General features: G+C 47.5%; 1 protein-coding gene across 1 annotated transcript; it reads right to left on the bottom strand.

The window, feature by feature from the left end:
- Positions 1–1,945: 1,945 nt before the first annotated feature.
- FBP1 (fructose-bisphosphatase 1) lies at positions 1,946–35,699 on the bottom strand. The gene is made up of 7 exons (XM_047755274.1): positions 35,377–35,699; positions 19,716–19,878; positions 16,267–16,359; positions 10,578–10,718; positions 6,259–6,396; positions 3,966–4,085; positions 1,946–2,275 (listed from the first exon to the last, which is right to left on the bottom strand). The coding sequence occupies exons 1-7, from the start codon at positions 35,544–35,546 to the stop codon at positions 2,084–2,086; spliced, it is 1,017 nt and encodes a 338-aa protein (XP_047611230.1). The 5' UTR covers positions 35,547–35,699; the 3' UTR covers positions 1,946–2,083.
- Between the last annotated feature and the right edge of the window lie 17,495 nt (positions 35,700–53,194).

Here is a 53,194-nt window from a genome sequence, read left to right as displayed (position 1 = left end):
CACAGGAATTGTGTCATGTTTTTGCTCCACTCTTAATTGGTGCCCTTAGATCATTGACATTCAAAGTGATTATTCATGGAGTTGGAGTAATGGAAAACAGCAACCGTATTCTTTACTATTTTCCTTAGCCACATCCATCAAAGGCCGATCAAAGTCATTCTTGGGAGTTCCCATCGTGGCTCAGTGGTTAATGAATCTGACTAGGAACCACTAGGTTGCAGGTTCGATCCCTGGCCTCACTCCGTAGGTTAAGGATCTGACGTTGCTGTGAGCTGTGGTGTAGGTTGCAGACGCAGCTCAGATCCCGTGTGGCTGTGGCTGTGGCACAGGCTGGTGGCTACAGCTCCGATTCACCCCCTAGCCTGGGAACATCGGTGTGCCGCAGGAGCGGCCCTAGGAAAGGATAAAAGACAAAAAAAAAAAAAAGTCATTCTTCATTTGTTACAATTTTTTAAAAAATCTCCAGTATTTTTTTATTCTTAGGATTTCCCTCTTTCTGCTTACAGTCTTAGAATGGCCTAGGTTATGGTGCCGTCACTAATAAGCCTGAAATCCTAGTAGCTTAGTACAACAAAGCTTCGCTTCTCTTTCACATCACAATCTAATGTAGATAGAGCAGTGGCCCAGGCACCCAGGCTTTTGTCCTTTTGTAATACTGTCATTGAAATGCCCTTTTAAAGCATGGAAGGGAAAGAAGGATTATTCATCGTGTTTTCAAACTGGAATTAGTACACATCATTTCCACCTACATTAGATTGGCAAAAATCCTAATATATGTAGAGCTCTAGAAAGTCCAGATGTTTCTTTTTTCTTTCTTTCTTTTTTTTTTTTTTTAGGGCTGCACATGTGGCATATGGAAGTTCCTAAGCTAGGGGTCAAATCGGAGCTGCATTTACCAGCCACAGCCACAGCTACAGCAATGCAGGATCCAAGCCAAGTTTGCAACCTATGCCACAGCTCACAACAGTGCTGGATGCTTAATCCACTGAGCAAGACCAAGGGTTGAATCCACATCCTCATGGATACCAGTCGGGTTTGTTACTGATGAGCCACAAGGGGAACTCCCCAAATGTTTCTTAACTTCTTCTTCTTCTTCTTTTTTTTTTTTTTTTTTGTATTTTGTCTTTTTAGGGCTGTACCCAAGGCATATGGAGGTTCCCAGGCTAGGGGTCTAATCGGAGCGACAGCTGCCGACCTAGGCCACAGCCACAGCCATTCCAGATCCGAGGCACATCTGCGACCTACACCACAGCTCACGGCAATGCCAGATCCTTAATCCATTGAGCGAGGCCAGGGATCGAACTCATAACCTCATGGTTCCTAGTCAGATTCGTTTCTGCTGCACCACGACGGGAACTCTTATTTCTTAACTTCCGATATAACTTGCTGTATTCATGGACTTTCAGCATAGGAAGACCCAGAGTCAGCTAAGGGAGAAATTGTTTCTACAGAGAGCCTAGTAGAATCATAGTGTTTGGCCAGGAAGTCACAGATGGGTACCACCACTCATCATTTATCACTCTCCAATCCCCAGAGGGTATAAACAGCATCCCCCGGTGTTGATGCTGCATACCCAGACCTAAATGGACAACATAATGAAGAAGCAATACATTAACTCCAAGTTTAGTGGCCAGACTGCTTGGGTTTGTATTTCAGCTGTCACTCATTGGCCAGAGATGTTGGGCAGATTACCTCAGTCCTCCATTTCATCATCTGTGAAATGGGTTATTCATGATACCTAATTCAAAAGGTCATTGTGAAGATTAAACGAGTCATCTAATGTTACATGGATTAGCTGTTATTATTACTATTATTATTGCTATTACTATTATTTGGCACAAAGTAATGAAGACTATGTCTCCTCTGTCTACTCAAAGTATGTCTTGACCATCAGTGGCATGACTGAGATAGCATTTTGTTTAGGTAGCACACGGCATTCACGGCATTTGATGGTAAAAATATCTCTACTTTTTAATTTCTGTGTCTAGGAATGTATGATGCACTGCCAGAATAAGGTAGCACCGTGCAAGAGAAAAGGTCCAAATAAAAGGCAATTCTCTTTGGTGTGGGCAAGGCCCCCTCTTCACTTGGCTGCGTGCTTCTGATATATTTCCAAGAGCTCAGTCACGTCTTCAGGAGACCCCAAGATGATTGGCGCCCTCTGGTGGATGTCAGTGGGAACGATGTCCAGCACAGCTTCCTTCCCAGTGGTGGCCAGTCCTCCTGCCTTCTCCATGACATAGGCCATCGGGTTACATTCGTATAGAAGTCTTAACTGGAAAACAAGAGCAGCCGCTCGCATCAGAACACATCACACAGAAAAGAGACTTGTTCCATAGCAAAACAGTGCGGAGCTCATCCAAAGGAACTGATACTTTCTCTTGCCTTCCACGAAGGTGTAAAAGCACCCTCGCCCCCCCCCCACCCCCTCTCCCCCACCCCACCCCCTCTCCCCCCCCACCCCCTCTCCCCGGACTCCTGCCCCGCCTCCCGCAGCAAAGTTGCATCTAAGACTGAACAGTTAATTTAACCGTTTGGTTAAATGAAGCCATTCATCAAGCCAGAGCCTGCAATCGATCGCCTGATGCGAATGTGAGGCAGACCACCTGGACTCAGGCTGAATGACATTTTGGCAGAACCGATGAGACCCTTCTCTTTATAGCACGGAAACTGAACCCAGTGAGTGATTCTGTGTGTGTTTTGGATAGAGCTTGGCCTATTCTAAAAGCATTTAAAAGTCCACGGTACTGTCTGGCTGCAGACATCTGGAAAGCAGACTGGGCTCCTCCAAACAGTATAATATTGTTTGCGACTCTGTACACATTCCTTTTACAATTCTCCTAAGGCTCTCGGGTTGGGATTTAGTATGTTATACATCTTGGCATTGACTTTTAAATATTAACTTTTTTATTGTGTGCATTTTCATGCCGGCTGCCTACTGAGTAGACAGCTTTTTGCAGGTGTTTCCTGACTCTGTTTCCATACAGGTGTCATGGCTAGATTTGCAAAACTGGAAAAAAAAAAGGAGGAGCCTTAATATTTGTGTTAAGGAGCAATTTTTTGGAGGCATTAAAGGGCTATAAAACAGGCTAATTACATAGGTTGGGATGCCTGAAATGGCTATGGCATGAAGGATGTTTTAATTACATAAGAGTGTCTTCGGTGAATGGGGCGCCATGTACCATAAATGGATCTGACCATGTCTGAAATACATCAATTTCTAACTATCTTAAGGGGATCCTAGTCCTTCTCTCACATTACAAACAACAACAACAACAACAACACAAAGACTATCTGTCCTTTGGGAAAAACAAAGGGACAATACTTGGGAGGAAAACACGCTGTCCCTTGGTGTAGAAGAAAAGTGAGGCGTCCCTTAGCCAGCAAGAGCGAGCATAGCCCACCTGCTTGCAGGCACGCTGCAGGCATTGGACCAGTGCATCATTCACAGCTCACCTGAAAGCTCTAGGTTTCCCCAGAGATTCTTTCCTTCCCTAGAAAGGTATCATTTTTCCAAGCAGCAAATGTCAGCTCACGAGTTATTTCAACTTTATGCCTTTTGAAAGCAATCAAAGAAACCCTCTGTTGGGAATACGTATGTGATTTGCTGCCTTGGTAATGAGGCTGGACTGCTTCATTTCACTTTATGGATTGAATTCATGTTGCTCAAGCCAAACCATGGACCCACTGGAAGCGCTAAGCATTTTCTTTTCGTCCCCTCGGACCAAAACACCATGACTTATCTCCAGGAATGGAGCGGCTCTCAAGAGATCCTTTTTAGCTGATATTGCCTGGCTTTAACCAGGACAGCCTTTAATCTAGAAAAGAAGTTGCTGCGGATGTCCTTGGCACCCTATAGCAGAGCCTGACAGCTGCCATGACCCTCCTTCCTTCCTAAATCAAATCCCCCCAGGCTGCAAATGAAATCCACTACCTCTCAGCCATTCTTCAGGGCATCACATTACCTTTCCTTTGGGGCTTTTCTTGTTTGCTGGGTACAGAAAGATCCCTCCATAGACCAGCGTGCGGTGGACATCGGCCACCATGGAGCCCACGTACCTGGCCCCGTAGGGGGCTGAGTTGTCCTGCAAGGTGAAGACCAGCAATAATTAAGATTATAGAAAAGAGTCCTCAGAGTTCCCACTGGGGCGCAATGGAAACGAATCCAACTAGGAACCACGAGGTTGCAGGCTCGATCCCTGGCCTCAATCAGTGGGTTAAGGATCTGGCATTGCTGTGGCTGTGGTGTAGGCCAGCAGCTGTAGCTCTGATTTGACTCCTAGCCTGGGAACTTCCATATGCTGCAGGTGCAGCCCTTAAAAAAAAAAAAAAGACAACAACAAAAAAAATCAAACAGAGCACCTAAGAACTGTGTGTTTGGGGCTATGCTAGGAAACGTGATGAAAATCCTGTTCCCAAGAGGTAGAAAATGGGAGTTCCCATTGTGGCTCAGTGGGTTAAGAACCAGACATAGTGTCCGTGAGCATGCAGGTTTGATCTCTGGTCTCGCTCAGTGGGTTAAGGATCTGCCATTGCTGTGGCTGTGGCGTAAGCCTCAGCTGCAGCTCAGATTTGACCACTAGCCTGGGAACTTTCGTGTGCCTTAGGTGTGACCATAAAAAGAAAAAAAAAAAAAAAAGGCAGCAGAAAATGGAATCACAGAGACAGAACATCTTACAATGGCTCAAATTACCCGAGGAGGCCCTGAGAAGGGTAAGGTGGATTCTGGCTACAGGGTTGGGGCAGGACCTTGCAGGGGAAGATGGATTTTGCTAAGGAGCTAGGCGAGAGTGGGGTTTGCATCTCACAGGAGCAGGAACTGCCCAGGCAAAGGCGGGGCCAACGTAGAGAAGCAGGTGTGTCTGCTTTGTCCCGGGGAGGAGAAAGCCGGAATCTCCAGAGAGTAAAGCTGGAGAGGGCACCAGCTCAGAGGACCCTGGATGCTATACTGACAACATTTGTGCTTCCTCCTCAAAACCCAGCAGCTGGACTTCCCGTCGTGTCTCAGTGGTTAATGAATCCAACTGGGAACCATGAGGTTGCGGGTCGATCCCTGGCCTTGCTCAGTGGGTTAAGGATCTGGCGTTGCCGTGAGCTGTGGTGTAGGTTGCAGATTCGGTTCGGATCCCATGTTGCTGTGCCTGTGGTGTAGGCTGGCCGCTACAGCTCCAATTCGACCCCTAGCCTGGGAACCTCCATATGCCGCGGGAGTGGCCCTAGAAATGGCAAAAAGACAAAAAAAAAAAAAAACCAGCAGCTTCCAAAGGCATTAAGCAAAAGTAGGGCAAAATAGGATATTCCCACTTAGAACCAGCTCTACCAACAGCTGTTCCTTCTCTTCATACTCAGTGATTTGTTGTGGTTGTTGCTTCTTTTTAGGGTCACACATGCAGCATATGGAGGTTCCCAGGCTAGGGGTCAAATCAGAGCTGCAGCTGCAGGCCTATGCCACAGCCACAGCAACGTGGGATCTGAGCTGTGCTGGTGACCCACATAACAGCTCATGGCAACGCCAGATCCTTAACCCACTGAGCGAGGCCAGGGATCAAACCCACATCCTCATGGATACTAGTTGGGTTCTTAACCTGCTGAGCCACAATGGGAACTCCATACTCAAGGATTCGTAACCTCTTTAGAAAGATACCACAGTGGCCACTCTTAATCTAGAGACAATGGATGGAAACCCATTAGGTGCCACAGCGCAGGGGCCTGCAGGAGAAGAACCATGTTTTGTATTGGCTGGGATCAGGGACTCCAGGGGTGAAATATGTTTTACTGACATGAACTCATTCATTTGGCTGACTTTATTATTTTTTTTAAAGGGAGGTGATTTTATTTTATTTATTTATTTTGCTTTTTTAGGGCCACACTGAGGCATATGGAAGTTCCCAGGCTAGGGGTCGAATGGGAGCTTCGGCTGCTGGCCTACACCACAGCCACGACAACTCGGGATCCTTAACCCACTGAGCGAGGCTAGGGATCAAACCCGCATCCTCACAGACCCTAGTTGGGTTCCTTAACCACTGAGCCATGAAGGGAACTCCCACCTGGCTGACGTTATTGTCCTGATTTTCTTCTGCCAAGAGAAAGTGGCCAAGGGGCTGATATCTCAGGGTGGGAGTTTCCAGTTCCCAGCATCTGAGCGGGAATGCAACTATGGGGTCAGGGCCCACGAATCCACCCCTTCTGTCCCTGGCAGCTTTCACCTCCAGGGTAACTCGGCCCCTTCCCCTCTGCTCACCCCCAGCCCTCACTTACTGGGGGAAACTTCTTCCTCTGAATGTACTCAGTGATGGCAGGGTCGAACTCCTTGGCATAGCCTTCATTGATGCTGTAAATGCTCCCCTTTTTTTTGATCTTCACATCCCTGTCCACCAAAATGAACTCTCCGATGGCCTGTGAAACAGGAAGGAAAGTGGAGAGGTGATCACATCTTCTCCAAGCCTGTGGCCGGGGGGGGGGGGGGGGGGGGGGGGGGGGAGACGGCGGTGCAAGGCTTGAGGTCACGCATGCGCTTCAGCATGGAGAGCTTATTTTTTGTTTTGTTTTGTTGATGGAGGTAGAACTGACGTAAGGTTGGGCTCGTCTCAGGTGTGCAACAAAACAGTCGAATATTTGTAATGCTGTGAAATGATTATCAGCAAGGGAACTTCTCCTTGGCCCGGGACATCCATGCCTCTGGGAAAAAAACGGGGGGAGTTCCCATCATGGCTCAGTGGTTAACGAACCCGACTAGGAACCATGAGGTTGCGGGTTCGATCCCTGCCCTTGCTCAGTGGGTTAAGGATCCAGCGTTGCCATGACATGTGGTGTAGGTGGCCGACGTGGCTCGGATCCCGCGTTGCTGTGGCCGTGGTGTAGGCTGGTGGCTACAGCTTTGAGTTAACCCCTAGGCTGGGAACCTCCATATGCTGTGAGTGCAGCCCTAAAAAAAAATTGGGGTGCAGATGGGAGCTAGGTTATCGGGAGAGACTGCCCACTGAGTTAAACCAAAGTGTTCGTGGCTGCTCTTGGCTTTCCATCTTCCATTTCTATCTTGATGTTATTTTCCCTTTTGTGAGCTGACAGAGACGAGGGCAGAACCCTGCGTTTTGGCTCACAGCACATCTAACTTCCAACTTCCAGTGCCTTTGCGCACTGATCTGCAGAGGGCTTCTCAGAACGCAGCCTCCCACAAAGTCGCAGTGCTAAACTGATGCCTTTAGGGCTTAGATTCTTCAAAGGAGATTGGAATTTGGGAGGAAGCTGTCACGTAACTCCTGTGGCTCTGGACCAGGAACTGTTTGGGGCTCTTAAGGGTCTCCAGTAAGAGGGTAACAGAGGATCTGCCCCCTGGCAAGAGTTCAGAAGGGAAGATCAACACATCTCTCCCCAGCCGTTTATCCCCATAACAAAGACCAGTTCCTGCCAATGTGGAGCGTGTTGGAGCTAGAAAGGAAGACAGGGAGCAAGAGTGGAGGGTTGGGAGAGAAAAGAGACTCGCATTAACAGTGGTCACTGAAAGGTATCACTGTGACTGGTTCATTTATTTTTATTTTTTTGGTAAAAGTCCAAAAAAACGAAGCCATCACACAGTAGATGCTCATGAAGCCATGCTTTGCAGATGCCCTGCCCTGGGAGCTGGCCAGAGCATCCCAGCTGTGAAGGAGCTTAGCTCTCTGATACAGAGACACAGGAGACTGAGAAGCTTTTCACATACGAAAGCCTGTGAGAAATGCAAATAAAGCTGTTGTCATCTTTTCAGCAGAAACTGAAAGCCAAGATGAAAAGAAAACGGAGTTCCTGCTGTGGCACAGTGGGTTAAGAATACAACTACAGCCGCTCAGGTCACCACAGAGGCATGGGTTTGATTTCCGCCTGGTGCAGTGGGTTAAAGGATCCAGCACTGCTGCTGTGTAGGTTGTAGCTGCAGCTTCCATTCAATCCCTGGCCTGGGGACTTGTGTATGCTGTGGTTGCAGCCATAAAAAAAGAAAGGAAACAAAAAGAAACAGAAGGGAAGGAAAGGAACGAGTTCCCATCATGGCTCAGTGATAAATGAACCTGACTAATATCCATAAGGATGCGGGTTCAGTCCCTGGCTTCACTCAGTGGGTTAAGGATTCGGCATTGCCATGAGCTGTAGTGTAGGTCACAGATGCAGTTTGGATTCTGGGTTGCTGTGGTTGTGGTGTAAGCCAGCAGCTATGGCTCCAATTTGACCCCTAGTCTGGGAACTTCCATATGCCGCAAATGTAGCCCTAAAGAGACAAAAAAAAAAAAAGAAAGAAAGAAAGAAAAAGAAAGAAAGAAAAGAAAAGAAAGTAAGAGAGAAGAAGAGAAAAGAAAAAGAAAAAAGCAAAGGAAGCTCTAAGCTGATGCAAGGCTCGCCCCCTTGCCTCCCCTGCAGGCATCAGGAGCCAAGGGTGCCTCAGATCCGCGGAGGGCAGCCAGCCATCAAGGAGTATTACAGGCACCCTGCATGGTTCTCCCAAACACCGAGGGGCCATCAGCTGTGAGGAGGGCAAGAGACTATGAAACATGCAGAGACTTGCTCTCAGAGATAAAGTCTGCGATCTGGAAACAAGAAGAGATTTAATGTGTCCTCCACATCCATCAACTCAAAGCCAAGAGAGAAGTGACCAGAAATCCACAGACATCAGTGCTTTTGGAAACTGCACCCTGGGCTCAGCGTGAACTTTGTTCCAGTTCTGCCGCTGTTTTCCCCTGAGATCAATCACCTCCTCGGGAGGCTCAGACTGGTGCTGTTTCCCTACTCTTGATTATTTATTAAGCATTGGTACTTCCAGTGCTAAGGAGGCAAAGTCCACTTGTGCAAGAGTGCAGGGGACAAAGATGCCTACATCCTGACGTACAGGACCCGCCAGCCACAGACCCGAGGCCTCACCACCAGCAAACCGCCCCTCACAGGATTCTGGCGGCTGCTGGTACCCGGTGTTCGGTTTGTCAGCAAAAAGCACCAAATCCATAATGGATTCCATTTGTGTCATCTGAGGACGATTCTAAAACTGAAAGATATTTATAGTACTTCCTGTCTTGGTGCAGCGGAAACGAATCCAACTAGTAACTATGAGGTTTCGGGTTCGATCCCTGGCCTCGCTCAGTAGGTTAAGGATCCAGTGTTGCCGTGAGCTGTGGTGTAGGCCAGCAGCTGTAACTCCAATTTGACCCCAAGCCTGGGAACATCCATATTCCATGAGGTCAGCCCTAAAAAGCAAAAAAAACAAAAAAACAAAAAAAAACCCCCACAAAACCTGAAAGGTATTTATAAACCCAATTCTTTTTCTCTTGGGACACTGGACCCAACGCATAATAAACATGTCAACCTCTTGGAGATGAGTCTATGGAATCCCTCTCAATGGTAGGTTTAGTTGAGCCAAAGATTTAAAGAGATTTCTTTGGTCAGTTTAGCTGCTCGGCTGAAAATGTCCATGAACAGAATAAATGAACAACTCCAATTGATTGACATGTGGAAGAAATTACCCACAAGTTAAAACGGTTCATGTATATTTTTCATGGCACCTTGGGCTCCTTTCCCATAATGGAGCTTTTCTCTCTAAGGTGGACTAAGGAATTAGCTTCATTTCCTTCTTTATTTTCAATTCCTTGGGTTCGTCAAAGCCTTCTCAAAACCACAAGGGTTCACTGAAGGTGTGAGCGCACGTGTAGGACCTTAGATGAATCTGGGAGCTAATTCTGAAGAAACGTGGCAGTTCACTGCATCCGTTGGGACCCCCGTTCAGCTCAGGCAAAGACGCTGGTAATGGATAGAGTAGGTGGCAAGCAGACCCGCCTCGGGCCCCATCTGGTCCATAAATGTATTTTAGTTGGCTAGCACAGTGTTGTACAAATCCAGAAACACTACGTTTTCTAAAAAATCCAGTGTTTCTTGAAACCCTGAAAACCTTGGCAGGATGGAGCCACTATTCGTAAGGAGTAACAACGGCTGGACATCCCCAGGTCCCCAGCACCCCACCATCACCCCACCACCGCCTGGCTGTCTTTCCCCAGCAGACGCCACTCATTTTTGTGGCCTGCCTGGCCCCGTGGGCATCTGAGTCGGCCAAGTAATGTCTGCTCTAAAGAATTCATCTTGGGAGTTCCCGTGTGGCTCAGTGGTTAATCAACCTGACGAGGTCCCATGAGAATGCGGGTTCATTCCCTGGCCTCGATCCGTGGGTAAAGGATCCAGCATTGCCATGAGCTGTGGTGTAGATCGCAGACCGGCTCGGATCTTGTGTTGCTGTGGCTGTGGTGTAGGCCAGCAGCTGTACCTCTGATTCGACCCCTAGCCTAGGAACTTCCACGTGCCACAAGTGCGGCCCTAAAGAGCAAAAAAAAAAAAAAAATTCTTGGAACAAAGACTTCCCCCATGCTCTGGACAGACATCCTGCCTCACCTTGATAACCCTTTCATCATGTATACGTTGTCCCTCCATCTCCCCCCCAACCCCTCACCCCATCATCTCTGTCCCTCCAGGATGATGCACCTCTAGGTGCCCCCCCACCACCAAGACACACAACAGACACTCACAGCCGCCAGCCAAGCAAGCACCTAACATCCCCCAGGGTCTCTCACCGGGTCCAGCATGAAGCAATTGACTCCATTCACCATGGCCAGGACCAACATGGTGGCACTGCCATAGAGCGCATAGCCAGCTGCCACCAGGTTCCGGCCTGGCTGCAGAGCGTCCTTCTCAGAAGGTTCATCAGTTGAATTCTGGGGCAAGAAAGAAAACAAAACACATCTTTGGTTTGGTTCTGGTCTGTTTGGTGGGTTCTCTTTTCCCATTCACCCACTAGCAAGATGCGTTAGCAAGGTGCTCTCCCCATGAAAGAGGGCATCTTCCCGGAGGGGGGCCTTCTTCCACACGTCAGTAATATCCTGATTATATTACCACAGCAGCATTCCCAACAACCCCCTGCATCTGGAGCCTTCTTGCCAATCAGAGTCCTCCTCCAATTTTATTAATTTGATAGTCCCTCATTTCGCCATTATCACTTTCAGAAAAGAATGTGCCTCCTGGCCAGCACCCACTAATTTAATCTGATTACAGGCATCAATGCCTTCCCCCTGCCTACTCCATCTTTATTTAAACAAATTAAGCCTGGGCTGCAGGGCTATGAGACTGGTGAGGAAATCAATTTCATGAGCTCCTGCCAGTTGCAGCATATATTCCAGTGAGCCGTGTGGTCCATGCTCCCTCATCAAAGAGATTCTCAGAAATACAGCAATGGAGACCACTTCTCCAAAGTCATTACCACGTAGGGCAAACACTTTCCATTTTGGGGGACCATGACCTACAATAAAAAGTACATTTTTTTTTGTCTTTTCTAGGATCGCACCCGCGACATATGGAGGTTCCCAGGCTAGGGTCTAATTGGAGCTGCAGTCACCAGCCTATGCCAGAGCCACAGCAACACCAGATCCAAGCCAAGTCTGCAACCTACATCACAGCTCATGGCAACGCCGGATCCTTAACCCACTGAGTGAGGCCAGGGAAAGAACCCGCAACCTCACGGTTCCCAGTTGGATTCGTTAACCACTGAGCCACGACAGGAACTCCAAAAAATACATTTTAGGAGTTACCATCGTGGCTCAGTGGAAACGAATCTGACCAGCATCCATGAGGACGCAGAGTCAATCCCTGGCCTTGCTCAGTGCCTTAAGGAGCCGGTATTGCCATGAGGTGTGGTATAGGTAACAGACGTGGGTCAGATCTGGTGTTGCTATAGGCCAGCAGCTACAGCTCCAATTCGACCCCTAGCCTGGGAACCTCCATATGCCGCAGGTGATATGATACATTCTCATTTGCAACATCCTTTAAAGATATCCAGACCCCACAGCTAAAAGCAGGGTTTCAGAAGGGCTCTAGCAGCTTCAGAATCCAATTGGCTTCCCTTAACTGGACACAGGGAGACTTAATAACAGCCATATAGAATGTGGTTTCTGATGCTGAAACTTCCTAGCTCTGTGGGACCCTGGGCAAGTTAACCTCTTGTTTCTTTATCTATAAAGGAGAGGTACTGAAAATTAAGCATCATGCAATGAAAATCGGGCCTGGCACATAAAAAGGACTCAACAAATAGTAGCTATTAATATTACTTATCTTCTTTTGTGTATTAAGATTCAATAGACAGGAGTTCCTGCCATGGTGCAGCGGAAACAAATCCAACTAGGAACCATGAGGTTGCGGGTTCGATCCCTGGCCTTGCTTAGTGGGTTAAGGATCCGGCGTTGCCATGAGCTGTGGTGTAGGTCGCAGACGTGGCTAGGATCTGGTGTAGCTGTGGCTGTGATGTAGGCTGGCAGCAACAGCTCCAATTCGACCCCTAGCCTGGGAACCTCCATATGCTGCAGGTGTGGCCCTAAAAAGACAAAAGACCAAAAAAAAAAAAAAGATTCAACAGACAGTATCACAATCTAAACTTACTTGAGGAAGGAAAGGAGGGAGGGATGGAGAAAAGAGGAAGGAAGGGAAAGGAAAAGTATTGATTCATGTATAATTCGAAAGCCCAGTGGTTAACACAGCTGCATTCAGGGATTCGGCCCATAGGACAGGACCCCCTCCTCTGCATCTCTATTGCTTCCTCCTCTCTGGTGCCAAATGGCTCCCAGTAGGTCTGGACTCACATCCAGTCCTTTCAGCAACTCAAATTGATGATGTAAGCCTCTTTTCCAATGATTCCAACAGTACTGTTATCATCTCATCAGCTCTGATGAGAACATGGAACACTGGACCACATCCCTAAGGGATCCCTTTGGAACCTATTTCCAGGCACCATGTTTGGGTCACCATTACCGGGTTCCAGCTATGAACGGATGGTTTGCCACTGGGTGGGTGCACTGAGTGATTCCAGCCCAGAACCAGCTCTGCAGAAAGCAAGAAGCTCTCCTAAGGGCCCAGAAGTCCTGAAATTGTTACAAACAATTAATAAGGCATTCGAAAACTGAAATGACTTAAAGGCAATGTCACACGCATCACCTCCTTCAGGCTTTTAAGGGAACCACTTCAGCTTTATGGACAAGGAATGGAGGCTCACGGTTGAGTTATTCCAGCATTCATAATTCAAGCTGCTATTGCAAGCTGGTTTGATTTTTTGAGGTGACAGCCAGTGTCTCCCAGTGTTATAGTTCCCCCCCCCTCATAATAATTGGTATTTGGGAGGTTGAGGTGGAAACTGAGGCTGGCAAACATTAGTGCTGCTGCAGCTTTGGTTGAGTCATTAACCAGAGGTCTTCTTCTCCATGAAGAATTTTGCTGCTGGGAACCCCTGTCGCTATACTACACAAATCTGATGCTTTGCAGGCAAAATGATGTGCCTCCATGTCTATACGAAGAATGGGATGTTTCATGGTATGATTTGGAAAATAGATTAATTTCTGCCTTTGTCCTTCTGGTCTGAGCATCCGAACCTCCTATTACTGAAATTGATCTGCCTCTCAGCCAAGACAAATGCAAGATATATCCCAATGACAAAAGACAACTGTCCCGTGGTGGTCCCACTTTCCATATTTGAAAGGAGATTATGGGCAACACTAGACAACAAGTCACCTTGAAAAATCAAGCACACGCTGCAGTTGCACTTCCGTTCCGGCCTTGGTACCGCAGAATAGGATACATTATAGGCTGAATTAGCCACCTCATCCGTTAAGATGAAGGAAAAGGCTCAGCCTCAAAGGCATCTGTGAGCTTTTATTTCTAAAATAAACAAGAAGGTTGAAGCCAAGATGACATATTTTAGTTTTCATTGTGTTTTATGGACCCATGGGTATTTATTCTATTTTTCACTTGGCTGTATATTTGAAGGCTCTTCCGTAACCCCCACCCCACCCCACCCACCACACACACACACACACACACACACACTTTTTTTTTCTTCTTAGGGCCTTACCCGAGGCATATGGAAGTTCCTAGGCTAGGGGTCAAATCAGAGCTACAGCTGCTGGCCTACACCAAAGCCACAGTAACTCCAGATCTGAGCCTCGTCTGCCACCTATACCACAGCTTACGGCAATGCCAGATCCTTAACCCACTGAGCAAGGCCAGGGATTGAACCCTCATCCTCATGGATCCTAGTGGGGTTCATTAACCACTGAGCCACAAAGGGAACTCCCCGCACATACACACACTCAAAGAAAAAGAAGGAAAGAGAGATTTTGGAGATAGAGCTCCAGTCCAGATCACACAAGTAGGATAGACCCAGGGCCAGTGTGCTTTCTATAATTTATAGCAGGGTCAGCAAACTCTTTCCATATAGACTAACAGATAGTAAATATTCTAGGCTTTCCTGTCACATGGTCTTTATCACAACCTCTTAAGCGAAATCAGCCAAAATCAACATATAAACAAGTGAGCTGACCATATGCCATTAAAACTTTATTTATGGATGCTGAGAATTAAATTTTTCATTTATATACGCTGTGGGTCTTGAAATATTACTCTTTAGTTTTGTTTTTGTTTTTGTTTTTGTCTTTTCTGGGGCCACACCTGAGGCATATGGAGGTTCCCAGGCTAGGGGTCTAAATGGAGCTGTATCCACCGGCCTACGCCAGAACCGCAGCAACGCCAGATCCAAGCCATGTCTGTCACCTACACCACAGCTCACAGCAACGCTGGATCCTTAACCCACTGAGCAAGGCCAGGGATCGAACCTGAAACCTCATGGTTCCTAGTCGGATTCGTTAACCACTGAGCCACGACGGGAACTCCTTAGATTTTCTTTTTAGCTATTCAAAAATGCAAAAAAGGGCGTTTCCTTGTGGCTCATCAGTAACAAACCCGACTAGTATCCATGAGGACGTAGGTTCAATCCCTGGCCTCTCTCCGTTGGTCAAAGATCTGATATTATTGTGAGCTGTGCTGAAGTCACATATGTGTCCCGGATCTGCTGTAACTGTGGCTGTGGTGTAAGCCAGCAGCTACAGCTCTGATTGGACCCCTAGACTAGGAACTTCTTTTTATTTATTTTTTTCCTTGCCTTTTGTCTTTTTACGGCTGCACTCAAGGCATATGGAGGTACCCAGGCTAGGGGGTCTAATCCGAGCTACAACTGCTGGCCACAGCCATAGCAACTCCAGATCCAAGCCGTATCTGTGACCTACACCACAGCTCACAGCAATGCCTGATCCTTAACCCACTGAGCGAGGCCAGGGATCAAACCCACAACCTCCTGGTTCCTAGTCAGATTCGTTTCTGCTGCACCACGACAGGAACTCCTAGTCTGGGAACTTCTATATGCCGCAGATGCGCCTTCCCCCGATAAAAGCAAATGAGTTCTTTTTCGATCACGCAATGGGCTGGATTTGGCCCTGGGAGATCACAGTTTGCAGACTCCTGATTTAGAAGATTTCGAGGACAATTTTGATATAAATAATCTCTATTGTTGTCATATTCTCACAATTCTCAATTCACATAGTTATCACAGTAGCTACTCTATACTGTCTAATTTATTTTATTTATTTGTTTTTGGCTGCACCTGAAGCACGTGGAGATGGAGGCTGGGAGAAACCTTGGGAAGAAGCCTCCTTCCCCACTCTAGCCTTGGACAAGGTGGTTCATATAGTCCAACGCTGACTTCAACTTGATATAAGTCAAGACTCAACAGCGTTCCTCAGTCCATGGCAGGGTGGCAGCAGCAACAGAAGCAGTAAAATTGAATACATCATTGAAATTTTTTTCATCTCACCCCTAAAACACAAAGATTTTCTTTTTCTAGGAAAACTCCTGATTCTAACCAATAAGCTGTTCATGTTTTCCTAGATTCTTCTTCTGACACTTACCTCTCAAAGGTTAAAATAGAAATCTTCCCTCCTTTTTCTTTGGTTTGTTTTTGTTTGTTTGTTTTAGCTGAGCCCAAAGCATGTAGAAGTTCATGGGCCAGGGCTCGAACCCCTGCCAAGCAGCAACCAGAGCAGCTGCAGTGACAATGCCAGGTCCTTAGCCCACTGCACCATGAGGGAACTCCTATCTCTTTTATTTTTAATTTCATTTCCTATCATAAAAGAAAGCAAGGTACAGGTGAAAGAGGGAAATATCTTTCTCTTTCCACCCACGTTTACATTTTCTTTCAACAACTTATTGGATTGTCACTCTGCGGTTAATACTGGAAAAGTCATAACTTGAGATATAAAACTATTTCAAGCCTCACAGAGTTTCATGGTGTACATTCTAGCTGTGCCGCCAGTAATGAAACAGGGCTGGGGGCTGTTCAACCTTAACTCTCCTTTTGATCCCAAGTCAGAGGCCGGATCCATCACATTTTACCTTTCTGTAGATGCCAAAGATGGTTCCAATGGACACAAGGCAGTCGATGTTCGACGATCCATCGAGGGGATCAAAACAGACCACGTATTTACCCTGAGCAAAAAAGAAAAGAAAACACAACTTTACATTAAAAATGAACTTGTGAGAGCTCCCACTGTGGTTCAGTGGGTTAAGAACCTGAAGGCTATCTATGAGGATGTGGTTCCATCCCCTGGCCTTGTGCAGTGGGTTAAGGATCTGGCATTGCTATGAGCTGTGGTGTAGGTCGAAACTGAGGTTCAGATCTGGTGTGTCCATGGCTGGGGTGTAAGCCTACAGCGGCAACTGCAATTCCACCCTGAGCCTGGGAACTTCCATATGCTGCGGGTGCAGCTATAAAAAGAAAAGGAAAGGAAAAAAAATAAATAAATAAAAATGAACTCACTATTACAAAATAGAGAGTAAACACTAAAGAGTTAAAAAAGGGAATCTAGGAGAAAGTTCATGAAATGCGAGTTTTACATCCTGGTAGAGAAGGTATGAGGTGGTATACAGAGGGAAAAACAATAGGAGTTCCTGTTGTGGCGCAGTGGTTAAGGAATCTGACTAGGAACCATGAGGTTGCAGGTTCGATCCCTGGCTGCACTCAGTGAGTTAAGGATCCGGTGTTGCTGTGAGCTGTGTGCAGTTTGCATACTCAGCTTGGATCCAGCATTGCTGTGGCTCTGGCGTAGGCCGGTGGCAACAGCTCCGATTGGACCCCTAGCCTAGGAACCTCCATATGCCTTGGGAGCGGCCCTAGAAAAGGCAAAAGAAAAAGGAAAACAACAAATATATATATATACACGCACAGACACACATATCTCATAAAAAGAAAGGCAGATAAAACAGCTTATCATAGGAGGTGTAGATGAAGGTAAGGAATACAGATAATTAAGTTATAATTTCCTACATCACTGATCCGGATATATCATAATTTTGGTTTGAGTTTCCTGGCAGTCAAAGGAAGAACAGGAATAAGATTAGTCATGTCATTCTCTTTATTCATAAGGGAAAACTGTAATATCTGCAATGAAGCAGAGATAACATTAAGGAAGATTTTCAAGCAGTTCTTAAGATGACATTGGAGTTACAGGACACAGAGTTCTAAACCATATCCTTACCGTAATTCCCAAAGGAAATAACCCTCAGCTATCGTGGGACTAAGAAAGATTTATTCTTTAGACAAGCTTTTCAGAGGTTTGCTGGAGCTGGTGGTACATCTCTCAGGAGCCAATGACGCACATCTCTGCCCAACTCTGACTTCAGTGACGTCATGCCCATAACTTAAAATCAACTCTGAGGGCCATTTGCTCAGTTGAAAAAGGCAAGTGCTATAAATTAGAGGGGTTTTTTTTTTTTTTCCTAGTAAAGAGTCAGTTTTCCAGCACACCACTGGGGATTTTCCATTCCCACTTTATCGTTTTTTTCCTCCGTGTTTGGTCACCCCATGGCATACAGCGTCCCTCAGCCAGGGATAAGATCCAAGCTGGAGTTGTGACCTACACCACAGCTGCAGCAACTATGCTGGGCCAGGGATCAAACCTGCATCCCAGGGCTCCCAAGACACTGCTGATCCTGTTGCACCACAGCGAGAACTCAGTCCATCTTCACTTTGAAATGTGGTTTTTAAGGGCGTTCCCATTGTGGCTCAGTAGGTTACAAACTCAATTAGTATCTATGAGGATGCAGGTTCGATCCCAGGCCTCGTTCAGTGGGTTGAGGATCCAGCATTGCCCCAAGCTTTGGAGTGGTTTGCAGACACAACTCAGATACTGTGTGGCTGCTGCTTTGGTTGCGGTATAGGCTATAGCTCCGATTCGACCCCTAGCCTGGGAAATTCCATATGCTGCAGGTTCAGCACTAAACGGCAAAAATTCTCTGATTCTCTGACTACTTGCTCTTCTTAACAAATCACCCTGGGTGACGCAGGAGAAACTGTTATCTGGAAAACAGGAACCCTCTTATCACAAAGCACATTGTGGTCAGAGAAGCTGGACTGGCTGAGAGAGAATATTAAACAACAAATTCAATCCACATGCCTGAAAAGCCAAGTACCTTCAGGAGCCCAGCAAAGAACATGGACGTTGAATCTGACACATTAGTAGTAGTTTAGGAATGACGTAAAACAAGATAATCACGTGGGGCTCCCCATCCCTCTTATAAAGGTCAGTTCAGTTATCAGGCAGCCTCTTTAAATTCATCTTCTGCTTGGATTTCTTTTTTTATTTCTCATTCTTCTCCTTTATGCCCCCAACTCATCTCAATCAGAGAAAGAGTGTAAGCCCATAGAACTGCATGGCTCATCTCAAAAGTTTTCTTATTGGAGTTCCCGTCATGGAGCAGCGGAAATGAATCTGACTAGGAACCATGAGGTTGTGGGTTCGATCCCTGGCCTCACTCAGTGGGTTAAGGACCTGGCATTGCCATGAGCTGTGTTGTAGGTCTCAGATGAGGCTCAGATCTGGCGTTGCTGTGGTTCTGGCGTAGGCCAGTGGCAGCAGCTCCAATTCGACCCCTAGCATGGGAACTTCCATATGCCGTGGGTGCTGCCCTAAAAAGACAAAGAAAGAAAAAAGTTTTTTTGTTATTATACCATTGTTGTCATTGTGTAAAATCTAGATATACTCTTTCATTCACTTTTTCAATAATCATTTGCTGTTGAGTCACCACGGCGCTCCAAGTATTGTGCTAGATGCTGAGATACAAAGAAGAATATAATTCATTCTCTGCCCTCAAGAAGCAATCAGATTAATCGGTTTCAATGCATGAATCAGTGGTGGGAACTGCGAGCAGTTTATTTGTTTATTTATTTATTTATCTTTTTAGGGCCACACCCGTGGCATATGCAGGTTCCCAGGCTGGGGGTTGAATTGGAGCTGTAGCTGCTAGCCTAGCCTACACCACAGCCACAGCAATGCAGGATTCCGAGCCACATCTGCGACCCACACCACAGCTCAAGGCAACGCTGGGTCCTTAACCCACTGGGTGAGGCCAGGGATCGAAACTGCATCCTCATGGATACTCGTTGGGCTTGTTACCACTGAGCTACGATGGGAACTCCAGCGAACAGTTTAGATTGGCAGGAGAGTTGGTTGTGAAGGTTGGGCATTGGATGGATGGATGGAGGTGACGCAAAAGAGGTAGTTAATGGAAGCCAGACTTTAAAGTGCTTTGAATATGACAATAAAAAGGAGTGGAGATGAGTCAGAATCTTTGAGTGTCTCCCATGTATGAGTGCACAGGAGAGCTGGTAACGACACAGACCGTGGTCGTAGCATGGACAAGAGGGCAGGCTGAGCTATGTCTGTGAAATGAGGGTTAATGGTTCAGGAAGATTCCTAGGAATCCAGCTTGGCTGAGTAAGCAGAGCAAGGAGGGGAAAAAAACCTGCTCCATTCAACCCCGTAGTAACAGAGAAGCAGACCCACCCTTTTCTCAGGTTCTACTATTATGGCGTTTTTATCTTCTTCTGACACGAGAACGCAGGTGGCAAAAGATGACTTTAACACGTTAATGACCAGGTCATTGGAGAGGACATCCAACTTCTTCACTTGATCACCTGTCACGTTGGTGGAGCCAGCAATTCCATAGCTAGGAGGATGAAAAGCAAAAAAATATCAGCCATGACCACCAGAATAGGTAGATGTAACCTAGAAACCCAGTAAACCCCATTTGTTGGGATTTAGAAGAAAGGAGAGAAGACACATAGTTTGAGAGAAATAGAATGAGAAGAACGAAATAGAAGAATCCCTCTGGATTTGCTCCTTCAGGAAGTATTGTCATTCACTGTCCAGTACCTGTCGTGGTACCCAGCACACCTTTGTGGTTAAATCCAAGTTTCTCAATCTTTTTTTTTATTATGGTCCCGAAGGAGACTTTTTTATTTTTATTTTTATTTTTATTTTTGTCTTTTTGCCATTTTCTTGGGCTGCTCCCGTGGCATATGGAGGTTCCCAGGCTAAGGGTCTAATCGGAGCTGTAGCCACCGGCCTACACCAGAGCCACAGCAACTCGGGATCCGAGCCGCATCTGCAACCTACACCACAGCTCACGGCAACGCCGGATCCTTAACCCACTGAGCAAGGCCAGGGACCGAACCCACAACCTCATGGTTCCTAGTCGGATTCGTTAACCACTACACCACGAGGGGAACTTCTCCAAAGACTTTTTTAGACTTTTCTTCTCTCACACACTCCTCCATAAAATTTTAATTTAATTAAAATTTTTTCTTTTTGCTTTTTAGGGCCACATCTGTGGCATATGGAGATTCCCAGGCTAGGGGTCAAATTGGAGCTGTAGCTGCCGGCTTACACCACAGCCACAGAAATGCAGGATCCAAGCTGTATCTGCGACCCACACCCCAGCTCATGGCAACACTAGATCCTTAACCCACCGAGTGAGGCCAGGGAGCAAACCTGCATCCTCATGGATACTAGTCGGGTTCATAACCCACTGAGACATAATGAGAATTCTAATTTTAATACTGCATGTAGAGTATATGTCTATTTATGTGCTATATGTACCTATGTCTTAAAAGGTACATACAGGAGTTCCCATCATGGCTCAGTGGTTAACAAATCCGACTAGGAACCATGAGGTTTCGAGTTCGTTCCCTGGCCTTGCTCAGTGGGTTAAGGATCTGGCGTTTCCGTGAGCTGTGGTATAGGTGGCAGACATGGCTCGGGTCCCAAGTTGCTGTGGCTCTGGTATAGGCCGGCGGCTATAGCTCTGATTAGACCCCTAGCCTGGGAACCTCCATGTGCCGTGAGAGTGGCCCTAGAAAAAGCAAAAAGACAAAAAAAAAAAAGAAGAAGAAAGTACATACATACAAAAACAAATTTTTCCCCTGTGAGTTAATGCATAATGAAATCAGTTGAGAGACACAGCAAGCAAGGGAACCTGGCTAGGAGATGGGGACTAAGCCAAGGCATCTATGGTTTTATAGCTGAGAGGATCCTAAAAGAACAAGAATTATTGACAGATCCTACCACCTCATTTTATAGAGGTGGAACCTCACTCCCAGCCACCAGCAGACTTCTCTAAACTAGAGCAGCTGTGACAAGCTCACTTTGGCTTCCAGGCCAGGCTTCTCTTGGTGGCAGTCCCAGGGGTCAGAGGGAGTGCGAAGCCTGGAGTCTTTATTTTCAAGGTACCTGCACGTCAGTAATGACGAGTTCCCAGAATCTCAAGTCCAAGTTTGTTAGAATGAGGCAAGAGGAGGGTTATCATAGCCTGCAGTTGAATAGGAACACTGAAAGGAGAGGAGAAGAGTTCCCATCATGGTGCAGCAGAAATGAATCTGACTAGGAACCATGAGGTTGTGGGTTCAATCCCTGGCCTCACTCAGTGGGTTAAGGATCCAGCATTTCCATGAGCTGTGGTGTAAGTCACTGACAAGGCTCGGATCTGGCGTTGCTGTGGCTGTGGTGATTAGACCCTTAGCCTGGGAACCTCTCTATGCCATAGGTGCTAAAAAGGAGAAAAAAAAAAAAAAAGAGAGGAGATGTCTTAGAGGAAGGGTGCATGGAACAAGATTAGACACCGGATGTGGGAAGGGAAAGAGTCAAAGCATTGAAGATACTGCCAAATAGCCCAGAGTGGGTGATCAGGGGCACCGTGGCACCCTGGGCTGAGATTGCTGGGAGCACTGGCCCGGGAATGGATTGTCATGACATTCACGGCTTCCACTCCTGAAGATGCATTTTCTCCAGACGTAACTTGCGTGTCTCTGGCTGGACACAACTGAACCAACAGCAGAAACAGTCCTAACCCAAAGGGGTCATCTGGCCTGGCTCTCTCTAAGAGGTAAATCAATTTATCATCCAGCCCATTTTCCAGCATCACCTCTTTCGGCACCGTTCCTTCGCCCACCTGGAAAACAGCCCTCCTCCCAAAGCCCTTTCTTTTTTCTTTCTTTTTTCAATGGCCACACCTGCAGCATATGGAAGTTCCTATAGGTGGGTGGAATCGGAGCTGCAGCCGACACCTATGCCACAGCCACAGCAACGCTGAATCCAAGCCCTATCTGCCACATATGCCACAGCTTGCGGCAACACCAGTTCCTTAATCCACTGAGCAAGGCCAGGGATCAAACTCATATCCTCTCGGACACTATGCTGGGTGGGGTTCTTAACCTGCTGAGCCACAGCGGGAACTCCCCACTTCTCTTTTCAGCATATGTCATTCACCTTTTGTTGAGTGAAAGAGCAAGGTTATCTATCAGACTTGCAGCTGGGGTTTTGCTTCTCTTTCTACATAATATTTCTCATCTCAATTGTGAAGCTGACGCTGATGAAGAAAGAAGGCAGCCAGATTCTGGGTGGAACCGGGGCTCGAAAGAGCCCGACAGCTCAAAGACATCTCCCGCAATGGCCCTACTGGAGCCAATAGGCTCTCCTTCCTCGTGTTGGAGATTTTCAGCATTTAAGTCACTGCTGATTCAGGAGGATCAATAGCATGCGTGGAAAGGAACTTGGGCTTCATGACAGAGACCTGCTCAGCCCTCAGCTCTGCAAGCCCCCTGCTCTTTCTGAGCCCTCGTTTCCGCTCCTGCTCAGGCAGGGCAGTGATGCCTCGTTGGGCTGTTAAGGATGATATGCTTCTTGTGGACACAAAGGGTTGAGCACAGCCCTTGGAGCCTAATGCGAATTCTCTTGTCTGTTCACTAAAGGCAGTGCTCATTAGGGATCTGGGAAGGGGAGGGGCTCCCAAGATCTCCCCTGGCTTCGAACCCCATCACGCCGGCATGGTTCTTCCACCTTTCCTTCCATGAGGATGCAGACAGCGCATTGCATCCCAGCTTCCAGCACATAGAAGGCTCGTAAGCAATGCTTGCTGAATGGCATCCCCTGAAGACAACAGAAACCCCAGCCTGAAGGAATGAGTGTAGGAATGATCAGTGTCAAGGTCGGGCCATGATTTGGCAGGTGGAGGAAGCCACTGGCACAGTCCCCGGGGTGGGGGTGGGGGGCGGCTATGGGGACAGTTCCGGGGAGGCCTGGGCAGCTGGGGCAGGTGGGAAAGGCCCTACTTTATACACTTTGTTTCACGTGCCACCTGCTCAGGGATCTCTCCCAGAGAGGGATGAGCAGATAAGCCTTAGTCCCTCTGACTTAAAAGCTTCCTAGAGGCCTGTGTGAGTGTTCATTTATTCCACATCTGCAACCTACACCACAGCTCACGGCAATGCCGGATCCTTAACCCACTGAGCAAGGCCAGGGATCAAACCCACAACCTCATGGTTCCTAGTCAGATTCGTTAACCACTGAGCCACGACAGAAACTCCTATGAGTAGTTTTTTAAATTTCAAAGTCTTTTCCACCTGGCACCTGAATCCAGGGAGCTCTGAAATGCAGGAAGAGGAGACCCAGAAGAGAGGAGATCCTGCAAGGCCAGCTCTGGTTTGTGGTCCTGCTAGGCCAGCCCCACAGGCCAAGGACAGACCAAACCCCCCATCACAGAGTCCTCCCACGTGTTTCATGGAATTGAATGGAAGCCGTCCTGATGCACTGGACTGTATTTTCTGAGCTTGCAGAATGAGCAGCTAGTCGAATGAGAAGCAACTCCTGTTGGCCCAGATCGTGTCGTGGGCTATAAGAGGTTACAGTCAGTGTCAGGGCAGCTGGCTTGTCCACCCAAGGCCACCAGCCAGGTTCCTACGTGCTGCGCCAGGGTTCTAAGGTGGCTCCTGAACTTGGGACAAAGAATGTCACCATCGGAGTTCCCGTCGTGGCACAGTGGTTAACGAATCCGACTAGGAACCATGAGGTTTCAGGTTCGATCCCTGGCCTTGCTCAGTGGGTTAAGGATCCGGCGTTGCCGTGAGCTGTGGTGTAGGTTGCAGACGCAGCTTGGATCCCGTGTTGCTGTGGCATAGGCCAGTGGCTACAGCTCCAATTAGACCCCTAGCCTGGGAACCTCCATATGCCATGGGAGTGGCCCTAGAAAAGACAAAAAAAAAAAGTGTCACCATCCATCCATGGAGAGACTCAGGTAGGGCCATAGAACTGCAGGATGAACCCTGCAGGGGACACGCCCCACACCAGGACCCAAATGGCCATCCTTAGGGACAAAGCATTGCAGACTACTGGCTTCTATGTCTCCGCCTCCGCACAGGATTGAGTGGTCACCCCCTCATTCTCATCTGTACCCATCGAGGGTCCCTCCCCTATTCTAACCAGAGGGAGCCTTCCCCAATTATCCTCCAGTTGCTTGTGAAACATAGAAAACCATACAGAGATAGACTATTCTGGGCCCCTCTAACTCAAATTCAGGCATTTTATAACTTTCCTAGGACATCTTGTGGGTTTCCCTTGTGACACCTGGTGTTAGGAAAGTCTTCAGAGAAAGCCCTGGACAGTGACTCGGAGGTGGAAACTGGATCCAGGAAGAAGAATTCCCAGTCTGCAAGGTCTGTAGTGACAATATCTGAATTTATACCCCGTCAACGTGGATTCTGTATGTTGCATCTTAGCGCACAAAATTAGCTGTGACTCAAGGAATTTCTCCTGCATTATCCTGTAATCCTGCCCGGGGATAAAGTCAGGACCAGGCAAAAATGCTCAGTCAGTCTTCTCCCAAGATGCTGCAAGAGGAGCCCTCAGAAGGGCGGTGAGACCCCCCCCAGAGAACACATTCCACCATCAATGGCAAGACCCCCCAGGGAACACATTCCACCATCAATGAAAAGCCAGAAGCAGGCAAAGCTTCTGCAGCTTCAGCAAAAGAAAAAAGCCCAAAGAAATATCCTCAAGGCACTCGTTAGCTGAAGAGCACAAAGTGTTCATTTTCTTGGGACATTTTCAGAAATCCCCTTAGAAAAAATACTCTTCTGGACTTCCCATTGTGGCCCAGTGGGTCAGGAACCCAACCAGTATCCATGAGGATGAGGGTTCGATCCCTGGCCTGGCTCAGTGGGTTAAGGATCCAGTGTTGTTGTGGCTGTGGCCCGGCAGCTGCAGCTCTGATTCAACCCCTAGCCTGGGACCTTCCATATGTCCCAGGTGTAGCCCAAAAAAGAAAAAGAAAGAAAGAAAGAGGAAAAAGAAACAATTCTCTTCCACATTTGAACCAGCCATTGCTCCTCGAAGTCCCCAAAGGCTAGAATAACAAGAGCCTCCACCATGTAAATAATCCAAGGAGCAGGGTAACCCACCTACAGAATCACTAGGGAAGGGGGCCGGGCTCCCAGCCAGTCTGCTTACGCCTTTGCTGGGCCCGTTAACTAGGGCTTCAAAAATGAATCAACAGTGCTCCCCCCACCAGTTCCAGGCAGACTGCAGGAGGGCTCAGCTTGGTTTGCTAGGAGCTTCCGTGTCAGCCGTTGTGAACAGGAGGTGATGGCACCAAGTGCCCTCTTGGGGACTTGAGCAACGCTTATCATCTACCCTCTGGTTCCTTCTCAGACCCGTTTCCAATTTGCTGCTCCCTGGGGTCAGAATCAGGCAGCCAATCAAGCTGCAGGGATGTGGGGAAACCAAAGGCCTTGCAGGTGCCAACTGTGCCTGACAATCAATTGAGAAAGACAAACAAGCTGAAAGGGGTGAAGAAATGGGTTGACCCGAGCAAGTTGTAAACCTCTAGGCTTAACCCCCACCCAGAAAAGGAGTCCGTAGGATTTGGGCACTGATCCTGCAGGGACAGGGGTCTCAGCTTTTGGGGGATTTTTTTTTTTTTTTTTTTTTTGAGCCACAGGGTGCAGCAGCTTGATGTGGGATCTCAGTTCTCAGACCAGGGACTGAACCCTGGGCCACAGCAATGAAAACACTAAATCCTAACCACTAAACCATCAGGGATCTCCCAAGGATGTTTAGTTTAGTTTAGTTTAGTTTTTTGGCTGCTCCTGCAGCCTGTGGATATTTCTGGACCAGGGAATAAACTCAACCCAAGCCACAGCAGTGACAGTCATGGATCCTTAGCCCACTGAGCTGCTAGGGAACTCGCCAGGGATGTTAGTTTTGACTGAGCCAGAGACTTGAAGTGATAAGGAAGCTTTTCCTAAATGGAAGTTATGACAGAGGGGAAAGGCAACATCATGGGACTCTGGACCTTGGGAGTTCAAATTCCAGCTCTGCCACATGCTAAGCAACCCTGCACACAAGTCTCTTAGCATCTCTGATCTTCAGTAAAATGGGAATCTACTGTATCTAAGTCAGAGTATCTAGAGAGGGGAAGAGAATGAGTTGACATAAGTAAAGGGTTGAGAACAGAGACTGAAACTAAGGAAGTGAGCAAGAAATGGTGCCGGGAGTGCCCGTTGTGGTTAGGATTTCCCACTGTAGCTCAGCTATAACAAACCCAACTAGTATCCATGAGGATGTGGGTTCGACCCCTGGCCTCACTCAGTGGGTCAGGGATCCGGCGTTGCCGTGAGCTATGTTGCAGGTTGCAGATGCGGCTCGGATCTTGTGTTGCTACAGCTATGATGAAGGCCAGAAGCTGCAGCTCTGATTTGACCCCTAGCCTGGGAACTTCCATATGCAGTGGGTGCAGCCCTAAAAAGCGCACACACACACACACACACACACACGCAAAGAAATGGTACCCTTTCCATCCCTAACTCCCCTCAGCAGTAACACAGCCTTGCTAAGAAGCAAGGTGGGTGACAACAAGAACATGACACCAGAGAGACCTGGGTTCAAATTCTGCCTTTCCCTCTTACTGACTATAGGACTTGCATCAAGTTGTCTCAGCTCCTTGATTTTTTTCTTTCCAAGCTTTGTAAAGATGAAGGCCAACCCATCTGATGCACCTAGTTCATAGCAGCCATCTTTTCTTTTCCTTTTTTTTTTTTTAGGTCTAAATAGCATTCCTGGGCTATTCTTAATACAGAATGAATGGTATGTCTGTCCGAGGACAAGGGAATTATTAGGGAAACAGACTGATCTAAGGTGTTACATCTGTTCACCATGGCTATGACTTGGCACATGTACTGGGTATATTACAATGGGACAAAGTTCAAGTAACCCCTGTAAATGTGCATTTTACTAACATGAATCCACTGCAAATGCAAGATTGATAAGGCAGGTCAGGAGACCTCATTTTCCCAAGAGGATAGGGGCCTAATTAATTCAAAATTATACTTACCATATTTTAGGTATATAGGTACCATTTTCTAGCTTCACTGAAGTATAACTGATGATTTAAAATAGCGTATATTTAAGGGGCTCAACTAGGGAACTATTTCCAATCTCTTGAAGATAACATGAGAAAAAGAATGTGTATATACATATATATGTGTGTGTATTATATATATATATATGATTGGGTCAATTTGCTATACAACACAAATTGGCACAACACTGTAAATCAACTATAATAAAAAAAGAAAGAAAAAGAAGATTGTAACTGTTCAGGATGGATATGCTAAGTAGCTGGATCATCGTGGACATCGTTATTTTTTCCTTTTTTTTTTTTTTTAGGGCCACACTAGAGGCGTATGGAGGTTCCCAGGTTAGGGGTTGAATCAGAGCTACAGTTGCTGGCCTACCCCATAGCCACAGCAACGCCAGATCCGAGCCATGTCTGCACCCTACACCACAGCTCACGGCAATGCCAGAGCCTTAACCCACAGAGCTTGCCCAGGGATCGAACCCACAACCTCATGGTTACTGGTCGGATCCACAACAGGAACTCCCGTCACTGGTCTTCATGGAGCCCACAGGCATCTACTAAGTACAGGTTGGTTGATGAATGGGAGGGGAAACGACTTTGAAACCAGTTTTGCAGGCAGCTTCTGGGAAGACAGCCAGCGCAGAACGGTGTCACAGGTAACTGACAAAGTACTCAAAGTTTACACTGGAGTAAAGTCTCACTGAGACTATTATTTCATTTGAGATGCTTATGACAGGTCACTTCAATTTTATTCAAATTAGTCAGTCCTGCAGCCCAAGTAGATCTAGGAGGGACAGCAGAGTTGAAGCCCCTGTGACTCTTCTTTTTTAAATCCCTAGAGACACAGAAGTTCTCTTTCTGAAGTTTGGGGAGGAAAAAAACAATCATTTTGAGAAGCAGCTCTCTGTCATAGCTCTTCTTTTCCATTTAATGTAAACCTCAATGAAAATTTGAAAAGCTATAAGTCATTTTAATTCATGCGACAGGAAACTCCTTAGAAGGATAAGTTCACTTGCCAGTATTTTAAAATCCTTAGAAATGTGGACTAAATGTTAGCATGGTTTTTCAGATTTGCCTGTGGCTTCTAGAGCTATCTCACAGCCATAAGTCTATGATTAATGATGGTCAGGGGAAAGCCTCTTTTAACTTTTTTTTTTTTTTTTTTTAGGGCCACACCCACAGCATATGGAGGTTCCCAGGCTAGGGGTTGAATCGGAGTTGCAGCTGCCAGCCTAGCCACAGGCACAACAACGCCAGATCCAAGCCGCATCTGCCACCTACACCACAGCTCGCGGCAATGCCAGATCCTTAACCCACTGAGCAAGGCCGGGGATCGAACCTATGACCTCGTGGTTCCTAAGTCAGATTTGTTTCCACCGAGCCACGACGGGAACTCCTCTTTTAACATTTTTGAAGCACAGCCCTAAATACAAAGGCAGGAGCCCTGGCTACCCTTAGGGATGAACTTTCCTGACTTCCTTGATTTGCTAACTAACTTCAAACTTTTTCCTTCTGAAGTCAGCACGACAGCGTGAAGCAGGGAGCCCTTTAACCGGCACCCACAGAGTCAAAGGGGAGAGAGTGTTGCCAGAAAAACAGGGGGAGGCAGATTATCATTTAATCCTTATCACAAAAGTCAAAGGTAACATGACTTGTTACTGATTGATGCTGAAGTAAATGACCAACGATTCACCCAGGCAGGATCGTCCAAGGGTCAGATCAGGAATACAGTTACACCCTCGGTACCCTCCAGTTCTGCATGGGCCAGTTTGGGCCCGTAGTTAGTTGAATGTGCAATTACGGAGAGCAGACTGTTCTCAGCCATTGTATGTAAAAGACATATCTGCAGAATTTGGTATCTCCGGGGGTAGGGGTGGGGGAGGGGGAAGGGCCCTGGAACCAAGAACGTTGAAGAAGAGGCCCCAACCAGAGCAGCTTCAAAAGCCACACACCTCAACCTTGGCCTGAGTTCATGCTGACCCCAAATATGCAAATCAGATGGTATGCAGCTGGTGGTGCTTCTGGTGTGGAAAGGAAGTTGCAATTCCTTCTTGGTAATATAGAGATGATAAAATAAATATAAGATACATATGATGGTTCAGTGGTTAACGAATCCCACTAGGAACCATGAGGTTGCGGGTTCGATCCCTGGCTTTGCTCAGTGGGTTAAGGATCCAGCATTGCCATGAGCTGTGGTGTAGGGCTCTGATCCCACATTGCTGTGGCTCTAGCATAGGCCAGCGACTGCGGCTCCGATTGGACCCCTAGCCTGGGAACCTCCACACGCAGTGAGAGCAGCCCTAGAAAAGGCAAAAAGACAAAAAAAAAAAAGTTTCCAAAAGTTGGAATTCTGCAAAATTGAAGATAAGCTTAAGCATGTATTAACGGACCTGTCATTCTAAAATTAAAACTAGTTATCATTTTCTTCCATCAAACAATAGAGATGACTCCATATATAAAAGCAACTTTTCTGGACACCGAAAGGAGCAGGATGGGAGGAAGGCTCCTGTAACCAATCTAAGGGTGCAAAGTCCTCTTAATATACACTGTGGGAGTTCCTGTTGTGGCCCAGTGGGTTAAGAACCCTAAGAGTATCCATGAGGATGCAGGTTCAAACCTTGACCTTGTTCAGTGGGTTAAGGATCTGGCATTGCCATGAGATGCAGTGTAGGTTGCAGATGTGGCTCGGATCCAGTATTGCTGTGGCTGTGATATAGGCCAGCAGCTACAGCTCTGATTCGACCCCTAGCCTGAGAACTTCTATATGCCACAGGTATGGCCATTTTAAAAAAAAAAAGCATTTATATATGCACATATACATACACATATATTTTTAATATGTATACACATACATATATATATCTAAATACATATATACACATACACTGTGCTAGTCTAGAATACATCCTTGTTTTTTGGGGGGGTTGGCTTTTTTTTTTTTTTTTTTTTTTTTTTTTTAGAGCAGCACCTACAGCATATGGAAGTTTCCCAGGCCAGGGGTCAAATCAGAGCTAAAATCATGATGGTACCAGTTAAATGAACTCAGTTCATCCTCGTACAACTTTTTGAGGTTTAAAAAACCAGTTGTCTTAATAATAAAAATACCAGTCCTAGATCTAAATATTTTAAAAATTCCAAACATAAAAAAAAATTTTTTTAAATAAAAAAAAACATTTGTCTCCATCTTACAAGTGGGGAAACGGAGGCTCAGAGATGTTACACCAACAGCCCAAATCCTCTCAGAAATTAAATGGCAGAGCCAGGAATTTGAGCCCAACTTCATCTTTCTCCAAAATGTGCTCTTAAAGCCTTGCGTGGTCCTGTTCTCCTAAATCCGATCCTGATTTTCTTCTCTTCAATCCCCTTTGCCTTGGGGTGAATGTGCCAAAATCCAGTGGCCGAATCTGTAGTCAGTGCTTCATGCCCAAATTCCAGACTATTAAATCCAACTGCAGGCTGGACAATTTCTCCAACTGGATGGCCCTCTAATTCAAGTTCATAATTGTTGGAATCATCCTCCCACACTTTCCTAATCTCTAAAACCCAGCTCCTCCTTAGGAATTCTGCCTTGGTTTTGCTTTTGGTTTTTTGGGTTTTGGTGGGGTTTTTTGGCTACACCTGCAGCATGCAGGAGTTTCTGGGCCAGGGATGGAACCCAAGCTCTAGCAATGACAATTCTGAATCCTTAGCCACTAGGCCACCAGGAAGCTCATGTTTTGTTTTACTTCTTATTTATATATTTACTTTTGTCTTTTTAGGGCTGCACCCACTGCACATGACGCTTCCCAGGCTAGGGGTCCAGTCAGAGCTGAGGCCACAAGCCTACACCACAGCCACAGCAACTCGGGGTCTGAGCCGTGTCTTCAACCTACACTACAGCTCATGGCAATGCCAGATCCTTAACCCACTGAGCGAGGCCAGGGATCGAACCTGGGTACTCATGGATGTTAGTTAGGTTTGTTAACCGCTGAGCCATGACAGAACTCCTTGTTTTACATTTTAACAGCAGGACCTGTTCTTTGAAAACTTCCTTAGCTGTTCTTCTCCCCTAACCCCCACCTAGACTTGCCCAGGTCCTCCCTACCTCCCCTTAAATCCTTGAGCTCTAGATGATGCTTTTCTCACCTCTCCCCTCTTCACCTGGCTTTCCACATGTCTTTTTTTTTTCTCCTTAATAGGGCCGCAGGTGCAGTATATGGAGGCTCCCAGACTAGGGGTCAAATCGGAGCTGCAGCTGCCAGCCTACACCTCAGCCACAGCAACGCCAGATCCGAGCCGCATCTGCAACCTTCCCCATTAGCTCACAGCAACGCCAGATCCTTAACCCACTGAGCAAGGCCAGGGATCGAACCCACAACCTCATGGATACTAGTCAGGTCCGTTACCGCTAAGCCACAGTGGGAACTCCCTTAGCTTCCCCTCTTTAAACTGTACTTCCAGCCATACCTGCCCCAGATTAATCTCCAGTAATAGCACTGCCTTACTCAAAACCCTGCACCACTCCCCTTTGTTAACCCCACCCCCGAAATAAAGTACTCACTCTTTTGCCATTTGATGTTCCCTCAAAGCACTCACAATGTAACATCCACAAATGCCCCACCGCTATGAGACATGAAGTACTCCAGGCTTCGAACTGAATGAGCAACTCTTCCTCTCCTTTCATGACAGCCCAGCCTAAAATGGTCTCCAACCACCAGGCCTTATGACCATCTTTTCCTTCCCATTGCAAATGCCCGTCTTTTTTACAAGAATTTTTAGGCGTTCCCTTTGTGGCACAGGGGTTAACGAAGCTGACTAGGAACCATGAGGTTGTGGGTTCAATGGGTTAAGGATCCAGCGTTGCCGTGAGCTGTGGTGTAGGTGGCAGACATGGCTCGGATCCTGACTTGCTGTGGCTGTGGCTGTGGCTGTGGTGTAGGCCGGCGGCTACAGCCCTGATTCGACCTCTAGCCTGGGAACCTCCATGTGCCAAGGGAGAGGCCCTAGAAAAGACAAAAAGACAAAATAAAATAAAATAATAAAAAATAAACTTAAAGAAAATGTTATTTATTTATTTTTTCATGGCTGCACCTGTAGCAAATGGAAGTTCCCAGACCCAGGACTGAATCCCAGCTGCAGCTGCCACCTACCCCACAGCTGCAGCAACACCGGATCCTTTAACCCACTGTGCCAGGGCCAGGGATCAAACCTTCGCCTCAGCAGTGACCAAAGCCACTGCAGTAGGATTCTTAACCCACTGAGCCACAGTGGGAGCTCCACAAGTGCCCATCCTGATGCTCCACAATCCTTTGCACCCACATCGTACTTTTGGCACCTCTTGGAAACTATCTTTCAGAATCTCTATGCTTTTATAATCTATTCTCATAATATTTTTTCCTACAGCATAAGCTCTGTGTCATTCTCAACTCTCAGGCCCTTCCAGAAATATAGAGAGAGGAAGAGAGGGAAAGAGAGAGAGAGCTTGAAAGGGGCGAAGAGGAGAAAGAGGGGGTGGGAGAGGAGGGGGGAAGAGAGTACCAGCTCTCCAGTCTCTCTGTTTATACCCCTGATGTGTGCCTGATGGGGCGTCCTGGCTGAGATCCACGAACTGGTCCTGTGAGGTTCCTGCAAACCTGCAATCATCTTATCCCTCTGGCTAGACGTCCTTCTAGGGCAAGTCATCAGCATTGACAAGTTCTTTGCAGGCATGCTGGCCTTTTCATCCACAATATCAAAGCCAGGAATGAATATAATTTGAAGGCCTAAGTTGAGATCTTGTCTTTTGCCCCCTGCCTAACTACATCTGATGCGGAGATAGTCAGACTCTAATTTTCCCACAGGAGTATGTAAGTGTCCTGTCAGCCACCCATGTGACCACACATCAATACCCATTTCACAGCTACAAAGGTGTTGGAAATAGTCAAAGACCAGGGACATGTCCAAACATACAGGAAATACCAAATAGCTTGTGACATGGCCATGCAGCGGAATACCACACAGCCTTTAAAAAGGAGGTGGATTTCACGGCCTGACATTGGAGGCTGTTCCCTATATACTGTTGAATACTGACAGCAAACTGCAGAAGAATACGGTAAGTGTGATCCCATTTTGTTTGCTATTTACAAACAGTCACAGGAAAACAGGTATCCATGCACAAATTTATATGAGTATAAAAAAACATCCAGTAAAATAACCAGTAAATTATGAATAGTAAATATCCCAAAGAATGTATAGATGTGGGTTTCACTTTTCCCTTCATGCTCTTAAATTTTTGTTGAGTGCAACTTATTAAATAATTTATAATTATAGCAGCAACAATATTTTTAACATGATATTTACAGGTACCGAATGTAAAAATAATAATTCCTCTAGCCAAAATTAACATCCTTTGTCTAGATCCTACTCCACAAATCCCACTACCTAAATCCCATTATCAGGTTATTTAAAAGGTGGGAAAGCCTGCTGTGGCACGGTGGATTAAGAATCCGACTGCAGTGGCTTGAGTTGCTGTAGAGGTGTGGGATCGATCCCTGGCCAGGGAACTCCCATACGCCATGGGTGTGGCCGTTTAAAAAAAAGAGGGAAAGATACACTTCAAAGCAGATCTTATGTTTCCAAGTCTCTTTAGGGTTGTGACAAGCACTCTTTCTAAAAAAGGCCCCTGCTCTTCAAAGGCATAGAAAGCTGTGAGGACACCTATACTTACTGTAAACTAAATTTAAAGTAAGACTTTACTTGAGTGTTTCTTAGAGCAAAAGGTCCTCAGAAATGGCATTAGGAGGAGTTCTTGTTGTGACTCAGAGGTAACAAATCCGACTAGCATCCATGAGGATGCGGGTTCGATCCCTGGCCTCGTTCAGTGGGTTAAGGTTCTGGTACTGCTGTGAGCTGAGGTATAGGTCACAGATGTGTCTCAGATCCTGCGTGGCTGTGGCTGTAGCTAGGCTGGCAGCTGCAGCTCTGATTTGACCCCTAGCCTGGGAACTTCCATATGCTGCAAGTGTGGCCCTAAAAAGCAAAACAACAACAATAACAACAAAAAAGAATAAAAAAGAAATGTTATTAAGAGAGGTCACAGGTGAAATAGCAATGGAATCACCACCTTCCTAACACACTGTCCAGACCCATCTCCCAGCAAAGCCCATCCCTGCTAGACATCTGAAAATAAATACAATGATGATACACCACTTCCTTAAAAGTTAGCTCTACCAAGCCACCCTGTAGGACCAACAGCTGACCAGGAAAGGGATCTCGGCTACAGGGGATGTTCTTTTTCAGATCGGCTATGCATCGTGCACAATGTTTAAAGTGTCCCTAAGTGATGGAAAGGAAGGAGTGTGGGCAATCTGAAAACCCAGGTCCCCTTCAGCAAAATCGAGGACCAGTCTAAAAATAAAATACCCGTCATACATATCAGAATAAACGAAAGGGTAATTGCTTACTTAGAGAAAAAAAAAAAAAAGCCTCACAAGAAGGAGCCCTTTGAATCCCCATGTCCTGTCCTTTTGCTACAACCCAATATGATCTGTGGACCAGCAGCCTGGGCACCACCTACCACAGAAAAACTTCCTCCAAATGCAGACTCTCAAGGCCCACCCTAGCCCTACTGCAGCCCTGTGCACACCAGCCTTGCGGCCCCTGAAGGCTCTGAACTTGCGGAGGTCCTCCCAGCCTGCCTGGGTGTTCCCCTGCTCCTAACAGGACTTGTGTAGGGTCAAGGAGATGTTGAATGAGAAACCTGACTTGGGACCTCTATTCCAAAGGGAGTGAAGGAGGTCAAAGCACAGAAAGGCTTTGCGTGTGGCTGGGCAAGTTTTTGCAGAGTGGCTCCCAGAGAGAGAGAGAGGGATCTCTACTGTCAGACAGAGAGGCTGGGAGCAGCAGCATGAGCAGCAGCAGAGGATCAGACATTGGACTGCCCAGCGGTCCCTAACCAGAGAAAGAGGTCACGGTCATGGCCGAGGGGCGAGGAAGGGGGGTTGCGGAGACCTGACTCACAGGTGTGCGATGCCCGCCTTGCGGACTGCCGTGGAGATGGCTTTGACCGCGGTGCACAGCGAGTTGAGCAGCTGGGTCATCTCGCCAGTGCCGCGGGCCTTCCTGCCCTCCTCCATGACGAAGCGGGTTAGGGTGACGATATTGGTGTCGAAGGCCGCCTGGTCCGTCATGCTGAGGCCGGGCTGCTGCGCTCTGGGCTGCAAGGTGCAAGCGGCAGGTGCGGACGGCGGGACACGGCGGGATAAGGTTGGAGTGCGCCCTCAAGGCCGCCGGGTGTCAGCACAGCTCGGAGTGGCTGGATCCCAGCGGGTTGCCCCGGAGAGCCTATAAGCGCGGGTCACCGCCCTCCGCCCCCGGGAACACCTCCGCGCTCCGCCCCCGTCCGCCCCAATGTCCGGGATCCACGTCCAGTCTCGGTTCCTCCAACCACAGGGCGGTCCCCCAACCCCTGCAGCCGGCCGCCACCTCCGCTTCCTCCGCTGTGGCCGCGCCACGCCTCCCGCGGAGCCAGGTCGCTAGCATTGCCAAGGGCGACTCTGGGCCACCTGCATGGTTTCCTTCAGTCCCCTCAACCCCTGTGCCACGGAGGTGCAGTCCTGATCCCACCCTCGCAATCCCCAATATAAAACGTAAGTTCAGAAGGTTAAGCCAGGTGCGCGGTGCAGCGCAGCTAGCGAGAGAAAAGCCTGAGCTGCAAGCTTCAGGCTCTAGGCTCTAACTGCTGTGGCACCATCGCCACCTGACATTTGCTGTCTGTTATCTGTCCACCCCTACTTGGCCTGCCACCTGGCTCTTCCGACCAGCTTCAGGAGACGTGATTTCCCCTGTTTCTCAATTGTCTGACGGCTCTTTTGGAGGGCCCTGCATTCAGACACCTTCTCAAGAATCCTATAATTTGAGCTTTATTGGGGACTTTTGTTTCTAATCCCTGCGTTTGGCAGAGAAAATAGTCACAGGCACAAAGAAGCGTCTTCTGGACCACACTGAGGCCAGAAGCTCGACAGGTGCTACCCATGACCGCCTCATAGGCACATCGCTGCTGTCCTAAGGCAGCTCATACACTGATTCATGCAACGTTTATTGAGCGCCTGCTGTTAACCAGATAATGCTTTGAAAGCTATCTCCCTGTCTCCTTACTTGTGACCAGTAATAAATGCTTCTGCTTTCATGGGATACACTTGGTGTGTTCATCGGCTGAGCACTCCAAAAGATGGATCCGTTGAATCCAGCAACAATTTCTGGTGACCCTGGTAGGGCATGTGCCCTGAGGAGGGACAAAGGGAGCTGGCCACACTGGAGTGAAGTGGACTTGTTGTCTTCTCATGTTGGTTGAGTTCTCTTGGTCAGACATGGATCTGCTGAGTGTCTACTGGTTCAGAGACTGCTCACCAGCTGGCTCTCTGTGGGCAAAGTGGCGACCTGAACGGATTTGTTCAGTACCCTCAGACTTCCGGGGTGTTGGGGGGCAGGTGAGTAGCATCCAGAACTGCTGCTATAATAAGTACGGATATCGCAGTAGTCTCCCGTTTGATTAAAGCAGAATTTAAGACGCACACAACTGGGGTTGGGATCCTCGTTTCACCCTGGGTTCGAGCCCAGGGTTCTGATTTCTACCACTGGGAGGTTGCATTCCTTCTGGTGGAAAACTAGCGACTTCTGGGTTTGGCAGCCACCTTTTCTGTGACTGGGGAAGGTTGAGTTCCTTTATAATAGAAAACAAGAGACTTCTGGGTGCAGGGAACACAGGTGTGGATAGGGTTTCCTGAAATCACTCTTCCCAGTGGCAGAAACTAACTGCCAAGCTTGGGTTCGAGTCCTGGACCCTTGGTCTCTAGGCTGCTTTCACCCTGGGTTCGGGTCCTAGGGTTTATGTTTTGTCCTGTCCTCTATGTCTGATTGGCTTATCTGTTAAAAAATTAGGTGAAACTGAGTTCCTCAGCAACTGTAGACAAAACTAGTTTTAGGCTTAGGATGAGCAAACTTTGGAATCTTAAACTCACATTAGTCAGCTCCTGAGAATGGCATTGCTGTTCCTGACTATGGTCTGTTGGGATGTATTTTAAATTGGAAATCTTTTGGGTATCAACCCATGACAAAAATAGATGATGTGGAGTTCCTGTCGTGGCACAGTGGTTAACAAATCCTACTGGGAACCATGAGGTTGTGGGTTCAATCCCTGGCCTTGCTCAGTGGGTTAAGGATCCGGTGTTGCCGTGAGCTGTGGCGTAGGTTGCAGACACGGCTCGGATCCCACATTGCTGTGGCTCTGGTGTAGACTGGCGGCTACAGCTCTGATTGGACCCCTAAGCTGGGAACCTCCATATGCCGCGGGAAGCGGCCCTAGAAAAGGCAAAAAGATTAAAAAAAAAAGAAAGAAAGAAAAAAAAAAACAGATGATGTCTCTAGGTCCTGTTGCCTAGCCCTGATATTCATTTAGAAGGTCAAGAAAAGTAGCCAGAAAATGGCTCTCTAAATCATAACACCATCTTGCAATTGGATCTTTACTGTAAAAGTTTTTTAAAAAATTGGGGCAAGATCCCACATGTACAGTGCCTGATGACATTTTACCAAAATAAGGCACTGCACGAGCACCAGATATAGGGGCCAGGATCGGGAGCCATGTCTGCCACTGACTCTGCATGGGATCCCCATGAAAACGTGGATAGAGGAGTTGCCGTCGTGGCGCAGTGGTTAACGAATCCTACTAGGAACCATGAGGTTGCGGGTTCGATCCCTGCCCTTGCTCAGTGGGTTGATGATCCGGCGTTGCCGTGAGCTGTGGTGTAGGTTGAAGACGCGGCTCGGATCCCGTGTTGCTGTGGCTCTGGCGTAGGCCGGCGGCGACAGCTCCGATTAGACCCCTAGCCTGGGAACCTCCATATGCCACGGGAGCGGCCCAAGAAATAGCAACAGCAACAACAACAACAACTACAACGACAAAAAAAGGCAAAAAGGCAAAAAGACAAAAAAAAAAAAGAAAACGTGGATAGAGCCCAGCCTGAGCATTATCAAAGCCTCCTACTTAAGGCAATGAAAGCTGTTAGCTAGAAACCCCAAAACTGGGGGGAAAGTTAGAAACATTCAGCAGGAGTCAAATGAAAACCGATTTGTCCTCTTATAAAGAATTAGACGATGTTGGGAGTTCTTGTCGTGGCTCAGCGGTTAATGAATCCAACTAGGAACCATGAGGTTGTGGGTTCGATCCCTGGCCTTGCTCAGTGGGTTAAGGATCCGGCGTTGCTGTGAGCTGTGGTGTAGGTCGCAGATGCGGCTCAGATCCCACGTTGCTGTATCTCTGGCATAGGCTGGTGGCTACGGCTCCGATTAGATCCCTAGCCTGGGAACCTCCATATGCCATGAGAGCGGCCCTAGAAAAGGCAAAAAGGCAAAAAAAAAAAAGAAAGAAAAAAAGAAAAAGTATTAGACGATGTCTCTGACAGTACACAAGTTTGTTTGTTTGTTTGTTTGTTTGGTCTTTTTTGGGCTACACCCAACACTTTTTGGATGTTTCCAGGCTAGGGGTTGAATTGGAGCCACAGCTGCCAGCCTACACCACAGCCACAGCAACGCCAGATCTGAGTTGCATCTGCAACCTACACCACAGCTCACAGCAACACCGGATCCTTAACCCACTGAGGGAGGCCAAGGATCGAACCGCAACCTCATGGTTCCTAGTCGGGTTCTCAACCTGCTGAGTCACAAGGGGAACTCTGGAGAAAGTAGAGTCTTTAATAGTTATTGGAGCCACTTGGCCTTGACCACTCTTAAAAGGAAGACTGCCTGTCGTGGTCTAGGCACGTGGGTCAGAAGAAGAATTTCTGGACTCCTATTGGGGTGAAAAGAAAGAAGAGTTTATGCTACTGGCATACCAGGATGACTTCCTGACAATCACGGAGAGCCAACAAGGAGCACGTGGTCATGTCTGTTTTTATAGCCCAGGGAGGAAGAGAAGTCTCGTGATACAACTGCTGACCTGCTGATTGGTTGCGGAAAGAGGGGTCTTAGGATACACTTGCTGGTGGTTTGGGGGCATATAGGGCCCCTATAGGGGCAGGGTGAGGAGTGGGCCACATACCTTTCTTAGTAGGGGCAGGAAGGTGTGGGCCAGGATGCTCAAGGTGGGAGAGGGGGCATTACAAGGAGATTGATGGGGCGATGATAAGCTTCTGGTTATTCTCATCTTGGTTGGAGGCTTTGAGTTCTATTTCCCTTAAGGGGCCCTGAAGCCCAACACTGCCCAAATGGGAGTGTACTGTTCAAGAGGCAGCAGGCTGATCTAATAGGAAGTTCTTTCTAGAACCATTGGCATGTGGACTAGGACCCAGCACACTGCTGCCCTCCTTCCTGGATGTCCTGAAGCATCCCATCCCTCTGCTAGGATGGGACCTGCTCTCGAAGTAAAAGTCTCTGTAAGTGTTGACCTAGTGCAGGGGCATATTTCTCAGGAGGGAGAAACACAGCTTTCACTAGCCCTGCGAGAGGATGTTGGAGAACCTGAAAACTTAACGGCCCACATCTTAGAGACAGTGAACACGACTGTATGTGCTCAGGAGCAGAGAAGACCCCGTCAGTCGTATGTTTGCAAATATTTTCTCCCATCCTGTAGGTTGTCTTTTCATTTTGTTTATGGTCTTGGTTGCTGTGCAAAACTTTTATGTTGAATCAGGTCCCATTGGTTTATTTTTGTGTTTATTTTCATTGCTCTAGGAGGTAGAAGCTATTCTTTTTTACACATCTAGTCTTTACAAGACCAGATGTCCTCCAGAAGCAATGCAAAGCCCACCAATCCTTTTACCCACCCTCAAACCTCCCCTGTGTATCTTAAGATGCTTACACGTATTGAGAAAAAAAATTCTGGTTCTGAGATGACGAAAGTTTCTTCTAGGAGGAACTTGCATATCAGGAAGGTAATTATTGTCTTCTATTTATTATTACTATTATTATTATTATTATTTTTTTAGGGCCACATACATGGCATATGGAAGTTCCCATCCTAGGGGTCAAATCAAAGCTGCAGCTGCCTTAACCCACTGAGCAAGGCCAGGGATCGAACCCACATCCTCATGAATGCTAGTCATGCTTGCATCCACTGAGCCACAAGGGGAACTCCCAGGAAGGTAATTCTTATCAAAAGAAAAAAAAAAATGAAGAGGGTAGGTAATTCAGAACTTGACTTGTCAAGGACAAATACACACCTTAAGTGTCTTCTCCATACATGTTAGAAAGATGGGTTAAACCATCTAAAGAGGTGGTTTGCACCTGCGATGGAGCATGATGGAGGATAATGTGAGAAAATAATGTATATAGAGGTGTGACTGGGTCACTTGGCTGTATAGCAGAAAACTGACTGAATACTCTCAACCACCTATAATGGAAAAACTAAAAATCCTTTTTAAAAATAAATAAAAAGGTGACTTTGGTTTGTTTCATCTGCCAGAAACTCAGTTTGAATCCAACCTCTTTGGGTAAGTTTTCTACTATTTTACCTGATTCAGGGCTGAACCACGTGTCAAATGCTGCTGATGAGTCTAGCAAGATGAGAGCTGAAAAGGGCCTGCTGGGTTCAACAGTGGGGACCTGGGTGCTGATGCTTGGGCCCCGGGGTGTCAGATGAGGGAGCACTGGGGGAGGCAAGGTGGTGGTACGAACAGGAAAGATGGTGACAGTCTTCTCAGAGCCCCACCCCTGCAGACATCAGGGAGAGCAGACCCTTTGAGGACCCACTTAACCCTTTGTTCCTTGGGCCACTTTTCAAGAGAAACACTGCAGAGCATTAGAAAGAGATGGGGAGTGGAACTGACGGCCTGAACCTATCCAGAACCCAGATTGGAACTTGAACCCACGTGTCAGGACTCTAACCCAGCCTAAACACAAACTGGGACTTAAACCCATGGTTTTAAACTAGAATCACTCACCCTGTGTCTGGACTCACTGAGGTTCAGGTTCTTTATGCCTCTGCGCAGAAGGAATTCAGCGAGAGACAAAGTGATACGCAAGAAATGGATTTACTAAGATAGGACACTTGTAAGATGCAAGCAGGCAGGCAAGGAAGCTCTGCCCCGAGGATCCAGTGGGCTACAGTTTTATCCTCCAAGGGGAGTGGGGGTTGGAAAAGCCCTCCTCTTCCTTTCAGGAAGTAGAAGCTCCTCCTTAGTATGAAGGTGTGTATTCAAATCCGCAGAAGGGTGGTCCTTAAACTCTTGCCCTTGGTCTGAATCTGAATGCAGGCCTCATTGCATCCCCCACACAATGACCTGAGGCAATTCTCTTGCCTCCATTAGTCAAGTAAGCTTGCCTTGTGCTGACAGCTTTCTTGAGCAGTTATTAATTTACAGTGATCTCCCAATGTCCCCGAAGTTTCCCTCTTTATCTATGGTCCTTTATCGGGACTGCAACCACGTGTGCCTAATCCATCCCTATCAGGAGGGCCTTAGAAGAGAAATATTTCCTCAAATATAAAATTTGTAGTGTGGCATGCCCGCTGTGGCTCAGCAGGTTGAGAACCTGACTACTCTCCATGAGGATGCGGGTTCAATCCCTGGCCTCACTTGGTGGGTTAGGGCTCCAGCATAGTCATGAGTTTTGGTGTAGGTCACAGATGCAGCTTGGAACTGGTGTTGTGGCTGTGGTGTAGACTGGCAGCTGCAGCTCCAATTCGACCTCTAGCCTGGGAACTTCCATATACCACAGGTGCGACCCTGAAAAAAAAGAAAGAAGGAAAGAAAATTTGAAATGTTATGAGTACTATTTTTGGCCTAGCAGCTAGTTATTGCAGCTCTATTCAAGAGTTTGCCCATTATGGGTCATTTATTCCCTTGGGAGTTCAGGTTTGCTAAGACTGTACGTGTCATCTCATCTAGCCCAGCCCTCCTGAAGTTTTATCCCATGGACACTGGCTTTAGTAAGAGGAGAACTGCTCAAGACCGGGGTTGGGCAGGCCTGCTGGATTCCCAGCATCAGCTCTCCCCAGTCTGGAGATCTCAGTTGTGTACGCAATCACCCTAAACCTAGTTTATTTGTCTGTAAATTAGGATGGTTGGTCTAGCCGGAGGGGTATCATGAGCAGGACAAGATACGCTGGCAGAGAGCTCAACTCCCAGCCAGCCACAGAGGACACACTTGGTCCACGGAAGAGACCCCTGTCTAGCTCAGCTACTGATGCCCTGTTATCCCCAAGGATGGGAAGCCCACCACCTATCAGGAAAACCATTGCCCTTAGTATAAATGAGCTAGAGCCCTGCGGGCTCCTGGGCACACAGGCCTTTCTGGGTCCTCATATCTTGTTTTTAGGGAATAAGCTTCAGCCTCCAAGACCTCCCCTGAGTTCCAAAGGGCAGTTGCTAATCAGGGAAGGGAGGGGAGGCAGAGCCCAGGGAGGAGCCGTCAAGAGACAATAGTGCTGCCTTGAGGCAGGGTCCTGGTTCCTTCTCCAGCATAGCAATATCTTTGACTCTTTCTGCAGAACCAAACCCCCAACAAGTGGAAGAAGTACTGGATGACAGTTTAGGGACCAGCAGAACGAGTCCTGGGGCCACTAAACACCAGCTTTGAAAGACAATGAGAGCTTGCCTCTCCCCTGATCCTTATCTACGACCCTATGTTGAACACCCCAAACTATAAAAACACCTTCTAATCTCTCCCAAGGAGGGGCACAGTCTTTAAGGCCTTAGTCTGCTGTGGCCCCCCTTTGCCTGGCAAAGCAATAAAGCTATCTTTTTCTCCTTCACCTAAAACTCTGTCTCTGTGTTTGTATTCAGCACCTGTTGACAGAGGCTGAGTTTTGACAACATTAGGAATAGGCCATGTTGCCTGGTGCTCCGTACATAGACTCTGGAGCTAGAAGACCTGGATCCGCGTCCTGACCTTACCCCTTACTGGCAGTACAGGCCTGCGCAAGTTACTGCTCACACTGAGCAAATTTTTGTTCATCTGTACTTTGCGTCTAATGATTGTAGCCACCTCATGAGATTATACAGTGATGCGGGTATGGTATTTAAGAACCATGCCCAGCTCGTAATTATTACAGCAGCTGCCCAGCAGCCCTGCACCACAGCGTATCAGCTCTGGTGACAGCCCTGTGGCTGTCGTGTACCAGCTCTGGCGACAGCCCTGTGGCTGTCGTGTACCAGCTCCAGCAGCTCTGTGGCTGCAGTGTATCAGCTCTTCTACCGGGCGAGAAACCAAGCCAGTCCTTGGAGAGTTGGAGAACTCAGGTTTATTAGGCAGATGGGCTCAGAGGAGACTGCTCTCCAGAGTCTGATGCCCGAAGATGGGTTTCACAAAGTTTTTATGGGCTACCTCTTCCAGGTCCATGCTCAGCTGGTCAGACTGGAGTGAGGTCAGGCAAAGCAATAGATGCAGAAACAAATTTACAGAGTAGATGCGTGGGGGAGGGTGGTTGGGGCAGTTGGCTGGACTTTCCTTAGTCATCATGGCGGGGTCTCTCCTTTCTACCTTTTTATTGGGACATTTTCTCCTACATAATAAGCACATGCTACATAAGTATTTCCTTCTATTGTATGGATATTGACAATGTTCCTGAACTCAGGAAGCCAACACTTGAGAGCAGAGTGTTGGTTAGAAAAGGAAGGTTACTTTATTCAGGAGGCCGGCAACCTGGGGAGAAGGTGAACTCATGTTCAAAAACCAACTCTGAAGATTCTGCTCGACCATGAAAAATTTTAAAGGGACAATCATTTGGGGAGTGGGTCCGAGTCTTCATGATCTTCCACTACGTGCATGTGTTTTTCTGATTGGTTGGTGGTGCGGTAACAGGGCGGAGCTCCAGGAATCTTGGGCTCAGCCAGAAGTTACCATCCTTCACCTGGATGGGGGCTGGAGGGGGAACCAGGATCCTGCCCCATGGCTGCACCATTGTTTGTTTGTTTATTTCTTTCTTTCTTTTGTCTTTTTGTCTTTTTAGGGCCATACCCACAGCATATGGAGGTTTCCCAGGCTAGGGGTCTAATCTGAGCTACAGCTGCCAGCCTATGCCACAGCCACAGCAAGGCCAGATCTGAGCTGAGTCTGTGACCTACACCACAGCTCACGGCAACACCGGATCCTTAATCCACTGAGCGAGGCCAGGAATCAAACCCGAAACCTCAGGGTTCCTAGTCAGATTTGTTTCCCCTGCGCCATGATGGGAACTCCTGCACCATTGTTTCTTGACTGCTTCTCCATTGTTTTTGCATCCCTTCCCTGACTCAGCAACTGTTTGAATCTGCCCTTTGGAACTCAGGCAAAGTCAAAGAGGCTGAATGAAGCCTATTTTCTACAAACAAGAAACGGGGGACATGGAAAAGATTTGTATCTGGAGGGTCCTGCTCAGCAGAAGAAAGTCTCCTTATCACAAAGGGGCTGAAAGGACATGGGGGTGCCTGTTGTGCCGATACATCCCCTCCATCAGGTTGTTGGCTGTGGCTAGCTCTTTTCTGGCTCAAGATAAAGAAACCCATCATCATGGAGTTCCCGTCGTGGCGCAGTGGTTAACGAATCCGACTAGGAACCATGAGGTTGCGGGTTCAGTCCCTGCCCTTGCTCAGTGGGTTAACGATCCGGCGTTGCCGTGAGCTGTGGTGTAGGTTGCAGACGCGGCTCGGATCCCGCGTTGCTGTGGCTCTGGCGTAGGCCGGTGGCTACAGCTCCCATTGGACCCCTAGCCTGGGAATCTCCATATGCCGCGGGAGTGGCCGAAGAAATAGCAAAAAGACAAAAAAAAAAAAAAAGAAACCCATCATCACCTGGGGGTGCTGAAAGAAAGGTACCAGCAGACAGTGGGCACCTCCATACATGGGATTTCTCCCTTGCGCCTCTTGCTGCGTCTTGCTGGCTGCAACAATTTCTCCTCCCCTCTCATCACAAAACGTACACACCTCACACAATACTACAGATTCAAGCAGTTTGTGTGGCATTACCAACTTTGCTACAGCTCTAAGTCCTATGAGTAAGAGTGACCAGCTATTTCATCACCAGTTCCAACCCTAGGGCATCCCCTTTGCTTTTTGTCAGAGGCAGGAAGTTGAGCACAGTCTGGGTGATCACGCACCACGCCCACCACCCACCCACTGAACCCAGGGCATGTCTGGTTGCTTCTCCCACACCCCAGGACCATGAGTGTGATGGAGAAAAAGTACCAAGTGGATGCTGAGCGAGAGAGGAATGACAGCAGTGACACCTTCTTTAGGTGAGCACCGGATCCTGTGACTTCAGTGGCCTCATGCAGATAACAGATAAGACCTGTAATCTCGGAAGCTCCTGTCATGGCGCAGTGGAAATAAATCCGACTAGGAACCGTGAGGATGCAAGTTTGATCCTTGACCTCGCTCAGTGGGTTAAGGATCCAGCGTTGCTGAGAGCTGTGGTGTTTAAGTCGCAGACGCAGCTTGGATCTGGGTGCTGTTGTGGCTGTGGTGTAGGCCGGCAGCTATAGCTGCAATTAGACCCCTAGCCTGGGCACCTCCATAAGCCACAGGTGCCACCCTACAAAGTAATAAATAAATAAATAAACAAACAAGGAGTTCCCGTCGTGGCGCAGTGGTTAACGAATCCGATTAGGAACCATGAGGTTGCGGGTTCGATCCCTGCCCTTGCTCAGTGGGTTAAGGATCCGGCGTGGCCGTGAGCTGTGGTGTAGGTCGCAGACGCAGCTCGGATCCTGCGTTGCTGTGGCTCTGGTGTAGGCTGGCAGCTACAGCTCCGATTCAACCCCTAGCCTGGGAACCTCCATATGCTGTGGGAGCGGCCCAAGAAATGGCAAAAAGACAAAAATAAATAAATAAATAAACCATGTAATCTCTGGAGCAATAGAAACTAAAGAGCCAAGCCCTAAAGCTGCCATCTATTTAGCAGTTGCCAAGGGCCTGGCACTAACAGAGGGTTGCAGATGAAACCTTAACCTCTCATCAATCCATCATTACTCTTAGGTGGCTTCTACTCATACTCCAGTCTTTCCAGATTGGACCTGGGGCTTTTCTTTCTCTCTCTCTCTCTCTCTCTCTCTCTTTTTTTTTTTTAGGACCGCGCCTGTGGCATATGGAGGGTCTCAGACTAGGGGTCACATTGGAGATGCAACTGCCAGGCTACATCACAGCTGCAGCTACGCAGGATCCGAGTCACATCTGCAACCTACACCACAGCTCAGGGCAAAACCAGATCCTTAACCCACTGAATGAGGCCAGGGATTGAACCTTCATCCTCATGGGTACTAGTCAGATTCGTTAACTGCTTAGCCACGATGGGAACTCTGGACCTGGGACTTTTCAAGGTCAAAGAACTTGTCGAAGGCCTGTGGTCAGCTAGGAAGTGGCAAAGCCAAGGCTCAAACCCTCATCTGTCTGATTCCAAACCCCACGTTCCCACTAGCCTGCTGGTTCCCTACCAAGTGACAGTCACCTCGGTGTTGAGGCTCTAAACTTGCCAACTACAGCTGCAAAATTCTGCTCTACAAACCGTCCACCCATTAGCTCTAGACCTACATTCATTCATTTACTCAACAAATGAGTCATTGCACACCTGCTGTGTGCCCAAACTGTGCTACATGCTGGGGTTACAAGGTGAACAAAACAGATCCATCCCTGTCTGTATGAGGTGTACATTCTTTGCAGGAGAGAGAATCACCAAACAGAATCACAGAAGAAACAACGACGCAAAGCCATTTCAGGGAGCAAAGTGTGCTATGAAGCCTATGAAATAGGGCAATGAGCTAGGAACTGAGCACAGGAAGATTTCTTAGAAAATGACCTTTGATTCAAGACTGAATGACAAAAAGAATGGGGCAAATGAAGAGCTTATATAACACAATGTTGTGAATCATCTATACTCTGATCAATATAAAAATTTAGAAAAAAACCCATGCCTATCATCGAATCACTTTGCTGTATACCTGAAACCAACACAACATTGTAAATCAACTATTTTTCAATAAAGAGTAAAATTAAGGAAAAAAACCATATATATAACTGAATCACTTTGCTGTATACCTGAAACTAACACAACGTTGTAAATCAACTGTTCTTCAGTAGAAATAAAAATTAAGGAAAGAAAAAAGAAAAAGGAGTTCCCAATGTGGCACAGCAGAAATGAAACTGACTAGTATCCATGAAGATGCGGGTTCAATCCCTAGCCTTGCTCAGTGGGTTAAGGATCCAGCGTTGCCATGAGCTGTGGTGTGGGTCACAGATGCAGCTCAGCTCCTGCGTTGCTGTGCCTGTGGCATAAGCTGGCAGCTGCAGCTCCAATTCAACACCTAGCCTGGGAACTTCCCCATGCTGTGGGTGCGGCCCTAAAATAGCAAAAAGAAAAGAAAAGAAAAACCCCACACATATAACCAAATCACTCCATTGTATACTTGAAACTAATACAACATTGTAAATCAAGTATTCTTCAACAGAAGTAAAAATTATGGGGAAAAAAAAAAAAGCCCTATAGAAGAACATAGAAGAATAAGCAGAGAGGGCAGCAGGTGTAAAGGTCCTGAGGTAGATAGACATAGGCTGCTGTATTCAAGGAAGAGCAAGAAGAGGACCAAGATGGCTAGAAGAGATGGGGGAGGGCTGGGGGAGAGCTGTTGAAGATAAGATGGGAGAGGGAGGCGATAGCAATGACCAGATGATGAAAATCTGAGAATGGACCGGGGGTGGGGGGTGGGGCAGGCAGAAGAGGGGAGCCTGGCGGAGGGAGTTCCATCCAGCATCTGCTTGACTGCCTGTCAAATGTGTGCAGACTCCCATCGTCTTTTTCTCACGGGTCTTTACTTCTCCACCGAGTATTTTCAGTTCCCTCAAGTGATCCTCATACTTTCAGTTTCTGCACCTCTTCCTCATGTGGCAAGATTCTGCCGTCTGTCCTGTCCTGCCGTGGACCACTCGCCACGTCCATGCTTTCCCTTCCGCTCCTCCTGCTTCATCCTGTGCCCTGTGGTCCTTTTTCCTACCTAAAACCTTAGCTTTCTTTTCTTACCCCTGCTGAGAGCAAACAGGCTGCTTGTTGAAGAGAGAGGCTGAGTCCCGTGCACTTGCAAAAAGGGGCACCTATGAGGCTGGGATGACCCTTCATGGGTGTCCAAAGCTGGGGAGAGGGGGGCCAGAACGTCCATCCCTGTGTCAACATGTCCTTGGCTCCAAACAGCTGTGGGAGGGGTGTGGCATGGGACAGGTGGCTTTATTCTGCCCAGTCAGTAGTCCCAGGGGCTGGGGAAGAAGTTCTTTGTGCTCAGGGAGGAATCGGATCATGTGTCACAGCGTCCATTCTAACAACCAAAGACTAGGACCTAGGGCGAGGAGAGGGTCTTTCTGCTTCTCCCAGCTTTCCTTTCCCCATGTGTCATCACTCAGGGATTCTCCTCTTGAAGAAGCATATGTGGCTACAGACAGGTTTACTCTCCTGCCTAGTGACATGCAGGAATAAGTAGCAGAGTGGGGACTCGAACCCAAGCACAAGCACTAAACATATTTCTTCTTTCCTTTTTTTTTTTTTTCCCCAAGGGCCACACCCGCAGCATACGGAAGTTCCCAGGCTAGGGGTCAAATGGGTGCTGCAGCTGCTAGCTTACACCACAGCCACAGCAATGCCAGAGCTGAGCCAAGTCTGTGACCTACACCTCAGCTCAGAGCAACGCCAGATCCTTAACCCACTGAGCGAGGCCAGGGTTCCAACCTGAATCCTCATAGATACTAGTCAGGTTCTTAACCCACTGAGCCACAATGGGAACTCCCCTTATTTCTTCTTTATCATGGGATGAGACAGAAAGAGAACCTCCAGATTCCAGGACCAGCTCTGCTAGAAACCAGCTGCTCTTAGGAATGACACTTAATCTCTGTGGGCTGAGCTTCCTCATTCGTAGAACAAGTAGGTGAAACAATGTTTTTGCAAAATGCCTTCCTTCTCTTACATTCTTTGACTCTGAGTAACAATAATAGCTAACGTTTGTTGGGTGTTTAGTATACGCCTAACAAATGATCTCATTTAATCCACACACCCGCAGGAAAAAGTGTAGCCATGATTCCTCTTTAACACAAGAGGAGCCTGTGCTTGGGAGAAGGTAAGTAGCTCTCCCAAGGCCACCCAGCTGAGAAGCAGGGGACCAGGTTCCAACTCAGATAAGCTGACTCAGGAGCTCTCCTCTCAGCCTGTTAGCCATCCAGGGTCTCAGAGTCCAGGTCCTGCGTGAGGCCCTGCTCTCTCCTGCCTCGAGCCTGGGCCACCTGCTGTTTCCTTGCATGAAAGTGTCCACTCCTCTCCCTGAGCTCTTTTTTATTTTTATTTTTTCCGTCTTTTGGAAGCCACACCCATGGCATATGGAGGTTCCCAGGCTAGGGGTCTAATCGGAGCTGCAGCTGCCGGCCTACACCACAGCCACAGCAACGCTGGATCCTTAACCCACTGAGCGAGGCCAGGGATCGAATCCAAGTCTCCATGGATACTGATCAGGTTCATTATCACTGAGCCACAACAGGAACTCCTTCCTGTTCTCATTTGTCCCTGGTAATTCTTGGCCACCAGGGAGCTGCCTGAGGCTGGGTCAGTTACCCTTCTGCCCTATGAAACTTAGCCATCTTCTTCCTATTACTATTATACTTACTCCTATTCCTATTATACTTCCTATTTCTGTTATACTTCCTATTATTCCTGTAAAGCACTCTGCACCTTCCAGCTTAATCTTGTGCCCTCCACACTGGGCACGAGCTCCCTGGAACTTGAGCAGGAACTGTCCTTGCTTTCCTAGGACATACGACAATGCATCACACTGGAAAAGGATCATGTCTTCACTGAGAGCAGCACTGGCTGAGGAGAGAGCAAGAGAGAAGGCTGGAGTTCCCAATGTGGCTCAGCAAGTTAAGAACCCAACAGAGTGTCCATGAGGATGCAGGAACAATCCCTCGCCCCACTCAGTGGGTTAAGGATCTGGTGTTGCCGTGAGCTGTGGTATAGGTCACAGATGCAATTTGGATCCGGCATGGCTGTGGCCGTGGTGTAGGCCGGGGGCTAGAGCTCCCATTCAATCTCTAGCCTGGGAACTTCCGTATGCCGCAGGTGTGGCCCTAAAAAGACAAAAGAAAAATGGAATGCTGCATCCCCTCAACTGGTTCTAACTTAAAGACCAGGATGCTGAAAAGACACAGGATGGTAGACCCATAGTGGGTCTCACTGAAGATACTTTTGTGATCGATGAACAAGGGACTTTGTCTAAGCTATCCTATTCCGGCTACACAGCGTTAATTCTGAATTAGCATACATACCACGAAACCTATTTTTCCTAATTCCTGAAATAAAAACCCTGAGTTTTCTCCTCCCAGAAAACATGTTAGTGACTTTTTTCACTTATTATTACTATCTTCATCATCGTATGTATGAATGGCTCTGATGGTCTTTGCCTTAGTCTTTAATACAGCACGTAGCAGGTGCAATACAGATGTATGGAGTGTTATACATGCAAATAACGGTGCATCGGTGAGAGGTGATATGTACATGGAGATGCCTCAGGAGACAGGAGGAAGGCAGAAGGTAACTGAGAGGCATTCACGGAGGGAGTGAAGGGGGAACTCAGGTTTGCTAGTCATCCTCTACCTTTTCGTGACCCACCAGCCCCTTCATTCCAGCCTTTCTTTTCCAGTGTAGCTCCTACAAGGCATCATTTCAATGACATTCTTGGTAATACTCACAAACGCTTGCCCTCTCGTCTTTCTTTCTTTTTTTTTTTTCTTTCTTTTCTTTTTTCTTCTCTGTATGGCTACACCCATGGCATATGGAAGTTCCCAGGCGAGGGGTCCAACTGGATCTACAGCTGCAGGCTTGTGCAACAGCTACAGCAACGGCAGATCCTTCAGCCACTGAGTGAGGCCAGAGATCGAGCCAGCATCCTCATGGATACTAGTTGGGTTCTTAACCTACTGAGCCATAATGGGAACTCTATTTTACTTTCCTTTCCCCCCCCCCCCTGTCTTTCCATCTGCTCCGCCAGGATTAAACCCCCTTGCTCTTTCCCCTGGACACTCGGCTAGAGAAAGTCGTATCAGCTGATTATGAACCAGAGATTCATAAACTATATTTTGCCCTTGGCTCCGTGGGATGATTTTCCCAATCCTTTCACTCACCTCTTCTCAAACCTCCAGTCCCTCACCTCCAGTTTCACTGATTAAATACAAGTTTCGGCAGAAAATCTAACCACGTCCGCTCCCATCTGACCCTCCTTCCCCCTCCTAAAGCCGATCCTGCACCTGAGCCTTGGAGGTCGCCGGCTTGTCTTCTGGGCACACCCTGCCCCACTGCTGCTATGCATCTCCTTCATGTATGTTCCGCTCCCTCCTCTCAAATGGATCTGTCTCATCCCTGGTGGAATACACACCAGTCCCGCACATCTTAACAGGAAAATAAACAAAATCTTTCCCGTGACCCCCGTACTCCTCTCCAGCTACCGTTTCAAGTCAAGTCCCTTGAGACAACTGCAAATAGGGTCAATGAGTATAAAAACTCACTCCATTGCACACCCAGTTGAGGGTGACCTTTGACCTCCCTTGGCCCATTGAATGAACTTGTGCCAAGGTCACCGATGACTTCCATGTTGCTCAACTCAACATACATTTTCAGTTCTCCTCTGGACTTCTCAAGAACATTAGACGTTGCCTGTCGGCTGCTTCCTTTTCCTGCAACACTCTCTTGTTTCCTTTGTCACACACCCTCCGGCTTTGTCATTTACCCCTTGGAGCCCTTCTCGGACCCTTTCCCTAGGAGTCTCCCAAGGCCAGCTCGTGGCTTTAATAACCATCTGTTCCCTAATAGCTGCTAACTCCAATCTCCATCTCAGATCTTCCCTCAGAGCTGCAGATTCTTTTATCCAATTTCTCCACATTTTCAATAAGCCTCTGCCCTTTTTTAGAGCAGTTTCAGTTTCACAACAAAATTGAGAAGAAAGTACAGAGATTTCCCGTACACGCTCTGCTCCACACATGCATCGCCTTCCCCTGTGATCAACATCACTCACTGGAGTGGTACACTTGGTGCCAAGGCTGAACCTGCATTGACACATCATGGCTCAAAGTCCATAGTTCACATTAGGGTTCTCTCTTGGTGCTGTACATTCTGCTTCTTTGGACAAATATATAATGACATATATCCATCATTCGAATACTATGCAGAATATTCTCACTGCCCTAAAAACCCTCTGTGTTCTGCATATTTATTTCTCCCCCTATCTTACCATTGGCAACCACTGATCTTTTTACTGTCTCCAGAATCTTGCCCTTTCCCAAATGTCTTATAGCTGGAATCTTACATAATATGGCTTTTTCAGGTTAACTTCTTTCACTTAATAATATGAATTCACATTTCCTCCATATCTTTTCATGGCTTGATAGCTCTTTCCTTTTTAGTGCTGAATAATATCCTGTTATCTGGAGGGACCACAGTTTATTTATCCATTCACCTCCTGGAAAACATCTTGGTTGCTTCCAAGTTTTAGCAATGATGCATAAAGCTGCTATAAGCATTCTTCTGCAGGTTTTTGTGTGGACACAACTTATCACCTTCTTTAAGGAAATACCAAGGATCATGATTGCTGGATTGAATGGTAAGGGTATATTACTTTTGTAAGAAACCACCAAACTGTCTTCCAGAGAGGCTGAACCATTTTGCATTCTCACCAGCAATGTACGAAGGTTCCTGTGGCTCCACATCCTCACCAGCATTTTGTGCTGTCAGTTCCACTTGTTTCTCGACTTCGCCAACTAGAAAGTCTCAAACATCATGTCAAGGTCAAGACTGTCCTCATGGTCTTCTCACGCTTTCCACACCAAACCAAATCTTCATCCAATATTTCCTG

Source organism: Phacochoerus africanus, chromosome 12 (genome assembly GCF_016906955.1).
Source record: "Phacochoerus africanus isolate WHEZ1 chromosome 12, ROS_Pafr_v1, whole genome shotgun sequence".
In the NCBI taxonomy this organism is placed as follows: domain Eukaryota; kingdom Metazoa; phylum Chordata; class Mammalia; order Artiodactyla; family Suidae; genus Phacochoerus; species Phacochoerus africanus.
This window is presented reverse-complemented; position numbering and strand designations above follow the sequence as displayed.

What these genes read in the sequence shown, in the direction of transcription:
- FBP1 (XM_047755274.1), bottom strand. Translation starts at nt 35,546, where the DNA reads ATGACGGACCAGGCGGCCTTCGACACCAATATCGTCACCCTAACCCGC. An exon ending in AAGGCGGGCATCGCACACCT is followed by an intron (nt 19,879 to 35,376) that starts GTGAGTCAGGTC and finishes TCATCCTCCTAG; the next exon opens with CTATGGAATTGCTGGCTCCA. An exon ending in AGAAAAGCCCCAAAGGAAAG is followed by an intron (nt 2,276 to 3,965) that starts GTAATGTGATGC and finishes CTTGTTTTCCAG; the next exon opens with TTAAGACTTCTATACGAATG.